The sequence below is a fragment of the Lynx rufus genome, unplaced genomic scaffold (genome assembly GCF_022079265.1).
Source record: "Lynx rufus isolate CCGP_SWC_20201006 ecotype Redwood Valley unplaced genomic scaffold, mLynRuf1.p SCAF_5, whole genome shotgun sequence".
Taxonomy (NCBI): Eukaryota; Metazoa; Chordata; class Mammalia; order Carnivora; family Felidae; genus Lynx; species Lynx rufus.
Window position 1 is genome coordinate 7,203,253 of NW_025814867.1, and position 70,014 is coordinate 7,273,266.

The 70,014-nt window shown below is 49.8% G+C and overlaps 1 protein-coding gene, 2 long non-coding RNA genes and 1 other non-coding gene across 7 annotated transcripts; 1 reads left to right on the plus strand and 3 right to left on the minus strand.

Moving 5' to 3' along the window:
• The first annotated feature begins 2,859 nt into the window (after nucleotides 1-2,859).
• On the plus strand, nucleotides 2,860-7,670 carry LOC124527068 (uncharacterized). Its single transcript, XR_006965797.1, has 3 exons — nucleotides 2,860-3,764; nucleotides 5,384-5,531; nucleotides 5,962-7,670. It is a non-coding gene; the product is annotated as an uncharacterized LOC124527068 (long non-coding RNA).
• Nucleotides 7,671-11,442: 3,772 nt separating this feature from the next.
• Nucleotides 11,443-11,527, minus strand: TRNAP-UGG (transfer RNA proline (anticodon UGG)). Its single transcript has one exon. It is a non-coding gene; the product is annotated as a tRNA-Pro (tRNA).
• A 6,319-nt stretch (nucleotides 11,528-17,846) lies between these two features.
• LOC124526718 (uncharacterized) lies at nucleotides 17,847-22,821 on the minus strand. Its single transcript, XR_006965724.1, has 3 exons — nucleotides 22,713-22,821; nucleotides 21,645-22,595; nucleotides 17,847-18,672 (listed from the first exon to the last, which is right to left on the minus strand). It is a non-coding gene; the product is annotated as an uncharacterized LOC124526718 (long non-coding RNA).
• Nucleotides 22,822-31,263: 8,442 nt separating this feature from the next.
• Nucleotides 31,264-46,396, minus strand: CX3CR1 (C-X3-C motif chemokine receptor 1). Of its 4 annotated transcripts, none has more exons than XM_047099017.1 (3): nucleotides 45,695-46,396; nucleotides 38,037-38,259; nucleotides 31,264-33,959 (listed from the first exon to the last, which is right to left on the minus strand). In XM_047099017.1, the coding sequence occupies exons 2-3, from the start codon at nucleotides 38,079-38,081 to the stop codon at nucleotides 32,880-32,882; spliced, it is 1,125 nt and encodes a 374-aa protein (XP_046954973.1). In that variant the 5' UTR covers nucleotides 38,082-38,259; nucleotides 45,695-46,396; the 3' UTR covers nucleotides 31,264-32,879. The 4 variants fall into 4 exon arrangements, 3 of the variants coding, with proteins under 3 accessions (XP_046954973.1, XP_046954972.1, XP_046954974.1); XM_047099016.1 differs by lacking the exon at nucleotides 45,695-46,396 and adding an exon at nucleotides 45,249-45,324; XM_047099018.1 differs by lacking the exons at nucleotides 38,037-38,259; nucleotides 45,695-46,396 and adding an exon at nucleotides 45,249-45,332.
• Nucleotides 46,397-70,014: the final 23,618 nt, after the last annotated feature.

Genomic DNA, 70,014 nt, shown 5'->3' on the forward strand with positions numbered 1-70,014 from the left:
AACAGTATCTCCACCAGATGGTCGCCATTGGCCCACCCTCAGGATACAAAGCATTTTCACCACCACGAAGATCCCCGGCATTGCCTTTAAGAGCCTTACCCCATCCTTAACCTCCAGCAACCACCAATCTGTTATCCATTTCTACCATTTTGTCATTTCAAGAAGGTTAAATGAATGGAATCGTGGAGTGATGTGACCTTTGGGGACTGGCTTTTTTTCCCACTCTGCACAATTCTCTGGAGATTCGTCCGGCTTCTTGTATCAATAGCTCATTGGTTTTTGTTGTGGCTTGACTTCGTATACTCTTTGCAGTCTTTTGCAGAGCCAAGATTTTATAATTTGACGATGCCCAGCATCTTGACTTTTTTACTTTATGGATTATACTTTTGGTGTCAAGTCTGAGAACTCTTTGCCTAGCCCTTGATCCTGAAGATATTTTTTTTTCTAACTATTTTACAGCTTTATGTTTTACATTTAGGTTTGAGATCCATTCTGAGTTAATGTTTCCAGAAGATGTGACACCTAGGTTATATTTGGTTAGTGCAATTCTGGGTAACTCACTAGGTTAAGTGTCTGACTTCGGCTCAGGTCATGATCTCATGGTTTGTGGGTTGGAGCCCCGCACTGGGCTCTGCCCTGTCGGTGTGGAGCCTGCTTGGGATTCTCTCTCTCCCTCCTCCTCTCTCTCTGCCCCTCCCCCACATGTGCTGTTCTCTCTGTCTCTCACTAAATAAATAAATAAACTTAAAAAAAATGAAGTGCGTCTCTTCTAGGTAGCATATCGTTCAGGTATGTTCTTAAATCCCCCTGCAATTTCTATATTTTAATTCATGTATTTAGATTGTCTTCATTTGATGTAATTATTGATGTGTCAGGACTTAGGTCCGCTATTGTAGCTCTTGTTCTCTCTCTCTCTCTGTTTCTGCTTTTTTTTTTTTTTTTTTTTTTTTACTGTCTTCCTGTGGATTGTTTGAGCATTTTCTAGAAATCAATTTTGATTTATCTATAATGTTTTTGAGGTTATCTTTCTGAATAGCTTTTTTAGTAATAGCTTTTGGTGTTACCTTATATATATGTCACTCATCACAGTGCACTGATGACATTTTACCAGCTTGAGTGACAGGGGACAACTTTGCCTTCCTTTATATCCCCCATTTAAATATTTCTTCCATACACATTGAGAACCACATGGGGGGTGTTATAATTTTGTTTTTATTAGCAAACATAACTTAGAAAACTCAAGAAGACACACAAAAAAAAGAAAACTCAAGAGGATAGGCAAAGCGTATTTACCCGTATTTTTGTTTACCACATTCTTCCGTCCTGCTGTTGCTCCCAAGTTCCTTTTTTTCTTGTTTCTTTTGTTTCGAGAATGTCCTTTAGGGTAGGTCTGCAGGCAACGTGTTCTCTTAGGATTATCTTCCTTGGACAATGTCTTGATTTCCTCTTCATTTCAGAAGGATAACGTTTTCAGTGGTATATGATTCTGAATCAAACGTTCTTTCCTTTCAGCGTTTTCCTTCTGACTTTCCGTTTCTGATGAGAAATCTGTTGTCAGCTGAATTGTTTTTGCTCTTATCTGTGAATTGTCACCTTTCCTTTGCCTTTTCAAGATCCTATCTTTGTTTTGAGATTTCAGAAGTGTGACTATTGTGTCTCGGTGTGAATTTCTTCGGGGTTTCTTTCCCATTTGGGGTTTTCTCAGCTTGTTGAATCTGTAGGTTTATGTGTTGGGCCATTATTTCTTCAAGTGCTTTTTCAGGCTGGCCGTCTTTCTTCTTTCCTTCCAGGGCTTTGATGATGTGAACGTTAGCTCTCTTGTACTCTTGCATGTCGCTGAGTGTCTTTTTTTTTTTTCTGTCTATTTTCTCTCTATTGTCCTATTGTTAAGCTCATGAATTCTTTACTTTGTCTCCTCCATTCTGATGCTGAGCTCATCCACTGTTTATTTATTTGTTTATTTTTATTTCAGAGGGAGAAAGAGAGAGAACAAGCAGGAGAGAGAGGCAGTGGGAGAGTGAGATTCTTAAGCAGGCTCTATGCTCAGCACAGAGCCTGATGTGGGTGGGGCTCGATCCCACGACCCTGGCATCGTGACCTGCACTGAAATCAAGAGTCAAATGCTCAACTGACTGAGCTACCCTGGCACCCCTGTTTTTGTTTTTGTTTTGTTTTGTTTTGTTTTGTTTTAAATTTTGGTTATTACGTTTTCCAGTTGGAAAATTTCCATTTTGTTCTTTTTAATTACCAAGACTTTATATTTCCTGGCTGAGAACTTCTATTTTTTTTTTTTTCATTTGTTTCAAGCGCATTTGTCCGAGAATTCTAACATCCTTGACATCTTGGTGTTGCGCTATTGACCGTCTTTTGATTCAGTTGGAGACTTTTGGGGTTTGATATGGTAGATGATCTTTTATTGAAATCTGAACATTTGGGGCACTATGTTATGAGACTCTATTTAAACCTTCAATTTCAGCTAGCTTCCGCTTGCTACCCCACATTCAGGGGAAGGGGTGGTGTTATAGCTCGCGGAGGCAGAAAGTCCAGATTCCCTACTTGGCCTTTGTTGGCACCTTTGTTGGCCTTTGTTGGCAACGAAGGAGGGAAACCCTTGGTTGCTGTTTGCCGTGTGTGTCGCGTTCGGACTCCCATCGGGCGTCCGCTGATACTTCTTTGGCCACAGGGGGTGGGAGGGCCTTGTTACTGTTCCCCACATGAACTCCGGTGACACCGCAGCGAGTGGCAAAAGTCCTGCCTCCCCAGTAGACCTCCACCAATACCGCCCCAGCAGGAAAAGGGAGGGGTGCCTCGTTACTTCTCGGTGGGGGAGGCAGTCCAGCTCCCAGTTGGTCTCCGCTAACACCGCCCAGTGTGGGGGTTGGAGGGTAGGTCAAAGTCTGGGTGCCCCCACCATTGGCTGACATGAGTATTGGTGGAGCCTGAGTGTTTTCTGTGGTGTGGCCTTAGAGTAGAGTGGTTATTACTTACAAGTGTCTGCCTTGTGAGGCTGCCTCTTTCCCGGTCCTTAGGTTAGACAAAGGGGACTTGTCTTGGTGTTGTTTGTTTTGGTTTTGTGTCTGTGCCCATTGGTATTTTGAGTTTTCCGTGTTTTCAGCTCTTGGTGAGGATATACAAGGCAAAAAACAAACCTAGGGAACTCACCACCATGTCGTCCCTCGGGCCCCGAGGTCTCTAAGCAGTCTGCCTTATTCTTTCGCCATTTAGAGTTTCTTGTATTTGTCTTATATGTAATGGGATTTTTTTTATCGTACTTAGCGGAAAGCATAGATAAATGTATGTCTACTCCATCTTCCTAGAAATGGGAGGGTTTCAGGGGGGTTAAAAAATCTTCTTGAGACGTGAAATAATACCAACATGTCTGCATGCTGGTGGGAACGGTAGAGAAACCATGAATGACATAGGGAATGAGGAGATAATTGCTGGTAAGATATCCTGGAGGAGGGGGGAGGCATGACATCTAGTATACAAGGGTTAGCTTCAAAGGGGAGCACGGACAGTTCATCGAGTAAGAAATGTGAAGGCAGAGAACACAGGCACCTGTGCAGGTAGTTGGGTCTGCGGAAGAATAATACAAGAAGGTAAAAGGAGGAAGTGTGGTGGTGAAGGATGTTATCTTACACGGACCATTTCTCTCAGCAGATGATCGTTGACCACAGACTTGTATGAAGCCAGGGAATGAACCAGATAAAATCTGGGGGGGAAAGCGGTCCACTCTGGGGGAAGAGAGGCACCACCAGTCTGAAGTGAGTTTGTCCTGTTCCAGAAACAGGAAGAAGACCTCCTTTTCTGTGCAGCAGTCCCAGACCTAATGTACCTTCCTTGTGGACCACTTGGCTCCTCTCTGTTACGTGGGTGGGCGATTCTCTCCTTATTGCCATACTTTTCTGTCCGCTGTCTAATGTCTGTCCCATTAGGAAGTGGACTGTGTCTGCTTCATCCGTGTAACCTCAGCACTTGCTGAACACAGTGGAGGCACTTTGAAACATTCAGTGGACAACCGCTGAAAAGGTTGCTCACTTCTAAAAAAAATTTTTTTTAACGTTTATTTTTGAGACGGAGACAGGGCGTGAGCGGGGGGAGGGGCAGAGAGAGAGGGAGACACAGAATTCGAAGCAGGCTCCAGGCTCTGAGCCGTCAGCACAGAGCCCGACGCAGGGCTCGAACTCACGAACTGAGAGATCATGACCTGAGCTGAAGGTGGACGCTTAACCGACGGAACCACCCAGGCGCCCCAAAAGTTGCTCGCTTCTAGAAGGTGGTGAAGCAGGTGTAGTGGAGAGAGCAGGGACGTCGGTGGTGCACTGAACTGTACTGGAGTGTGGGCCGGAGCCAGGAGATTATGAGGTGTGTGAGGATGGGCTGCTTTTCTGTCTCTGCCTGGAGCACACGTGCACAGGACCACGGGTGTTTATTTGTTTTTATTCCAGATCCCCAGCAATAGAATGGAAACCGTGTGGAGTGGGAATCGTCTCCTGGTTTGATTTCTCCTGGTCCTCACTGCTCAGATCTTCATGATCACTGTGTGGACCAATACGTGTCTTTAACTGGTGTAGATGGTCCCACCTCACCTGTTTTCCCACTACCACTTTGTCTCCCTACCTTCCAAGGTCCTTTCAAATCCTCTCCCCAAAGTGCCCGGATCCCTTCCTCTCCTGGGTCGTGATGCTTCCTAAAGATCGCAAGCCATCAGACTCCTTTTCCTTCTTTGGAAATCGACACAGCCTTTGACGGGTCCCACCCCTTTGGGTGGCGGTGGAGGGGGAAGGGAAGGGCAAGAAGGAGGAAAGATCTTCCCTTTCTGCATCCTACCCTGTTATCTTTAAGCTTTGGGTATCTATCCCTACTTGGGTTGATCTGCCGCCACGATTCCTCAAAGAGATTCATGTGTGGTTGTGGGGCGCCAGGCTGGCTCAGTTAGTAGAACGTGTGACTCTTGATCTCAGGGTTGTGAGTTCAAGCCCCGTGCTGGGAGTGCAGCCTGTTTTTTGTTTTTTGTTTTTTTTGTTTTTTTTTGTTTTTTTTTTTTTTTAAATCAGCTGAAAAAGATTCACACGAGGTTGATAATCCCCTGGCTAGTATAATTTTTAGTCCTTACGCTAAACTCTGTCTCCTGTGCCCACTTGGATTCATCTTATCCCCTCTGTTAATTCTTCTTGGTGTTGTCCCGTGCAGGATCCCTTCCTAACCCTGTGTCCTCCCACCCTCGCCAATAGGAGAGGCCAAGAGCCTTCCACTGTGCACAACCTGTTCCCTTGGACTCAGATGCTCGCTTTATTTCCCTTCCCAACTTCCATTCAGCCTTGAATTTAGCTCTAGGGTCCAGCTCCTGAAGGTCAGTGCCTCTTTCCCTCCTGCTCTACAGCCTTCTTCCCAGAGAGGCCGGAAGCCTGGTCTCCTGTGCTCACTCCGATGTAAACAGGGATGAGGTTTTTGCGGATGACAGTGGGGTTGGTGGGGTCCGGAGCCGACGGCCCCGAAAGAATCCTCGAAGACGTCTTCAGTGCAAAAAGGTGATTTTATTGAAGCGTGGGGACGGGACCCGGGGGCGGGAAGAGCGACCCGGGGCCCATGAGGAGAGACTGGTTTTATACTACGGAGTCGGGGGGAGGTAAAGTCCAGGGGAAGTTTCCAGTGAGATTGTCCTATGCTAAAGAAGACTGCTAGGACGTTGCAGGCCTAGCTATGGTCGAGCTAAGGTGGTTTCCCTTCTAGCAAAGCATTAGCATTCAGACAGTAAGGAGTTCCTGGAGAAACGTTTTACTCTGCGGGCCTCACGTATTTGCCAACGAGCGGCAGGTTATAAGGAAACTTAGTTCTATCTGCCTTTGTTTCCCACATCCACCCTGGAGGGGTGATGGAGACTCGGGGCCTGCGGGACTACTGCGATCTCCATCGGTTAACCATTTGTTTTTCCCTTTTCCTTTGTTCTTGGGCCCTCAGGAGTGTCACACTTGTCCCACACTGTCCGCCTGTCCGCCTGTCTTCTGCCGCTTCGTCGTCGTCAAGCATCACCACACCAGGTGTAATCAGGCCATTTCTCGCGCTGGTTTTCCCCCACAGATGGCAGAGTCACTGGGACAGAGTCTTTGGCTAGCTGTGCCTCCAGGCCTCGTCAAACTGTGTGGGAGGCATATGCACGATTATGTAAGACAAGTGCTTTTTCTCCTCCACGGAGGGCGGTTCACAGGTGGAGGGCTGGGAACTGTGATCTAGGATTTGGAGAATGAGCAGAGCAGCGCCCGCAAGGAGGGGGACACCTGTGTCCTGGGTGTGCCTTTGTCTCGGGGCAGGAGCGTGACCCATGCAGAAGGGAGCGCTTCTATTTCCTGCCAAGAGCTGTGTGCCTCCCAAGACCCCAGCAACTCGTGGGTGTCTCCTTCAGCCGAGAAGTGAGAAGAACACACCCCATGGCAGGTGGGGGGGGGACTTCAGAGTTGCTGCGTGCCCCTCCCCTGCCGGGTGGCCGTGGCTGGCTGGGTGAGGTGTCCTCCTGGCTGGAGGGACTGGAGCTGCGGCTCAGCTCGTGGCCGTGGCCGGACCTTTCTGGGTGAAGTTCCACAACTGGGGAAAAAAGTCACCCACAAGGACCAATGCATTAGAGAACAGGAACATGTAAGGATGTTCTCAGCAGACAACTACAGGCGCGTAGACTCAGGGCATTAAAGACGTTGCTCACCCCAGAAAGGAAAGCAAGGGCTGGTAAGGAGGGAGGACGGGGGTCATCGTGATGAGGGAGCATAGGGCAAGCTGACACCCCACAAGCCGCCCCCCCCCAAAATGGGACATGTGTGATGTTCCTCAGGCACTCCTGGCTGCCCAAGAGCGAAGGAAAGAACAGAAAACAAATGGTTCACTCGTAGACCTCACAGTCCTACAAGACCTGAGTCTCCATCAGTTTACAAATATCTTAGTAGGTTACAAAAAAAAAAAAAAAAAGGCAATCTAATCAAATCGTATCAATAGTTGAATCGCTAGGAACTCCCGACTGTCTTAATGCTAATGCTTTGCCAGAGGGAAAAACGACCTCAGCTTGACAATAGCTAGGCCTCCAGCATCCTGGGAGTCTTCTTTAAGAAACTTCCTCTCGACTTTATCTCCCCGAACTCCCCAGTATATAAACGGTCACCCCTCACGCTTAGAATGCAGCTCTTTCTGCCCACGGGTCCTGTCCTCCGCTTTAATAACATCACCTTGTTTGCACCACAGATGTCTCAAGACAGATCTTGGGAGGAGAGTGGAAGGCAAGGATCTGTTTATAAAAATCCATATCCATCTTGAGGGGTTAAGGAAGAGTATGAGAGATTTTGTAATTTCTTCCTGTCTGTAGAGGGGAGCCAGATAAGAGGTGTCTCTTGTGTTTTCAGCAAAATCGAGGAAGAAGCTAATGGAGCTTTCCGCTGGCAGATTATTAGAAAACATTTTGACGGTGGTGGGCTAGATGTTGCCCAAGGGAGGTATTTTTTTTTTTTGCATGTTATTAACATGAAACCAGTAGACTTTGAATAAAGCAGATTACCCTCCAAATGTAGGTGGGCCTCATCCAATCAGTTCAAGGCCTTAAGAGAGAAGACTAAGGTTCCCTGAGAAAAAAGAATTTTGTCTCCAGACTGCCCTGCAGATTTCAGACTTGCCAGTTCCTAAAATAAATCTCTCTCTCATATAAAACCCATAGGATAGGGGCGCCTGGGTGGCTCAGTCGGTTGGGCGTCCGACTTCGGCCCAGGTCATGATCTCGCGGTTCATGGGTTGGAGCCCCGCCTCGGGCTCTGTGCTGATGGCTCAGAGCCTGGATCCTGCTTCAGATTCTGTGTCTCCCTCTCTCTCTGCCCCTTCCCTACTCACACTCTGTCTCTCTCTGTCTTTCAAAAATAAGTAAACATTGAAAAAAAATTAAAAAAAATTAAACCCATAGGATGTACATCTTATGTCTAATATGTACATTCTAGTGATCCTGTTTCTCTGGAGAACTCTGACTAATACAAGTCTCAAGCTAATGCATGCTCTCACCTAACCTAATTTAACTCATTTGGTGTTCATGGCATTCTATCAGAAGTGAGTATTGTTGAGGGGCAGCTGGGTGGCTCAGTTGGTTAAGCGTCCCACTCTTGATCTCAGCTCAGGTCTTGATCTCAGGGTGTGAAGTCTACTTAAGAATGAAAAGAAAAGAAAAGGAAGAAGAAAAGAAAAGAAAAGGAAAGGAAAGGAAAGGAAAGAAAAGAAAAAAAAGTATTGTTGAGACAAGACCAAGGTATGAGTAGAAGCGGGTACCTTTACTCCTCTGATCCTTCCACCCTGTCCTCTCTGTCATGCTGTCCTTGTTTATTACCCTCTAAGTAACAATCATCTAGAGACCATCAGGGAGCCAAGATGAATGGGACAATGGCAGTGTCCCAGGCTGACAGAGCCCCCTCTAGGTGGGATATGTGGATAGCTTGGACAAAGGTGTTTGGAGGCAGAGGTGGCTGGGAAATTCCTAGTCTTTAAAAGAACTATCTGGGGGCGCCTGGGTGGCTCAGTCGGTTAAGCGGCCGACTTCGGCTCAGGTCACGATCTCGCGGTCCGTGAGTTCGAGCCCCGTGTCGGGCTCTGTGCTGACAGCTCAGAGCCTGGAGCCTGTTTCCGATTCTGTGTCTCCCTCTCTCTCTGCCCCTCCCCCGTTCATGCTCTGTCTCTCTCTGTCTCAGAAATAAATAAACATAAAAAAAATAAATAAATAAAACAGAGGCGGAGGGGGAATAATTCCTGGGAAGATAGCCACAAAATACACAAGTCAATATCATCATCGTCTCCAAACGTGCCTCTTTCCTTATATGCTCCTTATCTCTCTGCACTTCAGCCGGAGTTATCTTTCTAACTCTCGCATCATCACCTCACTTAAACTTTTTTAGTTGTCCCATGCTACCTGTCTGATGCAGTCCCGTTTCTTCACTATGGCTTACAAAGTCCTCTAAAGACCTTTTCCAAGGTCTTGCCTTCCAAGTCTGTCTAAGCCACTAACCCCTTGCCCGGTGCTGTCCCCAACTCTCACCCTCTCCATCTGCTTTCCAGGTACATCGATCTGTTTCTTTTCTTGATTTCTTCTTTCTTCTTTCCTCCAGAGCTCGATGCAAATGGTTTCTCTTACCTGGGGCACTCTTCCATCATATCTTCACCTCAGAAAACTTATTTTTACCTCTTGCTGCTCAGGTTAGTTGTCCCCTTCTCCTGGGAAGGCTATATGGATCTCTTCTGTTCCGAGGCCAGGTTAGGTGTCTCTGTGCTCACATGTGTCATCTGTCTGCTTGTCAGCTGTGATGACAGAAGTGAGTTTGTCCTGTTCATGACTGTACCCCCAGGGCCTTCCACTGTGTTTTGACTCACAGAGCATGTACAATAAGTATTTGCTGAATACATAAATGAAATGACAAAGAAGAAAGTATGTAATAGTTAATAAACCTCTGTAAAATATTTATCTCTGGAAAGTGGCCTCAAGGGTAATCTTTTTTATAGCTTTCTGGAATGTTCCAGATTTTCTTCCATAAGTCTTTATTGCCCGTGTGACAAACGTTGTTTGGAGAGTTGATTTCTGGTAACCTCCTCCATTGATCCTGGCCCTGACCCTGGGAACCCCAGAGGGCGTAGCTCTGCCTTTTGGTAAAGACTTCCACGTTGTCGTAGGTCTTGGGGAGAAACACAAACAAAAAGGAACAAGAGTGGTTCCCTTTTTTTTTTTTTTTTTCTCACTCAGACATCCCTGGGCTGATAGGAAAGGACAAGAGTGCAGAGCTGATTTTAGAAAAAAAAAAAAAATTAAGATCTTTTAAAAATTGTGAAACATACCCTACATGCAGAAGAGTATACAAAGACATATTCGAGTTTATGAAAGACAGTACAAGGAACACCTGGGTAGTCATTACCCAGGCTGAGAGAGGAAACGTTACCTTATGTCAGAAGCCCCTGTGTATATGCTCTGATTCCAGAGGCAATGGCATCCTGAATTCTATACGAATCATTCCTTTGTTTGGCTTTATTCTTTTTTTTTTTTTTTTTTTTAAACCACTTAGGTATGTGTCCCCAAACAAGGTTTATTCCAATTACTGGCATTTTGACTAATGTTTGTTAACATATTTTAAGCTTTTAGATTTTTTATATCTGTTATGTTTCTTGTTATTTTTTCTTTGCCTTTTTCTAGATTGAATTTTTAATCACCCAGTTACCCCTCTTTACTAATTTGGAGCCCACTTACATATACATTAGACAATTTGATAAGATTACATAGGTTGCTGAGGGTCTCTCATTTTTCCTCGTTATTTTCTTCTCCTCTCTCAGATTGGATAATTTCTATTGGTTTGCCTTCAAAGTCACTGTTTTTTTCTTCTGACACCTCCAACCTGCTGTTCATGTCATCAAATGAATTTTAAGAATTCAGTTATTGTAATTTTCATACTCTTTTCTTAAAATGTTTATTTATTTATTTTGAGAGAGAGAGAGAGAGAGAGAGAGAGCAGGGGCAGGAGAGAGAGAGAGAGAGAGAGAGAGAGAGAGAGAATCCCAGGCAGGCTCCAGCTGTCAATGCAGAGCCTGACACAGGGTTCAATTCCACAAACTGTGAGATCATGACCTGAGCCAAAATCAAGAGTCAGACACTTAACCAACTGAGCCACCCTGCTCCCCACTGTAATTTTCAATTTTAGAATATCCATGTCTCTGTTTTTGTCGTTTCTATTTCTCTGTTGGTATTCCTTATCGGTTCATTCATTAAAACCAAATATTCTTTTAATTCTTTGAACATAATTTTTCCACCCAAATTTTGAAATATATTTTTATCTAGGTTTAGAAATAGTTGACAGTTATTTTCCCTTAATGCATTAAAGATCCATTCAGGCATTTATTCTTTCAACAAAGATTTGCTGTTCTTGTTAAGTACTGGTATAAATCAATAAAATATATATTACCTTTGTATGGGCAATATTTTCTGCCTTTGTATGGGCACAGTCTGGGCCAAGTGAACAAATTATTGCAAAATAGTACAATAAGTTCAAAGATAGAGTCATGAAAAGGTATATTAGTGGCATCAATCTGTCCTTCAGGGAAGACTTCCCAGAGAAAGGTAACATTGAGTTGGGTCTTCTAGTATAAGTACAAGTGTACTAGGTAGATAAGAACTGGGGAAAATTCTGGGCATACAGGACGGCACGTGCAAAGGCACAAAAACATGAAACACCATGTCGCACTGCTTAAAACTGTACAATGTATTACTCTTTCAGATGAGGCTGGAGAGTAAGTTTCATCCTTCTTGCACTCTCCTTTTTAAATTTTTTTTTAAGTTTATTTATTTGTTACTGAGAGAGAGAGAGAGAGAGTGCACAAACTGGGGAGAGACAGAGAGAGAAGGAGACACAGAATCCGAAGCAGGCTCCAGGCTCTGAGCTGTCAGCACAGAGCCCGACGTGGGGCTCGAACCCACGAACCGTGAGATCATGACCTGAGCCCAAGTCAGACGCTTAACCGACTGAGCCACCCGGGCGCCCCTCCTTCTTTAAGTAAGTGGGGTCTGCAGAAGTGAGCCTCAGTCACAAACCAGTGTTTCAAATGATCTTATTATCCTTATTTTCTTAAATCTCTCCTTAATGTTTTCAAGCTCTGTGTCTCTGCGGCATGCATTTTGGTTAAGTTCTATCTTCTACTTTTCTAATCCTCTCTTTAGTTGTATTTATTCTACTGCTAACCTTGTCCTTTGAAATTTTAGGTTTTTTTTCATTTCATTTATTTTAGAGAGAGAGAGAGAGAGAGAGAAAGAGAACACGAGCAGAGTAGGGGCAGAGGGACAGAGAGAGAATCTTAAGCAGGCTCCATGCTCAGTGCAAAGCCCGACATGGGGCTCAATCCTACGACCCTGGGATCATGACCTGAGCCGAAACCAAAAGTCAGATGCTCAGCTGACTGAACCACCGAGGTGCCCCTCCAAAACCACTTTAAATTAAGTTATTATCTGAGGTTTTGCTGACCACTGGGAAAGAGTAAATCAGGTCTTCAATTTCATGTGAGGTAACGGCATGTGGTTAAAAAATTATAAGGGAGATAGTTCCTTTCTCTGTTCCACACTAAGGATCAAGACTTTCACTTTCTTGGGTTAAGAGTATAGGCATGTCCCTATTAGTCATGGTTTTACTACGGATGCAGTCCTTTGGGGATCTAGCTTTAGGGTCATTATCCTCTTAGACTGTCTTGGGCAAGTTATCAGTTTCTCTTCTGTCTCTTTGCTCCTTGAGTAGAACAAGCCATATTCAATTTCACAAAGTTTTATAAATGCTGTTAAGACTAAAGCTGGCATTGGCGTTCTAATTAGTCCCTGCATGAGTATTCCTCTTTTTTCAGATCGTATATGCCTTCAAGAAGGTGGATTTTGTATTTTCAGACTGGAGGACGGAGACTTGGGGGCAGAAAGGCTTCCAGGATCAACATGCTGGGAGATAGGAAAGCAGGACTGGACAGATTGGGGATGTAAACTGTGATGTCATCACAGCTGAGCAGTAGCTGTTTTCAGTGGGGAGCTCTGGAGTTGGGATGACTCATCAGAGTTGTCCTAAGTTGGGGCAACTTGCACCTTTGTATTCCCTTCCAGTACATTATCAGAGATGAGGATCGTCCTCAAGGAGCAGCACTAACCTTGGAGAAGGCAGTTTCTTTCCAGTGTGGGTGATTCTTGGGGAGGGTCTTAGCAGAGAGCCCTGAGCCACCCAGTCCTGAAGGGGGAACCAGTAAAACAAACCACCGCATCCACTACAAGGCCAGAAAGCAAAGGTAGAGGAACGTTAGAACTAGCAAATTACAATTTTGCAGATTTCAATGGAATCGTTGATCCAGGCAAGGATTGTCAATGGCTGGACCATCAATGTCAAAAGGATTTGGTGAAAAGTGTTGAGACAGAATATTCACATGGTTCTAAAGGTTCTCCTCACTTTTTAATTACTTCAATTTAATTACTTTTTAATTACAAAGAGGGAAAAAGTGCCTTTATAATGGAGAGGTCGGACAGATGCCACTTTCACTAAGAGATCAAACTTAATCTTACCAATAGTGGGAGGAACTGACCTCGTGGGCCTCCTGGTGTGGTGTCCACAGTTTTATCTGTCTTAGATTTCTGCCCAGCATTCTAACCTTATCTAATCATGAAGAAACAATCAGACAAACTTAGTTCATGGGATATTCTACAAGACAACAGGCTTAGATTCATCAAAAATATCAATGTCTTTATTGACAAAAAAGATGGGAGGAATGTCTTAGATGAGGGTTTGACAAACTCTGGCCCACATCTTATCTTTGTAAGTAAAGTTTTATTGGGACACATCCATACCCATTTGATTACATATAATCAATCTATGGCTGCTTTTGTGCTACAAAGAGCTGAGGTGAATGGTTGAAACAGACACTTATCTGGCCCCTCACAAAAAAGTTTGTCAACTCCTGCCTTAGATTAACAATGACTAGAAACATGACCATCAACCAGAAAATATAATGCTGAATCTCGATTGGATTTTGGATTTCTAAAAAAGCTGTAAAAGAAAATTTGGGGGAAATTGGAGAAAATTTGAATATGGGCTATATTATTATATATTGTATATTAAATTAAATTATTGAAGCTATGTTACTTTTCTTGGGTGTGAAAATGGTTTTGTGGTTATGTGGGAGGAGTCCTTCCTCTTAGAAGATATATGCTGACATAATTAGGAGTTCAATATCAAGATGCCTGTAATGTACTCTTTTTCTCTGTGTGTGCATGTCTCCATAAAAAGAGATCAAACAAATGTAGAAGATTATTAAAATTGGTGAATCCAGATAAAGGTTATATGGTGTTTGTTACAATTACTCGTTGACTTCTCAGCTTTCAAATTTTTCCAAGTGAAAAGTTGGGGAAAGTGGAAACAAAAAAAACCCACCTTTCTTAATCTTAATCCTTAATCTGGTTAAATCTTCTAGAAGTCCGTTTTCAGACTGCTTAAAATGGCTGGTTTAATTTTTTCGAAATCTAAAGATGAAAAAATTTGAAGTGAGTCTCCCCAGAGTCCCTCTGACATTCTCTTCCCATTCTCATGGTTAGAATGATGATTTCTGTCCGAGAGGAGGAGAGCTGAGTGCTTTTAGCGGATGGGAGGCCCAGGCAACGCTGGGCTGTAAGGGAAAAGCCACAGTGACTTAAAAACCTCTGGTTACATGGCCGTTAGCAGAGACAGCAGGCGGCCTCTCCTTTCAGTTCCTGCTGTTTAGTTTTGAACCTTAAGGAATGGAAATTTCTAAACTAAAAGCATCTTCGCGCGAAAAGCGTGGCTAAGTGGTAACATGGTCCTGCGTTCGAATCCCAGCGAGGCCACTTTCTGCTAGCGGGGCATGTCCAAAAAAGATAACCATCAGCACCATAGATACTATTCAAGAGATGTTAGCTACGTGCCAGTCCTGGGCCTGAAAACTTCACAAATGTTCATTTAATTCTTGTCGTAGACTCTAAGTCTAAAGTTCTCTCTTGTCTGGCAAAAGAGCGGACGCAGGACTGAAGCGAGAGATGGCTAATGTCCGGGAAAAGATGAGAGCCCCGAATAAGGGTCCTCGCCCCGTATTTATTCAGATCAGAAGGCTGGCGAACCTGATGGGCGTGTACAAGGAGACAAAGAAACTGGGAACATCAACTTGTGGGTGTGAGGGGGAAAGGGGGGCTTTGAAGATATACAGTGTTTGGGATTTGGGTCAATATAAGACAAAATCCAGGCGCCGGGCAGATGGGTAGATGGTTGTTAACAGCAGACAGGAGGCGCCGTGCCTGTTTACCTTTGCCAGCCCAGGGGATGAGACAGACAGGGAAATAACCTCAGGGTTAATAAGGCACCTTTTCTTTTGTTAACCATCTCCGCTCTGGGCTGCTTTGCCTGCAGCCCAGCGGTCCAAAGTCCAATCCACCAATTTACCTAACCTGGCCCTATGCTCCTATGAAAGCAGCTTTCTGCTATAGGACTGAATTTGGGGTGCTTTCACCCTGAATATCTAGTCTTGTGATTCCTGTGTATTGGGCACCTTTGTGCCATTTCTATTTCAGGCCTTTGCCCTCTCTCTCTCTCTCTATTTTTGGGGGTTCAGCACCCCCTCCCTACTTTGAGTGCCTTTTTACCTCCCTATTCTTGGCACCTTTGTGCCTCCCTATTCTCGGGGTGTCTTTGCACCCCCCTATTCTTGGAGTGCCAATCTGGTTTACCCAAACTCGGGTGTGAACATTTTATTGACTGTATTTCTTTGTGTCTTCTTAACCCATTGATGTAAGCCCAGGGGGATTCCTAAGCTTATTCCCCACAAATTCTTACAGCCTTGGTGACTCAGTCGGATGTGCGACCGACTGTTGGTTTCGGCTCAGGTCAGGATCTCACGGTTCGTGGGTTCGAACCCTGCATCGGGCTCTGTGCGGGCAGCGCGGAGCCTGCTTGGGATTCTCTCTCCCTCTCTCTCTGCCCCTCCCCCACTGGCTCTCTATCTCTGTCTTTCAGAAGTAAATCAATAAATACTAAAAAAATTTCTTACAACACTCTGAGGTAAGCTGTTGCTGTCATTCTCATTTTAGAGGACGAAACTGAGTCCAAATGTGTTAAAAGCTGGCTCAAAGTCTCCCAGCTGGGATTCGCACCAGGCTGTGTCCCTCTGGAGGTCCTGCCTGTCACCCTGACACCATACAGCCTTCCAGATATGGCTTTGGGGAGAAGAGTCATGGTAAAAGGCAACCGGCTGGTGGCTTGGCTTTGAGGAGGGGCCAGTCCAGGTGCATAACCTTTAACACCTTCAGGCAGAACGTGCACCAGATCGAGCACAGAGGTCACCCTCACGACTGGGCCATTCCAGGCGAGGTCCCTGCAAGACAGCCTTTCGGGGATCCAACCCCAATCCACGAAATGGGAGATCCTTGATGTGGAATGACGTAAAAGTCCATCACATTCAGTTCTGGGTGGCAGGTGGGTTGGCTAGAAAGTTCTAGAAGGCCAGCCTTTCCGCTGAAGATATGTGCCTGCACGTCCTCTTCCTGGAAATCTGAATGCTTACTCTGCATTGCCACACACTCTTCCACTGGGAGCAGGGCTTCCGATCAGCTCGGCCAGAGAGGCTCTCTCGTGGGGGCCGGGGCAAGAACCAGGCACAGATGCTCTCAGGGGATGGAAGCATGAGCTCAGGGGAAGATCATGCACTTGATCTTGTCACCTTGAAGCTGTACCCCAAACTTCCTTACCTGTTGCGGGTGGGCAATGGTGGGACTGACTCGGAGGGACTGAGTTCTCAGGCTTTGGGAGCTGCCCTGTGGTTGGGTAACGATCAGGCCAGGGGCTTTGGAGGCTGCAGGCGCCCTTGGCATGGTTCCCTAGCTCGGTGCCTCTGTGTGGCACACACTCACAAAAGATACTTCCTTTCTGTGAGTCAGTTTGTCCTGGGATGTTGGCCTTTCCCTGGACGGCACGAGGCCACCCTTTTGGGTGTGCGTGATTCCCAGACTACCGCACCCTGGCCAGGTTCCTTGACTTGCAAACACAAGACAGGGAGTCATCCTGCAGAGGGCCTCCTGGCACCTCTCCTGTCCCATCAAACCCAGAGGCGTGCCAGCTGGAATAGAGGACTCTTCCTAGGGCCTTGGATTCATTTCCAGATAAGTCGGAGCTCCTTCTGTCGATTTTTAGACAGACACTATTTGGATTTTGCACGTGGCTGTGAAAGCAAAAACAGGATTTCGAATGCTGGGGATTGAAGAGAAGTTTTGCAACTCACAGCCCAAAGGAGAAGTACGGGCCTCCTCGGCTTCCTCCTGGCAGTGGACATCAATGTCCCCGCACCAGTGACCGGCAGGCAGTGGGCAGTAAAATAGAACTGCGCCACGCCAGCGGGAGAGCGAGGGTACGGAAGGTTCCCAGCTCCCCTCCCTCTTCAGCGGAGGGTCTGAGCTGTGAGGGCCGGGCCTCTCCGGCTGAGAGACCCAGGAGCTCAGCCCGCAAGCAGGAAGGAGGCCCGCAGTTCCCGAGGCAGCCTCCGGCCGGGACCACACTGTGCATGGGGAGGAGGGGGCATGTGGGACAGCAGGTGCTACCCTCCTCTCCTCTCACTAGGCCGCCCCAAGCCCTTCCTGTGGTTCCTCACCCGCTGCCCCTCTGTGGCCCGCCTTTCTGGCTGGGGATTGTGGCTGGAGGGCAGACCTGGGAAAGGACTTTATTTATTTATTTAGAGAGCACAGGAGGGGCAGAGAGAGGGGGAGAGAGAGAGGACCCCAAGCAGGCTCCATGCGGTCAGCACAGAGCCCAGCGCGGGACTCAGTGTCATGAAACCGTGAGATCATGACCTGAGCCGAAACCAAGAGTCGGACGCTTAACTGACCGAGCCACCCAGGTGTCCCTGGGAAGAGACTTTAAAGAGAAAGGGAGAAGGAAAAGGAAAGGGGGCCCAGAGGGCTGGAGGTTGGGGACAGTTGTGGAGGCCTGATCCAACTCTACGCTGAGCGCCTTCTGCCAGAACTAAGCAAATCCTTACAATCTCATGATGGCGGTGCTGTGGGAAGGCGCCCCCAGACCCCCCTCAGGCCTCCGACGGTTGGGGGTGCAACGGGCCGCCGGGCCCCGAGTGGCACCCTGTCCAGGGATGAATGTGGTAGGAACACCGGGGCAGATCCACCCTGGGGAGCCGTGGGACTCTTCTGGTGGCGACTTGGGCTCCTGACACCCCAGCGGCCTTGTCCAAGCTGTCCTCCCTCTGCCCAGCAGGGGACACATCTACATGGTGGTCTGAGGAATCCCCCAGCTCCCCATGCCTCCCCACTTCCCCGCACGTGTCTCTCTGCGTCTCAGCCCCTCCCCGCCCGGCTCTGCCTCTCTGATGGCCTGAAGTGGCAGAAACCCCAACTAGGAACGAATGTTACATCTATTGGAAAACCCAGGGACGGAGAGATACGGTGAATCGCTTCGAGTTTTGCGGCCAGTACGTGGCCACGCTGAGACTCGAACTTGCCCGTCATCTGCTCTCGGTGCCCTTTCACGCCTGGGGCAACTGAGTCTGAGACAAGTTCGTGGGTGAGCACTGAGTCTGAGTCACGTGGTTCTTGTGGCCCAGACGCCCCAGGGTGCATATGAGGCCCAGTGAGCACCGCCCCTCAGTGGTCTGGGGCCCGGGGCTCCCCTGGGTGGGGATGACCTCTCCCTGTGCCTTTCTGGAGTCACAGGGGCAGCTCACGGGTCACTTGTTAGGGACAAGTCTATGTGTCTGATGGCACCCCCCGTTTGCCTGGCATCCGGGTCTCCTGGGAGCTGGGTGCGGTGCACCCTGGAGCCCCCAAGCTGCTGCGGGCTTGCTGGCTTCCACGTGGATCTGGGGAGACGGTCTTGCTCCCCAAAGGGTCTGGCAAAGTCCCGGGAAGGGCTGGGGCCGATGCCTCCTGCTTCTCCTCCTTTTGCGTTGCCGGGTGCAAATACCTCTGCACAGAAGCAGCTCCCTTAGCTACACGCCAGTCACCCCAAAAAGACAGCTTCCTGCTGGCCGGCGAACGGCTCCTGTCTGGGTCCTGGGAGGGCTCGGACGACAGGTCCCGCCCCAGCTGAGATTCAAACTTGTGTCCGCCTTGGTGAAGGGACGTCCTGCTCTTCTTGGAGTCGGTGCTGGAAGGACCTGGAAGAAAGGGAAGCAACAGAAGCTGGGATGAGAAGCGATGAGTGGACAAGGGGGGCAGCAACGGAAGAGGGAGGGTGCGTCTCCAGAGACATCAGGCCCCCACCGGGAGCAGGTCTTTTGGGCGGGCGTGCTTGCTTGGCTCGTCCGGACTGTGAGGGCGGCTGGACGGTCTGTCAACAGGACCTCCTGAGCCCCCAGGATCACTGCTCTTTGAAGCCATCAGCTGGCTGCAAGCTCCTCAGTGGTCCCCTGGGTTCTCACGGGGCTGCCTTCTTCCTCCTCTGCACACAGAAAATCCCACCTCCAGGTTGTAAAGCCACCGGCACTACCTTGTACCAACTTGCCCCTCTTTGCCGTCCCTGGAAGGGGTGTGTGTGTGTGTGTGTGCGCGCGCGCGTGTAAGCAGACACACGTGTGTGCCCAACCCGGGGCTCTGTCTCTGCCCCACTCACCCCTGGCTGCACGGCCCCAGGACGGAAGAGCGACAGTATCGCAGTGGTGATGGGTTGGGGGGGTTGGGGCAAGACCACCAATCAGGGCCGGGGGTGGGGGGCTTTTGTAGAGATGACACAGAGAAAAGGGTCCCCTGTGAAGGCGAGCCCCGTGTCCTCCCTCAGGCGGTGGCCTCCGATTGGAGTGGCCCCGGGGAGGAGTGGCCTGGACCAGGAGCTCAGCTTTGCGGAGGTCAGAGGCAGCGCTGGGGAGGGGCAGGCAGTTGGAGGGGTCGGCAGATGGGGGTGACAGCAGGGAGGGGCTGTTTGGCGGAGGGGCCTGGGGTGTGGACAGCGGGAGCCGGCCACTGGGAGGGTAGGCTGTGGGGGGCGGGGCAGGACCCGAGGGGCCCCTGCAGCCGCCTGTGTCCCACGTCTCCGCGGGCGTCTCCTCCCACGCGGGGACCACACTTAGCCCGCCAGCCTCTTCCTCACCAGGCTGAAGAATGTCCCACCTCGTCGGTTTCTAAGGTTGCCACCACAGCGCCCACATTACCTAACTCCTCTGCCTACAGCCTTCCTCCTCCGACCTTGGATGGCCCTGAGGTTCTACCACCCCCTCCCCCTGGGCACACGGTCTTTCATTTCTCTCCCTCCTTCTCTCCGGATCCATTCAGATCTGCCCCATTCGGTTGGGTGCCAGGCCCTATGGGGCAGGAAAAGGCAAGGGGATTTTCACCTAATATTTTTCTGGTTACTTTTCAAACGTCTAAATTGCTTAGGCAATGGTAGAGGGGGGGGGGTTCCTCTTTTCCTTCCTTCTAGGCTCTGAGAAGTTTCCTCGGGCAGGAGGGGACTGGGAATGTATAGAGGCTGGTCCCGGAGAGCAAGGCCCCGTCCCCGCCTCCCGGCAGAGGTCTGGAGATGCCCTCCATGCCTTGGGTCCCTGTGAGGTCCAGGGGCAAAGGGGATCCGTGCCCTGCTTCCTGGGCAGGGTCTTGGAAAAGAGCAGACCCCGAGAGAGGGATCAGATCTAGGCAGACGGGGCCATCACCTGCACACCCCGTGCTGGGCTGGGGCACAGAAGCAGCGGAGTGAACTCTGGGCCCACGGGGTGGGGCAGAGAAGCGAGGATGTGAGTTTGACCTGAGGGCTAAGACCCACCGGAAGGGGAGACGGTCCTCTTGCATGGCTCGGTGGCTGGCGTGGAGAGGGGAAGGAGGCTGTCTGGCGGGCATGTGCATGGAGAGAGGGGATGAAGGGAAGGGTAGCTACTAGGTAGGATTGCACAGAGCTACAAGCAGCAGAGAAACCCAGGGATACAGCGGGAGGTTCTGTGACTTCCGCACTAGGGCGGCCCAAAGTGGATACAGCACTGTAACAACATCACCCAGGTCGTGTTCGCCTGATGCCTTCCTTCCTTTTTTTAAAATGTTTATTTGTTTTTGAAAGAGAGACACAGAGTGCAAGTGGGGAGGGGCAGGGACAGAGGGAGGCCCAGAATCCGAAGCAGGCTCCAGGCTCCGAGCTGTCAGCACAGAGCCCGACGCGGGCCTCGAACTCACAGACCGGGAGATCGTGGCCGACTGAGCCAGCCAGGTGCCCCACACCCTCCTTCTTTATCATCCTGTTACTGGGAAAAAGAAGGAGCAAGGTGTGGGTTTTGATTTGGGAAATAAATTTGGCTCATGCAAATGAGCCATCCTTAAAAATGAATCGTAATTATAGAAGTGCCTTCTTCTTTAGTTATATTTAAATACTGCTCACAAATCTCAGTGGGCTAACTATAGCTGACTCCTGTAACTTCAAGTTGCCTCCTGCTCAAATGGTAAGATTTTATCAGGGGAAACTTAGTCACTATTTGTCTTCCCCCCCACCCCCAGCTCTCTGGAAATATAATTCACACGCAACACTGTACACATTTAGGACGCACAGCCTGATGATTTGACCCACACACATGTTGCAAGTTGACTATCACGGTAACTTTAGTTACCACATCCATCGCCCCACATAATTACCTTTCTCTGTGTTTGGTGAGAACATTTAAGATCGCCTCTCTTGGCAAAGTCCAACACGGTACTGGGAACTATAGTTGCCGTGCTGCTCATTGGATCCTCAACTTCTTCGTCTTGTAACTGGGAGTTTGTATTCTTTCACCAGTATCTCTCCATTCCCTCCACCCCCCAGCCTCTGGCAATCATTCTACTCTCTGTTTCTATGAGTCTGGCTGTTTTAGACTTCATACAGAACTGAGATCACCCAACACTGGTCTTTGTCTGACTTGTTTCATTTAGCATAATGACCTCAAGTTTTATCCATAGCGTCTCAGATGTCTGGATTTCCTTCTTTTTTATGGTTGGATAATATTCCATTGAATATATCCATCATCTATCTATCTATCATCTAACATGGTAGTTCTTCTTAATTTTTTCGGTAGAACTTGCATACTGTCCTCCATAGTGACTGCACTGATTTACATTCCCACCAACAGTGCACACAGAAGGGTTTCCTTTTCCTCACCTCCTTGCTAACACTTACCTCTTATCTTTTGAGACTAGCTGTTCAAATGGGTGTGATGCGGCAGAGTCGTTTGATTCGCATTTTCCTGATGACGAGTGGCGTGGAGCGCCTTTTCGTGTTGGCCATCCGTAGGTCTTCTTTGGAAAAATGTCTGTTCGGGTCCTCTGTCCATTTTGTAATCGGAGAATGACTATTTCCCCCCCAATAATATTACCCCCAGTGAATCTTTACTACTTTATCAGTATCTTGCACATTCTAAACAGCAGCTGCTGACTTTACCCAGCAGATGTCAGTAAACACAGAAGGTGTATGTTTCCAAGGGCCCACTCGGGTTAACTGCAAACCAGATTAACACCTCTTGTATCTCCACCCTTCATATTCAAAATTGAAAGCAAAATTGTGTTCATGAAAATGCAGGCAAAACTTCGGGTCCTGCTTGGGACCCGTGGTGGGTCCAAATCTGCGAATGCAACTCAAGCATTTTGGGATAGCACCATCGGTTACTTGGGATACCTGTGTGTATGAGGTCCCAAGCTGCACATCTTCACCCCCGCTCTGCTCCCGAAGAGGGAAGAGGCCTGAGATGCCCATGGAAGGTTCTTAGACACTGGAATTAAGGCCATTAGGGCCTGAGGTAAAGATGGCCGGACTGTGCCCTCTGGGGCAGCAGACAGAGGAAAAGGGATAGGGGCTAACACAGGCTGCTTGCGCTGTGATCTCTCGTTTTCTCCTTCAAATATAGCATCAACATCCCGTCGTTCTGATGAGTAAACTCAGACCCAAGGCAGTTAAATAACTTCCAAAGCCCGACACTGTCCAAGCAGTGATGCTTAACTTCCAAGTCCAGGCTCATTGGGAGGGATAAGGGTAAATCCTCATGGACAAGAGAGTAGCAAGATGGCCCTGGGGTCCGTCTGAACTCGCTGAAGGCTCTGTGGAGCAGAGATGCTGGTCCTGGGGCCAGTACATCTGGAACACATGGAAAGAGGAGAGAGTCTGTGGGGCGGGTATTGCCTTAGCCTGGGAGTGGCCAAAAGTGATCAGGGTGAGTGGATTAGAACTTCCTGGAAGACTAAGGTTGATTACCTGGGCTCCTTATATCTCCTCGGGTTGCTCTGACAATACATTTAGGGTCTGCACAAGGCGCTCTCGCTGTCCTCTGTGGCCAGTAAAGGTACAGAAGATTTCAGACATAGTCTCAAGTCTTCACTGTTGGAATTGCACCATCCCTACACAGAGCATTTTCAAAAATCCTCCCTCCCGTGAGATTCTGCTGCATTTTACTGGTTCGTGCCTCTTCAAGTCAAATACCTGGATGCCCTTAGGAAGTAACCAAACCAAGTGTGATAAATACTCCAAAGAACTGGAGTCGACGTCCCATGCCCGTCATTCCCCAGCCTGCGTGTATCCGCCCATGCTTTGAGTAGCGATGAATTAATGCAGCGTCATTTCTGCGGCCTCTGATCAACTTACATTAATAACCACGAGAACCATGCTGTAGCCGAGAGTCATTTTAGGGTTCAATGGCGTCTGGCTAGCAGCCTCTGGGGCGGCCCCTTGAAATATTCCGTTAAAATGCGACCGAATGCATAGGAAAAGGTGAAAATGCCAAATAACACCACAGACGAAGCAGGACTCAACACAGCCTTGACAGAATGGGGGGAGGGATCTCCATCAACTACAAGGCAGGGTCACCTGAAAAGAGAAACCACTGTGAGTTTTGACGTTTGAAGTAGAAAAATAGTAGGTGACATCGGGGATCAATATTTGTAACATCAATGACAGACAAAAGATGATTCTATTTCCTCCACAACAAGCTCTTCAATTCTTTTTTAATGTTTATTTATTTTTGAGAGAGAGAGACAGAGCATGAATTGGAGAGGGGCAGAGAGAGAGGGAGACACAGAATGAGAAGCAGGGCCCAGGCTCCGAGCTGTCAGCACAGAGCGCGACGCGGGGCTCGAACTCACAAACTGTAGAGATCATGACCTGAGCTGAAGTCGGATGCTTAACCGACTGAACCACCCAGGTGTCCCTGTACTCCCTGTCTTAAAAATAAATAAAATTTGAAGGAAAAAAAAAAAGAAATAGGCAAATATCTAATATAGTGTCAGGGAGAGATAAGGGTAAGAAAACAAAGAAATTCAGGAATAGGGATAGTGTGAAAATGCATGTGCGGTTCTGTTTTAAATGGGGAGATTTGTGGAGGCCTCTCTGTGGAGGTGATACTGAAGCAGAGGCTGAGTGAAGCCAGGCAGTGAGCCCTGCACAGATCTGATAAAAGAGGCTACCCACCAGCTCCCCCCAGAAGAGTCTCCCAGGCAGAGAAAGGGGCAAGTGCAAATGGCCTGTGGTAGGGAAGAGCTCTGCCTGTTTCCGGAAGAGCTCGGGGGCCCGTGTGACTCAACAGAGTGTGGGAGGAAAGTCTTGGGCTACGAGACTGGAAAGGAGGCTAGGGCTAGGTCCTGCAGGTCTCCTAGATCTCAGAAGAGGGTTTGGGTTCATCCTAGGGGAAGAGGGAGCCGTTGGGTGATGTCGAGTAGAGGAGTGACGTGATCCGACTGAAACATTAAGACGACCCCTGGGGCCAGGGCAGAGAATGGACTGTGGAGTGGGAGCAGAGACAGGGGAGCCTGTGGAGTCGTCTAGGGGAGAGACGGTGGCATGTGGGATGATGGGGCAGTGGCAGAAAATCTGATAAGGAACCGATTTGAAAAAAAAAAAAAAGTGCGGGCTGGAATCTTCTGGTGTGTTGGGAATGGAGGCTCAGGGAAAGAGGGGCGTCCAGGAGAACGCCAAGGTTTTTGGCCAGAGCAACCGGAAGAATGGACTTGTCGTTTACAGAGCCGGTGAAGACTGCAGCGTTCTGTGATGAGTGCCAGGAGACGCTTGTTGTCTATCCGGGGGACGTGGTCAGGGAACTGAACATACACGTCTGGGCTTCAGAGCAGTCTGGGCTGGAGAAAACCATCTGGATGTTGTCAGGGCAGAGAGAAGGTGGTTACAGCTTTGCAGCTGGCTGAGCCCTCCGGGGGAGCGAGCGTAGACAGAAGTCATCCCAAGGCCCTTGATGCTTGGAGGTCAGGGAGGCAGAAAGGAACCAGAGAAGAAGACTGGAAGGGCAGCCCGTGAGGGATAAGCGGCAGAGAGAGTGGCATCTCCAGGACCAAATGGAAAGGGCGCTTCAAGGAGGAGGGAGGGCTGAGCTTTGTAAATTCTGCCGCTAGGTCAGTGGGGTGGGCCCGATCGTGGACCCGCTGGCCTAGCCACGCGGACAGCATCCAGGACTTTGCCAGGAGTGTCTGGGTGAGTGACGGGGAAGAAGCGCAAGGCAGGCTGGGGGCCCAGGGGCTGGAGATGCCCCTTGGGTGTCTCTAAGTGGAGAAGAGATCAGAACGAGAACAGAAGCGGGGAGGAAACGGAGTCCGGAGGGGGGTCTAAAAACGCGAGGCATTCTGGCCTGTTCCTCTGCTCACTGGGAATCCCGCGGCCGGGAGGGAAGCAGAAATCCAACCCTCGAGGACGTAGGAGGGAACGGATCTCGTGCACAAGTGGAGGGTTTGGCTTTAGGCCAGCGCAGAGAAAATCCTTCCACGGAGCCCGGAGAGGAAGAAACGCAAGTGGGAAACGGCTGCGTGTAGGCAGGAGGGGGGGCGGTTTGGAGAGCCTGTGGGAATTCTCTTCCGCTTCCCTCTACTTCTCAGCGAAATAAGGTGCCTTGAAATGGGCACTTTTCCCTTCCCGATAAAGGTGTCAATCAGCCTTTTTGGTACCGGGCTTCCCAGCTTCCCAGCTGGGCATCCTCCAGCCCCCGAAGAGGGCTACCTGGATTCACCAGAGGGTTCTTGGAGTTGGCATCGATGGATTTCCCTGGCCGACTTGAGCGTTGCGCCACTACGCCTTGGATTTCTAAGAAATTCACTGCTGGATGAGGTAGACACAGTTTGCGAAATGCATCCTGGAGAGAAGTTACTAGAGATGGAAATAAAGTCGTGGGTGCTTTGTTTTTTGGTTTTGTTTTCGTTTTTTGCCTTTTCTCCTTTTGCAGGTTAACGAGCTCTCCCTGACGCTGACACAGCTACTTCGAAGTCTATCCAAAATGGCAGGGGATGCGTTGAAAATAGACTTCCCTGCCACCAACTAGGCTAAATCTGGAATAAATTCTCCCTTCGGTTGCCTTTTGCAGATTGTTTACCTTGGACAGACCTGACTCTTTCGGGGGCGCCTGGGGGGCTCAGTCGGTTGAACGTCCTACTCTTGATTTCGGTTCATCCCACGATCTCACAGTTCGTGGGATCGAGCCCTGAGTGAGGCTCCGCACCTACAGTGTGGAGCCTGCTTGGGATTCTCTCTCCCTCTCTCTCTGCTCCTCCCACACTCATGTGCATGCTCGCTCTGTCTCTCTGTCTCAAAATAAAGAAACATTGAAAAAAGATGTGAATTTTGTAAACCCTCAAGTTGCACCGGGATTCTCTGGGTGCCCTCTTCAGACCTACTTCTCCCCCTAAGACCCTTCCCCGCCCTCACCCCCAGAAGCAGTGTCACCACCTCCTTCCTCCTCGATTCTGCTGGAGTTTTTCTCTCCCACATTTTCTTGTGCTAAAGTACCCATAAGATGTACCGTCTCAGCCATTTTCAAGTGTGCAGATCGGTGGTATTGAGTGCGCTCCCTCATGATATGCGACCATCACCACCCTCCGTCTCTACAGCTCTTTCATTCTGTAAAACCGAAACTCTAGTCCTTGATTATGAAACGGTGACTCTCCACTCCTCCTTCCCCCAGATGTTTTACGACTCAGATAGCCTCTCCTGTGCCCCCTTAATCCAAGCACTACACAGTCTTTCCTTAAAACAACGGATTTTGTGATGTTGTCGGTCACTTTTAAAAATCCCCTGTCTTGGGGCGCCTGGGTGGCGCAGTCGGTTGAGCGTCCGACTTCAGCCAGGTCACGATCTCGCGGTCCGTGAGTTCGAGCCCCACGTCAGGCTCTGGGCTGATGGCTCAGAGCCTGGAGCCTGTTTCCGATTCTGTGTCTCCCTCTCTCTCTGCCCCTCCCCCGTTCATGCTCTGTCTCTCTCTGTCCCAAAAATAAATAAAAACGTTGAAAAAAAAATTTTTTTTTAAAAAATCCCCTGTCTTGGGGCACCTGGGTGGCTCAGTCGGTGGAGCATCTGACTCTTGATCTCGACTCAGGTCATGATCTCCCAGGTTGCGAGATCGAGCTCCACCTTGGGCTCTGTGCTGACAGCCCGGAGCCTGCTTGGGGTTCTCTCCCCCCACCCCTCTCTCTCTCTGCCCCTTTCCCTGCTCATGTGCATGCTTTTTCTCTCCCTCAAAATAAATAAACTTAAAAAGTAACAAATAAAAATAAACCCCCCGGTCTCTTTTTCCTTTTCTCTCTCCTAAATAACAGTCTTATTACCTTCTCTCAGGAATGGCAGTACTTTTTTAAATGTTTATTTTTATTACTTTTGAGAGAGAGCAAAACAGAGTGCAAGTAGGGGAGGGACAGAGAGAGGGAGAGGAGACCCAGTTTCGGAAGCAGGCTCCAGGCTCTGAGCGGTCAACAGCACAGAGCCCCATGTGGGGCTCAAACCCACAAACCGTGAGATCATGACCTGAGCTGAAGTTGAACACTTAACTGACTGAGCCACCCAGGTGCCCCAAAGTCTTTTTTTTAATTTAAAAAATTATTTTTAATTTATTTTTGAGAGAGAAAGAGAGAGAGAGAGAGAATGAGCAGGGGAGGGGCAGAGAGAGGGAGACACAGAATCCGAAGCAGGCTCCAGGCTCTGAGCTGACAGCACAGAGGCCGATGCAGGGCTCGAACCCATGAACAGTGAGATCATGACCTGAGCTGAAGTTGGACACTTAACCAACTGAGCCACCCAGGCACCCCAGAAATGGAGGTCTTTTTTTTTCTCTCTCTCTCTCTGATTTTTGAAGTCAGTAGCTACTATTTTCTAAAATAACAAAAGCCTGTAATGTCCTGACCCCAAAGCTTGGGAAGGTCGGGGGTGCACTAAGAAGTCAGGGAGGGGCACCTGGGGGGCTCAGTCGGTTGAGCGTCCGACTTTGGCTCAGGTCACCATCTCGCGGTCTGTGAGTTCGACCCCCCCGTCGGGCTCTGTGCTGACAGCTCGGAGCCTGGAACCTGCTTTGGATTCTGTGTCTCCCTCTCTCTCTGCCCCTCCCCTGCTCACGCTCTGTCTCTCTCTGTCTTTCAATAATAAACATTAAAAAGTCATGGAGCATTAGCTACATGGTGTCATCATTCTGAAAAGCAGTGTTGCAGTAGCTAGCAAAAGACCCACAGACGCTTTAATCCGTTGATCCAATAATTCCTCTTATACAAACATACGCACAAAGATTTATGTTTAGCACAGTGTTGTACATAATAATGAAAATTGGATGTTGCCTCTGTGTCCATCGGTAGGGGCTTGGCTAAAGTCTGAATGGACTCGTGTAATCACTGAAAACCATGTTTGAGGTTAATACATGGGAAAATGTTTATGCTATAATGTTAAATGAAAAATGTAAGATAAACTCTATGTATGTTATGATCTCAAATCTTTTCTTAAATTTATACCTGCAGAGAATAACATGGCAGAAAACCATGTCTGTGTTAAACAATTCTTAGAGAGATGAAATATTGTGTAATTCTTAAAAAAATTTATTTTAATCTTTACTTTTGAGAGAGAGAGAGAGACAGAGTGCAAGTGGGGGAGGAACAGAGAGAGAGAGGGACACACAGAATCGGAAGCAGGCTCCAGGCTCTGAGCTGTCAGCACAGAGATCGACTTGGGGCTTGAACTCACGAACCGTGAGATCTTGACCTGAGCCGAGGTCGGGCGCTTAACCGACTGAGCCACCCAGGCGCCCCGCAAATATTGTGTAATTCTAACTTTTTGTTCATTTATTGTTTTGTATTTTCTGTGGCCAGGCATTTCTTTTACGTCCAGAGAAAAGTCATAAAGAATATAAAACAAACACATTGAAAATGGAACACTCTTAAAACCGAGTACTCAAATGCAAATTAAAATGTATTTTTGTTCCTACCTAAATAAAGGAGGAAATACGGAGTCAAAGAGTAATTTTCCTGCTGAGCATGTTTTGTGGTTTCTCGAGCGTCTGGGTGTGTCTGTGGAGGAACAACTGTGGCTGTTGCCTAACAGCTGTCTTATTCAACAGAAATGGAAACGTGGCACCCGTATCCTTGAGAAAACGACTTGGCCCTCCTATGGATGGAGGGTGTCTTGAAGAGAAACTGGGTATGTCCTCATTTGCTAAGAAATACTTTTGTCACCCGCTCTCCCATAATACCACTTGCGGGTGGCCCACCATAGGGTTGCCAACTTAGCTAGTCAAGCAAACGACATTACAAGTCATGTTGAAACCAAAGTGCTCCCTGTGGGCCAGGGGAGTGGGGTGTGGGTGGAGAAGAGAGTTAACTTCTCAGTTGGGACAGACTACCCTAACTTGGAGGGATCTCTCAGTCAAGTTGCCATGTCCCCGTGTGCAGTTGTTGGCCTCGCGGGGCCAGAGGTGAATTCTCTCCCTGGGTGTTCAGGGGTAGACTCTCAGAGAGAGACGATGGGAAGCTCACCTGACCTGTATATACTGCAGACACAGTGGATTGCCATCCCTGGACGGTGGCCCTTCTCAGTGGAGGCTCTGTCTACCACCCAGATTCTGCTGTTAGATTCGCCCCTGGGGATCCTGGCTGATAAGCCTCCGTCTGGTGACCATTGTCATTAGAGATACTGATGTCACAGAACAGCTGTCACCAAAAGCTGCCCCACCCAGGCTGCACCGGTCATTGTGAGTGGGTTGATTCTGTTAAACTCAGCATCCTGGAGGGAAGATCTCCCCTCCCTGCCTCAGTCATCCACCTGTAGACCTTCCTTCTGGATTTTTCTTTTTTTTTCTTTTGCATGCCCACCTGTGTTCTCTGCTCTTGGAGGCAGGGTTGGTCTGTATCTTTTTCCAGCTTTATTGAGGTATAATTGATACATGACATTCTGTAAGTTTAAGGTGTGCAAAATAGTGATTTTGTACACGAATATATTGCAGAGTGATTACCACAATAAAGTTAGTGAAGACATTTATCACCTCACACAGTTATTACGTTGTGCGTGTGATCAGAACTTTAAAAATCTTATTAGCAACTAAATCTCTCGTAGCAACTTTCAAATATGCAACACAGTATTGTTAACTACAGTTATCATAGGATTGGTCCGTATTGTTCTTGAGATGGGGAAAAAAATCCATAGACTTGGATTCAAGAGATCTACCTCTTGGACCAGCCCCTGGCCCTCTCTGGGTCTCCTGCCCCTTACCTGCACCTAAAATTCTGTGATTCTGGGACTCAGGAGAGCAAGGAGGCACGGACAAGATAGCATGAGTTTCTTCACTGGGAAAGGTTCAACCTAATAATAAGAAGAAGGTAAAAAATAACAATAGTCACCACCATTTCTTTGAGTTTGCTCTGCTAGGCACGCACTGTGTGCGTTGTGGAGGCAATCCTACGAAATCCTCATGATAATCTGAGGAGGTGAGCCCCACTTTTATTCTTCTCTTTCAGATGAGGAAACTGAGCCTCAGAGATGTCAAGTAACTTGCCCAAGATGACAGAGTTAATACGTTGGGACTCAGTCACAGATGTCTCTCTGCCTTTGGGGTCCACCATTTCCCTCCACTTTGGGGAAGCCCAGAGCTCAGAAGCAGTCGTGGGTTTGCCGCAGCTGTGCTGTTAGGGCCAACTGTCTTTTTCAAATGTGCTATCCTTTATTTAGACACCAACATCACTGCTATTTAGGGTTTTCAGTGAACTTCCCTATTTTCTCCCTATTCTGTCTTATTCAGCAAAATGGATGAGCGACCGTTTCTTAGGATACTAATTGAATGTTCACTTAGACATGAAAGTGTTTGTCTCTCCACTTTTACTTCTCAAGCCAGAAGAATGTTTCCCTCTTTTCGTGGGAGTCCAGAAACGAGTTAAAGTTTCATTGAAAGTTTTATGACCCAAAGGTTGCAATGAGGTTCAAGTAATAGTAGAGAAAACTTGTGGGCAGCCTGGGGAGAAAACGCCCTCTGGTTAGTTGTTTGAGCCAATGTTCCAGAAGACTCTCCCCACCCACTCTGCTCCGAATGCCTTTCGAAATTCACATGCTTTTCTCATGTTAAGATCCCCATGCCCTCACACACCTCCTTTCCATATGCCATTCACTGAGCCTAGAATGCCATCCCCTCCGTCGCCTGGAGAGCTCCTCACCCGTAAAGACTCAGGTCAGACGGCTCTCGTGTTACCAATTCATGCAAAGTGTTTTTTCTTGTTCACTTCTCTGTTCTGCACTTGAATGTTAAATCACGAAGGGCAGCGGCCTGGTCTCACTTACCTTTGGGGCCGCTCAGGATCCGAGCTTACATGTTGCGTGCCATATATGCTCAATTAAGATTTTGTAATAAACCGATTTCCCGTGTTATGGGTCAAAAGCCAAAACCTTAAAAAAATAAATTAAAAAAAAAGAAAAAGCCAAAACCTTGCTGTGCCCTTCGACCCAGTTATCCCCACGATGGAGTAATCCATCCAAAGGAAATAACTGAAGAGGAGAAAGGAAATTACGCGGACCAAAGTGCTGTGAAATATATATTTGCTAAACACTGGCAACAAGCGGAATGTTTATCAACAGGACAATGGTGAGCAAAGCAGGAGACGTGATCTTGCTGCAACACGATTCATTCTACCACCAACTGAACCAACATGATGACTCCCAAGGATGTGTCAGAAATACAGAGATGAGTCAGTTGCCTTCGACCAGTGCACAGCCTGGCAGAGCCTTCTAAAGCAAACGGTACAAAACTACGTAGAAACCGAGAACCGTTTGGGGTCTGATGTTAAGAGACAAATAGATTACGAAAGGGTCTGCACGTGATGCTTTCAACTCTAAACATGTGAAAGTGTCTGTGACCTTGGCTCTCCAAGTTGGCATGAAGGATGGGGGTTCTCTCCGGATGGGCAGGGGTTTGCCGCGAGGCGACTGGAAAGGGATATTCAAGGCAGGTTTGCCGTGTAAGCGCTGCACCAGGTGGCGGGGAGGGGGGGAAAGCCGAGGTCTGGAAACCAGAGAAGAGGGGTGGCACCTGCCAGGGCTGGTGGCTGGTTTCTCATGCCGGGAAGGAGGCTCCCTATGAGAAAAGTACCATGGTTTCCATTCTACAGATAAGGAGATGAAGCTGGGCTGGCCCCGAGCTACCCAGCTGGCGAGTGATGAAGGTGGGATTGGAAACCATCCCTTGTCAGTTTGGGTCAGGGTTCCTTCTCTTCATCTCCCTGCACCCAGGAGCAGGTGATGATGCGTGATGGAAGAGATCCGGTTGGCCGAGAGGCTGGATTCTTTGGGGAAGGGGACGAAATGGAGAACCTGTCGGTGCGACCACATGATGGAGGGTCTCGGACTGGATGCAGGGGGCACTGGACTGCCTTCGCGGGTCGGGAGGCATGACAGAGAAGGATTTAAGGAAAGCAGGCTGGCAGTGCGTGCTGGCTGGTGTGATCGGTGAGGAGGCTGGGCCAGATACATGGGAAGGTAGGTGGGCAGCTCTTGTTCTATTGGGTCAAAATAGCATCCCCCCCCTCCTGCCCCCGGCTGCTTGGACATATGTCTTCCTGCACCTCTAACCATGAGATTGGAATGGACGCCTCCATTTTATCTATTCTCCCCCGCGTAAATACCACAACCTGGTCCAGGGAGGGGCATCTGATTCAAACTCGGCCAATGAGAGCCCTTCCCTGGGAATTTTAACCTTGGGAGCAGAGAGGAGTGGTTCTCAGTCCCACTCTGTTGGCTAAGCTGTGTCTGGGAGCTCTGTCACCACTCAGAGATTTGAGAGCCCTAGAGAGGAAAATTCTAGCTGGACTCAAGCCCTAGTTTCTACATACTCTGAGGGCTCAGCCACTCTCTTGCTCACACTACCATGTGAATAATACGCCCCGCCTCCTCTTTAGCTAAGCTACAGCGAGTTGAATTTTTGTCCTGTGTGAACAGAAAGCTCTGACATTTGCAGTGAGAGACGTGCCTACCCCTCATCCCTCACATTTTGCTCAGAAACGCGTCAGGGTTGTTTTGGAGGATTCGGTCCGTCGTGTCTTGCACGTAAGACACGGACAAACAAAAAAATCTGTCTTCGTTATTCAGTGGCAGGCTTGGGAACTCCGGGCTCTCTAGAGGGGCAAGGCTTTGGGGATCCCCTCAGAGAAGGATGGACGCATCTCCATCACTGGTGTGGTGAGTAAAATTACTGCTCAGAATGCTTTCCCGCTTGCTCGTTTGTGATTCAGACGGGGAGAAACCGACGTGGACAGGATGACCACACAGGACGGCCAGGCATTTCCTATACAGGTGGTAAAGGTATCTTCTGAACTTCTCTCCAGCAAACGCATAGATAAAGGGGTTGAGGCAACAGTGGGTGAATGCAATTGTCTCAGTCACACTGAGGGCCAACCTCAGATCCTTCTTCATGTCACAATTGGGAAAGAAGTCATAGAGATTAAGCGTCTCTAAAAAAATCATGATGTTGTAGGGTGTCCAGAAGAGAAAAAACACGACGACCACCAGGAAGATCAGCTTAATGGCTTTGGCTTTCTTGTGGTTCTTGCAGGAAAACAGTGTCCGCATGATTCTGAAGTAACAGTAGCTCATAACGAGCAGGGGGAGCAGGAAACCAAGCAAATTTGCCTCCACGTTGCGGAGAACGGGCCAGAGGTCCTGCAGGACCTCAGGGTAGTCACCAAGGCACTCGTTTTCTTTTTGTTTTGTGAACATGAACTGAGGTGCTGCCACCAAGATGGCTGCCGCCCAGACGCCCAGGCTGATGGTGACGCCATGCTGCACGGTCCGGGTGTTCATGGAGTTGGCGGCCAGGACAATGGCCCGGTACCTGTCGATGCTGATGATGGTGATGAAGAATATGCCTCCAAAAAAGCCGATGAAGAAGAAGGCCGTAGACAGTTTGCACACGGCGTTGTGAAGGCCTTGCTCGCTCATCAGGTAGTGAGTCCAGAAAGGCAACGTGGCTACAAACAGCAGATCCGACAAGGCCAGGTTCAGGAGGTAGACGTCGGTGATACTCTTGGGCTTCCGGCTGTTGGTGAGGGCAAACACCACCAGCAAATTTCCCACCAGGCCAAAGGCAAAAACAAGGGAGTAAAGTATGGACAGGAAGACGGTCCCAAAGGCCACAACGTCCCCCATATCACAGGCTTCGGCTGACTCATCATACTCAAAGAATTCCAAAGTTGATTTGGGGGAGTGGGTGGGCATGGTGACAGCCTGGATCAGAGAGGAAAACAAATAACAGTATTAGTTCTCAGAGAAACAGTTGGGATTCTAGCTGGCCCCACACATGGGCAGGCTGAAAGAAACAAGTATATCGGTCGGGCGCCTAACTGATACACTTCCCAGTGTCACACGTCATCTTGTTTAATCCCCAAGACGGACTGACTCCTGACAGAGGCCATAGAGGATTCCCCTGACGGAAGAGGAAGTCAGGTCTCTGAGAGGTTCAGGGACTTGTTCAGAGCTGTGCAGCGAACGGCTCAGCTAACGTTTGAATCCAGACCTTTTAAAGCTCGAGGCAGATCTTTTCTTCTTGGATCTTCAAACGTCTACCCAAAAGGCTGACCAGGGTGTCAATAGTGGGAGAGAGGACTATGGGTGTGGAGAACAGGGGGGAGGATGGTGGGGGTGCAGCCATAATTCACACTTGTAGTCCAAACTTCCCCGAAGCGATTCTCCGCTTCCTTCCTTATCCCCACCCCTCCACCCTCTGGACCCCAATTTGTCCCATAGGAAGCCAAGACTGAAGAGAGAGGTCTCAGATACTCTCCAGAGCCTCGAGCAGACCTGTACGCGGAGCCCCTCATCTTCGTTTTTGAGATCCCTTTCTCTTCCCCTTCCTTTTGGAACCAACAGGTCCTTCTCTTCCTGAAGGGATAAGACAGAGTCATACACTCTAGAGTGACCACCTCGTCTCCGTTTGCCCAGGACTTTTCTGGGGTTAGCACCAAAAGCCGGAAATGCCTTAGTTCTAAGCAGACAGCCACAGACGGCCACTCCTCAAGGTCAAGTGAAGAGGGTGTCACCACTGCCATCACAGGGTCATGAAAGGGGTGCGGAGCCCGTCTGGGGGACCGTGCTCCAGTAGCCTACTGTGCTGGGCCCGGGTGGTGAATTCACCCCGTAATTACCAGCCCTGCCCTCACTTTGGCCTGGCCTTCCCCATGATTCTTAATCCCCGCTTCCTTCAGAACAAAAATTGAAGGGGAAGACGTTTCTGCACGGGTTGGGAAGTCACACTTCGCATTCCTCCCCCTCCTCCCTAGCCAGGGCTCGCTTGTTCTTCACTCCAGAGGCTGCAAGGGCTCCCCTTTCCCCCTGGCCCTCGGAGGCCTCCTCCTCTTCCTTGTGATGCCACAGACGGGCCCCTGAGAAACCCTAAGCATGTTCACAGCACGCCTCCTGGTTGTCACTGCCTCCTTCCCCACCACAACCCAGAGCAAAGTTCGCACTTTTTAACCAAGGGAGTGTCCACACCTTGCTGCCTCCTTTTCACACTGGTTTTGCCCAGACTGTGTCTCTTTCAAAGTGAGGGCCCGCCCTCGCAGCCTCCGCTTTGTGTTCTGGCCCATCTTTGCATCTTATCCAGATTCTTCTGGGACGAAGTGGGTTAAGCCTTTCTGCCCTGGGCCCTCTCAGCCTGGGCTGACGTTCCCAGCATCTCCAGGGAGAGTGTATGCGTTCCTGGCTTTCAGCAGCCAATACCCTTTTCTCAGAGACAAATCTCTGGCTGTGACCTTAATCAATAACGTTTAAATTTAGCAGTGATTGGGCGGCTCAGTCAGTCGAGCATCTCTCTCTCTTTTTTTAAAGTTTTTATTCATTTATTTTGAGAGGGAGCGTGAGCGAGCGAGCACGGGAGAGGCAAAGAGAAAGGGAGAGAGAATCCCAAGCCGGCTCTGTACTGTCAGCGCAGAGCCTGGTGTGAGGCTCGAACTCAGGGACTGCAAGATCATGACCTGAGCTGGAACCAAGAGTCAGACTCCCAACCGACCGGGCCACCCAGGCGCCGTGAGCGTCTGAATCTTGATTTCGACTCAGGTCATGAGCTCATGGGTTTGTGGGATCGAGCCCCACGCTGTCAGCACAGAGCCCATTGGGGATTGTCTCTCTCCCTCTGTCTCTGCCCCTCCTGCATGCGCCCTCTCACTCTCTCGCTCTCTCAAAATAAACAAACTTAAACAAAAATAATGTTTAAGTTCAACCACAGAAAATGGCTGAGATGCTACCCTTTGCGAGCTACACAAATGTCAGGTTGAAATGGCTCGAGCGGAGATATGGGGAGACGGGGAAATTCCTACCTGTGTGCAGGTGGCTTGCTGAACGTCTTTCCAGACGCGCAGCCGTGTAGGAGCGAATGAGTCAAGCCCTCAGTGGTCGTAAGTCAGGGATCCTGGAGCTACGACCCTCTCCCTTCCCCCTTCTCCCCCAGGGAAAGGAGCTGGCGAAGCTGGCCTTGACAGGAGGCCAAGGACAATGAGACTGTGTGGCATCTCTTCGTGCCTGTGCTGGGGCCAGCAGCCCAGAAACTGTGCTGGTGGGTTGGCTTGATTTTGCCAAATCTGCATGAAATAGGCTTAATTTCCACCCTTGGCACTGTGCCCTACCCACAGGGATCTCCTCTAAATCGAGCAGGAGTCCCTGGGTCACTGAGGAGGGACAGCGGGGAGGTGGGCAGGCTCGGGCTCTCCCTTGGCTGAATCTCACGTCTGCCCTCTGGCCAAGTGACCTCGGGTGAACTTGGAACCTCTGAGTCTGACGTCCCTCATCGCAAGACTGGGACTCATTCTCACGTCTGCCCACAGCGCCATTCTGAGGAATGTGCCCGGCACAGTGTGTTGCATACAGCAGGCACTCAAATAAATGCATTTGGTGAGGAAACAGAAGCACTTTGGACCTCTGCAACCATCCGGGTCTCCCGTGAACTGTTGTGCTGTTCGCTCCCACCCTAGGCGTTGTGGATATCCCATCTGTAAAGTTCTTTTTATTTTTTTTTTCCCTGAAATAACAGGTATTTTCTTTTCAGATTTTCTGGGGGGAGAGGGCAAAGGGGAGAGTAAACAAACCTTCACTGAATTTTTACTCAGTTCTCAGGCTCATTGCTAAACACATATTACCTGTGTGTCTGGGGGGGTAATTTTCATTTAATTCACTTGACATTTTAAAAATGAACAAAAATACGAGTTACATGGAAAATGAAATAAGTAAGCAGACAGTCTAATATGGAAGCCTGTGGTTCATGCTCAATAAACGGGAGCCGACACGTAAAAGGATAACGATCTCTATGGACAAGTAGATGTACTCAGAGAAGGCAAGTAACTTGCTCAAGGCCGCACAGCTGGCCTGTGGCACGGTTGCAATGGGGGCTCACACGCGGCCAGCCTGTGTGTCCTGCCCGAGACTGGGAGTTCCTGAGCGAGGACCGGTGTCTCCTTCAGCTCTGTGGACCAGTGTTCAACAGAGGGAGGGGCCTGGCACAGAGCCAATGCCCCAGGAATACTTGTAGGAATACAAGTATTGTATCCTAGACCTTCATTCCAAATTGCCCTGTGGGACTGGTAATGACGGTGGCCTTTTAATTGTCCGGTTCCCAGACGTGCCAACAGGGCACACAAGTGTCTTTCCTGATCCCAGGCCAGAGACCCTTGCTTGAACCCTGAGCGCTTAGTGGATGCCTCGTGCGTTGAATGTTCCTCTGAATTTGGTAGCCTTATCAAGGGAGGGAACTTTTTGGGAAAGGTGGATCCTCTAATTCCTGGAGCTTCTGAGATGTCCCAGGACTGGGAGATGAGCTTAAAGCTGGGGACAGTCCTCGAGGGTGGTCTCCGGGGCAGGTTGAAGGGCCGCTGGGGGTCTGATGGGCCGGACACGGGCTTTCCAGGCCCCCGAGGCCACCAGGAACCGAGTGAGGGATCCAAGCAGATAAGCTTTCTCTGCGGGGCCTCATCAGCCGGGTGTCATACAGATGGGGGTGCGAGAGGAAGGACAGGTGTTGGGGTGAAGCACCCGCTGAGGGCTGTGGCCAGCAATCACACAACCCCTCCCGGCCGTTCTCAGGCCTCCTCGCCCTCTCTTCCCGTAAGTCAAGGTTTTGCTAAACGCCGTCCAGCTGCAAGAGTCTGTGCTGAACCCAGAAGCAGAGCTTTGAGCGCACATGCGTTTCCCACCCAAGTATAAACTCACTCCCTCTCCGATCCTGCCCTGCTGCCCGCCCCCACCCCCAACTCTGGCCCACTTCCTTTTCTCAGGCCTGCTCATTTATTTTTTAACTTTTTTGGGGTCATCATTTACCCAGTGTTTCCAATCAGCTTCCCTGTTCTCTACTTCCCTTTTCATTTAAGTGGCCCAAGTCCACTTTCCTCTTCAGTCCCACATCCTTTTCGGGCCGCTTCCCCCAACTTTGGCCTTCACATCCTGCTCACTGCCTGCTGGATCCTCGTCTTCTTGTGTTTGACGTTCCTTGGCCAGTTGGTGGTTTTCCCTCTGGGGTCTCCGCTGATGGCTTTTTAGGCCCCTGAGTGAAGACCGGGTTAGAGGCTCCGTCTAAATGCCGATAAAATTGTGGTTTAATTTTCTTTTTTAATGTTTGTTTACTTTTTTGAGAGAGAGAGAGAGAGAGAGAGACAGTGAGAGCTGGGGAGGGGCAGACAGAGAGGGAGACACAGAATGGGAAGCAGGCTCCAGGCCCTGCGCTGTCAGCACAGAGCCCGACTCGGGGCTCGAGCCTGCGGACCGTGAGACCATGACCCGAGTCGAAGCGGGACACTTAACCGACTGAGCCGCCCAGGTGCCCCATCATTTTTGTTCTTTTGAACCAAAGGGAATTAGAGGAAAGTACAGATTGCTAGAGCCCTGACCCCATCGTTCTTTGTGGGGGTGCCACTGAGCCCGAGAATGTTCCAGAGCCTAAAGTTATCCTCGGAGAGCCCGCTGTGGAAGGAGAGGAGGCTGCCCTTCTTCGGTGCCCACGGACTAGCACACTCCATACACAAGCCCCTCTTCGATTCTGTCTACAGGCCCGCATGCGATGGTTGTCCCTCCCGTACAAATGAGCCAGTGGAGGCTCCGGGAGATCGGGGAAGCTTGTCCAGGGAACAGCAGAACCAGGTGTATCTCTCCACAGAGCCATGCTCCCGCCTCGCCCCCAGGCTTCCCCTCTTGGAGGAGGAGTGTGCAGGCTATTGTGGACCACTTCTCTAGAGTTGGAACGAGAAATAGTAGTCACAGCCCCCTCCCTCCCCCGCCAAAGAGGATGGTCCACGATGCGAGCCTGAACACTTTCCCCGGGTCTCTCCCCTCGGGACTCAGAACCCGGTAGTCTGACCGTCAGGCAAAAGGCAGGCAGTCAGGAAATGAACAAGGCGGGGACATTTCCTCTCCAGCCGCAACTAGGGAGTCCTCACGGCCAGACCCCCGAATCTAGCTCTCATCAATGGTGGCAAGGAAATTTGGAGTCCTTTTCTCTGGAGAAGAAGAGGCTGAAGGCTGTAGGCTCAGCTCATTGCCTGCCTTCAAACACACGGTGACACGGATGTCGTTGGCGTGTTTTAATTTTTCGACAAGGACCAAACAGAAGGAAATAGTCTTTAAGCACAACATGCGTCCTGGGGCGGTAAAAGCACGGCTTAGTGTCACGAGAAGTGACTCTTCAGTGGCCTGCCCAGGGAATATGACGCTTCTGGGCTCACAGCCTGCCCGAGTTCAGATGAGGTTCCATCTGGAGGCAGAGAGCTGGATTTCAGCCCTGACAAGTCTTCACCTTGGCCTACAGAGGAAGGTTTCCAGTGTGGCCCCCAAGCCCACACCCCTGGCCGCTTGGGCACAGGGTTTTCCCAGGTCCTGATGGTTTTCCCAGGTCCTGATGGTTTTCCCACTTACAAGGACAGCTGATTTTATAAGAGACACCCCGGGGGATGCAGGGAGAGGTAAGGATGAGAGGGCAAAAGAAGGGCAGGTGGAAGGGCCTTGAACTGCACGCCAAGGAGCTAGAAGGGCACATTCTGCACCTCGCAGCCCATCCCCCGTGCAAGTAAACGGAGCGGCTGTCTACACCTCGGCAACCAATCTACCTGCGACCACAGGGCCTCACCCCCCCCCTCCAGCGTTTCCACGGGCCAAACACCCCAAGCCAGAAGCAGCAACAGGAGAAAGCCAGACCGGAGGTGAGAGCCTCCTGGGTGAGCCACCCCTTTCCGGAAGCTGCTTTTGCTCTGGGTTGGACACACCGCCCTCTCCTTTCGTCTTCCGAGCACATTGTGCTATTTATCCGTCCCTGCCAAACTGTGAAATTCTGAAAGGAAATGTTTTAGGGCTTTTTTTCTGGCAATTGAGGAAGAGATGGATTTTAAATAAATTATTAACTAAGCTAATTATGTATCTTTGTAAGGACAAATAACAATTCAAAATAAGAGGCTTAATTCTCCCTGCTGAAAATAAGGGAAGAGATTGTCCTCTGCCTCCTCATTCCTAGGGCATTTGCTTTAGGAAATTCGTCGCTGGGGGCGCCTGGGGGGCTCAGTCGCTTAGGCGTCTGCCTTGGGCTCAGGTCATGATCTCACCGATCGTGAGTTTGAGCCCCGAGTCGGGTTCTGTGCTGACAGCTCGGAGCCTGGGGCCTGCTTCGGATTCCGTTTCTGTCTCTCTGCCCCTCCCCTGCTCATGCTCGCTATCTCTCTCAAATATAAAATAAAACACAAAAAACATTAAAAAGAAAAACAAAACAAAAGGGAACTCATCACTGGAGTGTTTTCTCCTCTCTTTGAAATGACGACACGCGTCCTTTTGGGAATGTGATCACGTCTTTTGTCTGCTTTATGTCCCAGGAATCTTTCTCAGGGGCCTGGGGCTCCTTTCTTTGAAATATAAACATCAAGGGGCACCTGGGTGGCTCAGTCTGTAGAGCCCTGACTCCTGGTTTCGGCCCAGGTCATGATCTCGTGGTTCCATGGGTTCAAGCCCCGCATCCGGCCCGCGCTGACAGCGCGAAGCCTGCTTGGGCCTCTCTCTCTCCCTCGCTCTGCCCCTCCCCCGCTCGCGCCGTCTCTGTCTCTCTCAAAATAAATAAACTTAAAAAAAAAAAAGGAAATATAAACATCAAGAATTAGCACCTGTGTCTCCCAGTTTCTGTGGAAGGGTAGGAGCCTAACTTGGGCGGGTGTCCTTCTGCTTCAAATTGCAAAAATCCTCCCGTCTTAAAGACAGGAGTCTATTTCTTCTCTGAAAGAAGCCAGCCAGCTATCACAGACGGTCCCTTCAGTTATCACGGCAGAGTTAGGATGACAGTGTGTGGCTGAGAACTAGGTGTGCTCTCTCACGGCACGGATCCTAACCGCTGGGCCCTGTGAAAGGGTGAGATTCCATCTCCCCCCATCTCTGCCGTCTCTCAGCGGATTGTCCGTGATGCCCATCACATTCTGGTGGCCTGTCTGTTTAACAGTAACCGTGTTTTCCCTGTTATCTCGGTGAGAGGTTTTTTCTGGGTTGGAGATCTTAGTTTTTATTTGACTTCCCCAACAGTAGGTGCTGTGCTAAATTCTATGGAGGTAAACGTGGCTAAGATACAGTCTCTGGGAATTGTGGTTACTGTTCAGTAGCAGACTATCAGGGGAAAAGCTAGGGGGAGACCCAGGGGCTGGATCATTTCAGCTGAGTCTTGAAGCCGGGGCAATCTTCCAGGTAAACGAAGGTGGAGGTGGGGAGCAGGGGGGGGTGGGGGGGGGGCACTGAAGCCGAAGGCACTGAGCATAGGCATGTTCCCTAGGGTCAAGCCCGCTCATTGCCATTGCTGTATAGGCAGGCAGTGTGCGAGCGGTCCACGATTATCTACCTCACCGTCGTACTCCTGGCTGGCTTGCAGGGCGAGGTCTCTGTGGACAACGCCACCGCGAACATTTGCGCGCGTTCATCCACATCTCCCACGGCACGGATGCATTTTAAAAATGCAGACTCCAGAGCAGACCGACTGTGTGAATCCGTGCATATAAAGGTCAGGAGCGGGCAACGGCAATGCGTATTGTGCAGGGATGCATATCTAGGTGGGTAAAGCCCTAAGGACGAGTGAGGGAGCAATGGCCATCACGATCAGGGTTGTGGGGATTTCGGGGAGGGCAGGGTGGTAGTCAGGAAGGGAAGTGAGGGGGCCGCTGGATGGGGGCCGGCCTGGGTCTCTCCTGCTGCCTGGCTGCTGGTTGGGTGCGAGACTGATCTGTAAGTCGTGAGCCTGCACACTGTTCTTTGAGCGTGCTGCATTTGACGTGGAACTTAGGTTTAAGGAAAAGGACAAAGAGGGCCTGCAAAAATACTTTAGAAAAACATTTAAAGAGACGCGAGCTAGGTTTCCTTCCCTACAAAGGTTCATAATCCGAAATAGTTGCTCTTTGGCCAGACCGGAGGAGGAGGTGTGGCTGCAGGGCCGAGAGAATTCCAGCCCTCGGCAGCCAGCGCGTTTCTGAGCCCCTAGGGAGGGCGGGCGGGATCACGACTCGGCCGGAAGCGCCAGCATTGGCCCTCCTGGGCAGAGCCAGTGTTGCAAGCCCTTGGAATCCCTGGAGTGTGCTGCTGGGAACGAGAGCAAGTTCCCGGAAAAGGCAGCGGAGACCTGGCCTGTGCCACCGGGGCTGTGCCTCTTCGTAACTGTGACCCGTTCATTGTTGGACGGCAGGAGTCCGCCTCCCTGTCTGGCTCGTGCACGGGGGGCGCTGGCTCTGAACACCTTCGGCGGGAAATATTTGAGCCTGAACAAAACGGGTAGCCGAGGCCTCTGTTCCAGGTCAGAGGTTGAGCTGGGGAGGGGGTAGCTGAATGGCCCAGACCCTGAGATGGACGGTCTCTGAGGCCAGGGTCTCTGGTGTGGGGCCCTCCCCAATACTGCTGCCTTTCTACAACCCGGCCCGGGGCGGGAGGGGGGCGGGAGGGGGGCGGGGGTGCGCGATGAGGTGTCTCCTGGGGGAGGATGGGCTGGGGAGTGGATGCCGGTTCTGACCTGATGGGCTCTGGCATACGTCCTCCTCCCGGCCCCTCGTAACCGCATTTGAACGTGGTTAGTGGTCTTAAGGCGCACAAACTTTCCGATCCGCGGCTTCCCACAATGACAACCCATATTGTTTCTTGAGCACCAAATACGGGCCAGACGGTGTGGTCAGAACTGGATATACCTTGCCCTTGATACAGATATTCGACCTCCACCCGTCACTCGCCTTCGGCGATTCTCAGCTCACGGCTGGTATTCATTTTAAAGCAGGACTCGAGGCTTAGCAAGGTCAGGTGCAGAGTCAGGGCTTCCAAAGCCCAACTGCCTCTCCTACCCACTGTGACGCAGAGAGTGACGGCCGTGGAGCCCGGCTAGGGTATGGCCGGGCGTGTGGCTGACACACAGTCGGTGCCCCCTTCCCTGGCGGGCGGGCAAGAGCCACGTCCTGCCCTGATTCCCTGCGTGAAAATGAAGCCAAGCAAAGAGGCAGGCAAAAGACGCGGAACCATACTTGCGTGCATACACACAGACGGACATGCAGACAGACAGGCAGACAAACAGTGGTGCCCAAGGCTCAGCAGCCCAGTTCCTGCCTGCGTCCTCTTACAGGGCCCAGTCCCCTCCCAGGCAACCCCGGGCATGGGCTGACCTGCCCCGCAGAAGCTTCCCCAGGGAACTTTCTCGTCTGCTTCTCACACAATCCAACCTTCTTCTTTCTTTTGGGGTCAGGTTGTTTTCTACCTTGAGTTTTCTGTGTAAAGCATTTCAGGGGGCGCCTGGGTGGCTCAGCCGCTCGAGCGTCTGACTTCGGCTCAGGTCATGACCTCGCGGTTCGTGAGTTTGAGCCCCCGCTGTCTGCTGTCAGCGCAGAGCCCGCTTGGGATCCTCTGTCTGTCCTCTCTCTCTGCCCCTCCCCTGCTTGCGCACGTGCCCTTTCTCTCTCTCAAAAATAAATAAAATTTTAAAACGAGAAGAAAGTACTTGGAAAAAGGGGGGCGCCTGCGCAGCTGAGTCCATTAAGCGTCGGACTCTTGACTTCGGCTCAGGTCATGATCTCCGAGTTTGTGGGTTCGACGCCTTGGTGGGGCTCCCGTGCTTGGAGCAGACTCCAAGTCTGCTTGGAGTTTGGTCTCTCTCCCTCGCTTTCTGCCCCTCCCCTGCTCATTCGCGCACTCTCTGTCTCTCTAAACACACAAATAAACTCTAACGCATTTGAAAAAGAAAATGAACTTTTCTGGAGGAGGGGAAATCCTAAAGCTCCCTGGCCTTTCTCTGAGCTCGGCTGTCAGCCTACAGAGCGCAGACTACAGAACCTGTGAGATAAAGGTCAAGTAATGAGAAGTGACGGGTCCGGCCAGTCGTCAACCGGACCTCAACGTGTTTCCTCCTGTCTTGCACCCATGTGTGTGTCCGCTCATAATTTCTGAGACGGTTTTCCCACGGCACGAACCTTCTGAGGCCGTGTCCTCAGAGTGATTACAACAGCATTGGACATCGAATTTGTGTCAGCGATTTATTCATTAAAATGGTTGTCGCTGGAAATGCAGTGGTGCGCTTTATAAAAAAACGTAGGAGGCACCGCAAAAGCACGGGAAGAAAAGGAAAAACAAGACAGAACCAAACTTTCCACCATCCAACTTCCCGGAATCAACCACAGCTAGCTTTTTGCCCTTTCCCATCCAATGTCCATGCATATTCTTATATCCGTATTAAGCATAGTTATATTTACATTTAAAATGCAAGGTGGCTCAGTCGGTTAAGCATCTGACTCGGGCTCAGGTCATGAGCTCGTGGCTCATGAGTTCGAGCCCCGCATCGGGTTCTGTGCTGACAGCTCAGGGCCCGGAGCCTGCTTCGGATTCTGTGTCTCCCTCTCTCTCTGCCCCCCATCCCCCCGCTTGCGCTTTGTCTCTCTCTAAAAATAAATAAACATTGAAAAAAAATTAAAAAAATAAATAAAAACTAAAATGCAGATTCTACATTAAACATTTTTTCTTACAAAATTTTCTAACCTACATAAAGGCAGAGAGAGCCCCCAGGCTCATCACGTAGCTTCAATTAGCAACTCATGGTCACTGTCCCATGCAATTCTACTTCATACCCTACTACATTAATTAAAAACAGATCCAGGAATCATAGCATTTCACCCATAAACAGGTAAGTATGAGTCTCTAAAAGAATAAGAACTCTTTTTATACAAAATAACAACTTCCTTACTATTTACCTTAAAAAGCGCCTAATACTTCCTCACTCTCATCCAGATGCCATTTGTTTTCAGGGAATGTCTACTCGTCCCCTGGCATGTAAGTGCTGATGCTTCTAATCGCACCCCACGTTGAGCGCGTCCCAAATGGTCTGATCACACGCTGCCCGCCACCCCTCAAGCCCCTTGGCCCTTCGGCAGCAACATCTTCCGGAAAGTGGTCCCTCTTAGCACGTAAAGCGAAAACCAGCATCTGTAACCCACGGTGACCTCTGACCACCGTGCCCCATCCCGTGAGCCCACAGGTGCTGGCCAGTTCTCTGTTTCCTACCTGGGCTGGGCCTGGGAAGGGAACTTCTGGACTTGACAATTGTGACAATCAGCTACCCCGTCCCTCTGTCTGTCTGTCACGGAGTATTTCCCTTCCCACCCCACCCCCCTGAGGGCATCTTTATTTGCAAAGTTAGCCAATAGTCTCTGGTTTCCTGTGAGGTTCACTCCAAGGCCTGCCTGGTTTCTTTAGATACCGCCGCAGGCGAGCTCAGAAGCTCCAGGCTGGAGGCCAGCTGATGGCAGGAGGGTCTGAATTCACAAACCTGGGGGACTGAGTCTGGGGGACACACAAAGCAGGGGACTGGAGGACGTGACGGTGTGGGGGCTGTGTTATTTGCCCCCATTGTGGCGGGCAGGACAGGAAACAGTGTAGGTCTCGTGAGCCACCAAAAGCCACTGTACCTCAGTTTCCTTGCGTGTGAAAAGAGAGCCCACGGTACTCACCCGGCTGCCCTGGGGTGTGGATGAAATGAAGTACAGCTTCTCTCTCCAAAGCGAGGCCCCAGGCACCGGGAGCTTACAGACATGTGGCACCTCGGGCCCCGCCACTGAATCAGGCTGCATTTTGATGAAATTCTTAGGAGATTGGCAAGTGCGTGGCTTCTGAGACGCATTGGCACAAAAGGCACTTAGTGAGTGCCTGGCACTTGGTAGGGGCTTCTGATTTATTTTCCCCTCGCCTCCCTCCATCAAGGCACTCAGGGCCTCCCTAGGCCCTCCGGTCAAGCCGGAGGCACATGTGTGCCGGGCACAAGCTTCACCCACAAACCAGGGCAGGCTCTGTCCCCACCGTCTCCCACAGCCCGCCCCGGTCCGCCAGACGGGGAACAGCTGGGCCTGACTCTCCGGGCTACTCTCCCGCTGCCTGCCCTGGCTCGAAGCCGGTGCCTGCCCGGACCCACCTGCCTGGCTCACCTACCAGGCAAATTCTACTGCCGATCCCTCCCTCCCCTGGGGCCTGGCTGGGGTCTGGCACCTGTGGGCCACGTTTATTAAAGGATAAGGGGACTCTTCCGAGGCCTGCCTGGCTCCTCACGGCCCATCCTGCAGCCTGTGCCCCTGCACTGCTGTGGCCGTCGGAGCTGTGTCTTTCTGCGGGCAAGGCTGTGCTGCGCGCTCCCCACCCGGCCTCCTCGGTCCCGGCCGCCAGGACCCCAGGACCGAGCTATGGGTGGGACGGTGGTGCTGCCGGCTGGGCGAGCGACCTGCTGGCATTTGAGGAAGTCTGCGGCCTCGGTTTCCCTTCCTCCTTTCCCTCTGGCCAGGATGCTGCGGCACCCCACCCCCACGCCTGCCCTTCCTCATCCCCACCCCAGAGCCACCTGTCTCAGGGGCCACCCGGCGGGGCCAGCTGCTTCGGCCTCCCTTGGCCTGCCTGTGACTCCCCTCCTGCTTCTCCGAGAGCGCCTCTCTGGGATCCTGCCAAGACTCTCTCTCTCTCTCTCTCTCTTGCAGTCACACAGTCTTCCCGGACAACCTCACCCACTGCACCGTTATCCTCATCAGCTGTCCCGTCTTCCTGGACAGCCTCTCCCGCCGCCCGTCAGCGACCGCCTCTGCGATCTGATGCTCTGCGTCTTTGTCCCCAGCCAGGGTCTGCATCGCCTCCCCTGCCCATCCGTGGCCCTCACACCTCTTGCCATTTGCCCCCGTTGACCATTCTCCTCCAAAATGCAAACTGCGCACCTGACCCCTCTGTGGGTTCTGCTCACTGGGAGTTTCAGCCCCAGGCCAGTAAGCACGGCCCGGGCAAGATCCTGCCCCTTCCCCTTCCCCTTCCCCTCCGGGGGTCCCACCCTGCTCTAACCACCTCCCCACCAGTGCCTGTGGGGGCTGCGCTCCCCTTCGCACCTCACCCGGCTGGCGGGCCCGGCTGCCAGCCCACCTCCTAGACGCTAACACAGCGGCTTTCGCTGTCCCCAGGAGCTGGCAGCAGACCGGACCGTGAGTCACGGCCCAGCAAGTGGGATGCTTTTTTGTGCCGGTTCCCTCGCCTCCCCAATCCTACAGGGTGACGCACGTGGCAGGCCCGCACGCACAGCTTGCACACGAAGGAGGTTGCACCAGGGGAGAGGAACCCTGGGCTTGAGGAACGTGCCGTTTTATGGCCAGTGGCGAGCGAGCCTGCCCGGCGGCCCTGAGGGAGACGAGACCTCATCCCTGAGGCCGGCAGCACCACCCTGAGAAATGGGCCAAGGAAAGTGCAGCTGGCGCTTTGCCTTCTCTGTCCACTCCGAGCCACGGGAGAGCCCCAGCCGCCTTCCCGCACGGGCCACGCCTCCACAGACCTCGGTAAAGGCTGGACAGGTTCTCCCTGGGCCCCTGCTCACCCCTCCCCAGGGCTCCCCCACTGTGCTGCCCCATTCCTTGGGCCGGTCTTCACCCCTCCCTCTCACAGACCCTTTGGCTTCTCCCCCTCGCCTGAGCTGTTCCTTGTGAAGAGCAGCAGAATGTGCCACTTTGATATGTTGATCGTTTTGGGCTCGAGAAAGAGCAGATACGGGGGAGGCTGTCTCTGACCCTCCCGATCTGCCTGAACTCAGAGTCCCCAAAAGGAGCTCGGGTGCCATAGATCCTCTCCCCTGGAGTTTCTACCACCCACCGGGGAGCATGGACACTTGTCACAGGAGAGGAGACTAGAAGTCCCCACCACATCCGGACACACTGGGTCACAAACTGTCACCCTTCCCATCTCTTCTTCCAAAGACCCTTCCATCTTTCCTCCAAATCACTGACTGTCTCCCGAGAAGAACGCATACCCCTGCCTTCTCCTTATTAAGCGGGTGTTTAAGCCTGAATTCTAAGCCAACGTGAGGAGACACTCATTTTTCCTGCCTACCCCCCAGGCATACACGATGCATACATGTTAATAACCTATTTGCGTTTCTTTTGGTAGCCGTTTGTTACAGAGGCCTCAGCCAAGAACTCAGAAGGGTAGAGGGGAAATTATTTTTCCTCCTCCCCAACTGTTTCGGGTGACTCGGACGGGACCTCTGAGACACCTTACAGATGGGACCCTGGGAAGACTGGCAGAATCCAGTGAAGGATAAGAATTATTTGTCCTTTTGGGGCACCTGGGTGGCTCAGTCAGTTGAGTGTCCGACTCTTGATTTTGGCTCAGGTCGTGATCTCACAATTTGGTTCTTGAAATCGAGCCCCACGTCGGGCTCTGTACTGACAGTATGGAGCCTGCTTGGGAAATTCTCTCTGCCCCTCCCCCTCCTCCAAATAAATAAATAAACTAAGGGGAAAAAAAAAGAGATTTGTCTTCCCTACACTCGCTTGCAAGTCCTTATCACCCTCAGTTTCTCTTCCAGTGGAGACGGTAACTGACAACAGTAGCCTGCTTTCTGTTGGGTAGAGGGATAAGGGTGCTGGGCGGGCTTCCAGGCAAGAGCCATAGTGGAGACGCCGTGAGGCTGGCGGGAACAGCGTGGCAGTGATAGGCACAGACACACAAGACAGGTGAGGACTGGAGACTTGGTCTGAATAAAGCTTTGTGGGGGAGACCCAGCAAAAGGAGGTAAGGATATGCTTATGCCTTGAATGCTAGCCTAGGATATTCCCACTTTCGGCTACGGGCTGGTGGCGGTGGCGGGGAGGGGGGGGTAGGAGGAGGGGGGGCTTGGGCATAACCACAGCAAACCTTTATGCAGCACAGCAGATGTGAACTCATGTAACCCAGTGACCCCAGAATCAGCTGTAACGCTAACAGGTGAGGACACTGAGGGGAGGAGAGGTTATGTAACTTGCTCAAGGCCATCCAGCTCGTATGTGGCAAAGACAGGATTTGAATTTAGCATTTAGATTTCCTGGTCTATGCCACGCATTCTCAGTGGGGGTGACGATGCCTCCAGGGGGGTGACGATTCTACGGTGTGGACACACACACAGTACATAAACTGATAGCATATCTATGTTGAAAACATTTCATGAAAGGAGATTAAGAATACAATGTCAGGGTCCCTGGGGGGCTTAGTCGGTTGAGCATCTGACTCTTGATTTCAGCTCAGGTCATGACCCCAGGATCGTGGGATCCAGCCCTGCATCAGGCTCTGCACTGTGTGTGGAGCCTGCTGGCGATTCTCTCTTTCTCCCTCTGCCCCTCTCCCCCATTTGCTCTGTCTCTTTCTCTTTCTCTCAAATAAAAAAAAAAATTTTTTTTTTTTTTAAAGAGAATAAGATGTTTAAGAAGACCCACGTAGGGAATGATCAAGGTTGAGAAACCATCGTCTCTGCTCTTAATCAGACCACGGAGCTGAGTCTCATGCTTAAAGCCCGGGTTAGGCAACAGGATGAAAATGACATTTTCAGAAAAATAAAGCAGCGGTGGAGTGGAGGGGAGGGGGAGCTGCCGGAGTAGGAGGGAAGGAACAGACGTGGGCCACGTGCTTCTCCGTGCCAGGTACGTGGCCTGTAAGGTCTCCTTTTGATCTTCCCCTTCGCGTTAGGTACTGTTATTTCCATTTTCAGATGATGAAATGAAGAGACAGGAGCAAGGGGGCCACAGCCAGCAGCTGGAAAAGGGCCGGGGCAGGACTTGAACTTCCTGATTCTGAATGCAGGCAGGGAGAAGGTCACGGAGGGAGTGGACAGCAGAAGAGAGAGGGTGATTTGGCTAATGGAGACGGCACAGAACTGGTGAAAGACTGGGCCTGTTTCGGAACGAGCAAGGAGCCTTGCCACCAACAACTCAACCCCAACACGCCAAAGACCCAGAGGCAGAAGTCCCTCACTCGTTCCTCTTCTCTGAAGAGAAGATCAGAAACAGAAAATTGGGAAGTTGGAAAGGAGTCAACCTAGACAACACAAATGCTATTTACTTGTTCTTACTTCTCCCCTCTGCCCTAATGTTTACATCTTAACACCACCGGTTGCAATTTCCTAGCTTATTTCATAATTTCTGCTCAACAGGGATAAAAAGCATTCCTCTTTGGTACGAAGTTAACAGGACCCGGCAAAGATCTCCAGGAGTAGTTTTGGACACAATATTTTTAGGCACCATTAAACTATTTTCTTTGAAATAATGAAACATTCCACTCTCCTCCCCCCAAACTCGGCGTGTGTTCCCAATCACGTACAACTCAGTGGAAAATGAACAAATTAGCTGCAACCTTGAGTTACAGAAATATTTCCATCTTAGCCCTTTGAACTGCATAAGTAATTCAGATGACTTCCTAGAATGTCTTTCTATCGCTCTCTGAGGCTCTGGAGGGTCTGTGTTAGGACAAAATAAAATAATAGTTGTCTTTTACGAGCAACACCCTTAAAGGAGTTCTTCTATTGCTGCTGTAGAGAGGATGTAGTGCTCAATACCCAGGAGCGATAAAATAGAGCTCTTGGGTCCCTCTCGTTGATCAGCTGTTGAAAACAAGCTGCCGGCGGGGCGCCTGGGTGGCTCAGTCGGTTAAGCACCCGACTCTGGATCTGGTCATGATCTCACGGTTTGTGAGTTCGAGCTCCGTGGCCGGCTGTGCGCTGACAGTGCGGATTCTCTCTCTGCTGGGGATTCTCTCTCCCTGCCCCTTGCTTGCTTGCTCTCTCTCTCTCTCAAAAATAAATACATAAATATTTTAAAAAAAAAACAAAGAAAAGAAGCTGTCAGACCAGCCAGTTGCCCTGTATATGCTCACCTGCAAGGTAACCTCACGTGTGGCCTCAGTGACTAGACTAGTGGCGGACAGGCTCATATTTCCAAGAAAATCTTCTTTAATTTGAACGCTATCGTTGGAAACATAGACAAAACTTCATAGTGAAGTACAAATGTAGAGAAGCAAATCCAGCGGTGCCTGGTCCTAGCTTGTGCACCTGCATCAGGTCCCCTTGACCCTAAGAAGCTCACGCCAGGGTCTGACATGGTCATATTGTGCTTTGAGGGCTGTAGCAGGTCCCTGTTTCATATACGATTGGACCAGGTTACCTCTTGATGAACGTCCTCCATTGGATGCACCTGAACCAAGAATTGGGGCACGTCGGGTACACTGTTGAATCCTTCAGGACCAGTAGTGTCATCTGAAGTGACCGACGCTTGTCTCAAAAGTACACTATAAGGTACAAAGTTAGCAAAGGCTGGGAAAGAGACATTTGACCGTCTACTTTCTCAGCACGCAGAGTATCTGAGATGAGCGGCTGTTGGCCTACCCTTCACTGCAAACTTGGACCGTGTGAACTTGTAGTTGTGGCTGCAGGTGAACACAGGCAAAGCAGACTGGAGAGTTTCTCCACGACAAACCTCTTATTACAGTGAGAAGTTTTCTTCGTAGGTACTTTTACAGACTTTGCCCCTCTTATGGCAAAAAAAAAACCCCAAACGAAACAGAACACAATAGATCGATCTGTATTTTATTCAGAGCCAGCTTCTAATCTCAGTTCTAAACCAGAATGTCAATATTTATTTCTGCTTGGACCAGCCACCCCAACAATCAATTCTGAGCAAATTCCAGTTACGTTTCTAGCCACGCTTGCAGGTAACGAAGGTTTGGGTAGAGGACGTTTGTCTGACTGTTTACTATCCTGTAGACGTGTTGATAGGTCCTCAAGCGACAGTTGGCAAGAAGGGCATGCTTGGTGTCCAGGGAGTAGTGCTGAGTCATTTTACGGAGTTGGTACGCTTCTTGGAGATGGAACCTGCGGGAACACCTCGGTTTAAAAAGAGCCACGTGCTGATGCCAGGCTTCCTCCAGAGGCTCCAGCATTCTGCTTAGCGAATAGACCGCAGGCTGCTTCAGTACCGTGAGCGCGTGCACCTCCGACAAATTTGGAGTATCCTCAAATCTGAATTGGGCACAAGGAGGCATCCCTTTCAAATACCTTGAATGGCTTAAATGGAAAATCGACTTAACACTTCTTCTGCGGGGCGCCTGGGTGGCTCAGTCGGTGAAGCACCGGGCCCTTGATCCGGTCATGATCTCACGGTCTGTGAGTTCGAGCCGCGTGTCGGGCTCCTTGCTGGCAGCTCAGAGCCTGGAGCCTGCTTGGGATTCTGTGTCTCCCTCTTGCTCTGTCCCTCCCTTGCTGGCACTCCTTCTCTCTCTCTCTCTCTCAAAAATAAATAAACATTAAAAAAAAAGATGAATTCATCCACAGCATAGTGACAGCAGTTAACAATACTGTATCCTGTACTTGAAAGTCGCTGATGTTTCATCATCACAACAAAATGGTAATTATGTGAGACATATGTGTATCCAATCATCACATCGTACACTGGAGATTGATATCGTCTTGCACGTCAATTATATCTCAATAAAGCTGGAAAACACACTGGAAATGTCTTTAAAAAGAAAACGCGCCTGTCGTTCTCCAGGAGTCTCATTTGGATTGAAAGTTTTTCTTTTTTTTTTTTTTTTTTTTTTTTAATTTTTTTTTTCAACGTTTATTTATTTTTGGGACAGAGAGAGACAGAGCATGAATGGGGGAGGGGCAGAGAGAGAGGGAGACACAGAATCGGAAACAGGCTCCAGGCTCTGAGCCATCAGCCCAGAGCCTGACGCGGGGCTCGAACTCCCAGATCGCGAGATCGTGACCTGGCTGAAGTCGGACGCTTAACCGACTGCGCCACCCAGGCGCCCCAAAAGTTTTTCTTTTTTTAAAGTGTTTTTTTTTTTTTTTTTAATTTTTAAAAATACTTACTTTTGAGAGAGAGGGGAGGAGACAGAGCATGAGTGCGGGAGGGGCAGAGAGCGAGGGAGACACAGACTCCGGGCTCTGAGCTCCAAACTGTCAGTACAGAGCTTGACGCGGGACCCGAACTCATGAGCTGTGAGATCGTGACCCGAGCTGCAGTCGGATGCTTAACTGACTGAGCCACCCAGGCACCCTGGGGATTGAAATTTTTTCTAAATCCCAGTAGATGGAGGCAGAGGTCTTAAAGGCTCATTGCAAACTAAAGCCAAAGCACCCCTTTATTCCGAACCAAAGTAATCATTTGCACGTTCACTATTAAGCAGTTGCTGGTAACCGGGGCTCTTCTGCGTTACGCTTTTGTCCGTTAGGCCGTTAGGCCGGGCAACATCTCCGATTCTGGTCACGCGTCCGCTCATCAGGTGTTTATCGATGCCCTGCCCTGTGCTCGGGGCTGCTTGCTTGAGACACAAAGAGGAACAGGGCAGGGTTTCTGCTGGAGCCCCTCCACGGTCTCGGCCTTGCACTCCTTGCGGTTGCAAAAAGAGACAGCTCAGGGAGCGTGAGGTAACAGGCAGGTATCAGAAGGAGACGGGAGCGATCTGCCTTGCCTCTGTCCACCCAGCCCTGTCTTCCCCCACCCTGGTGTCTCCGCCTCCCTGCAGCACTCCCCAGGGTCAGGAGCATCAGGTCATCAGTGGACGTGGCCCGGCCGCTCAGACGACTTTTGTCTGTGGGACTCTTCCAAAGCTCATGGCTTTGCTGCACAGAACGCCTGTGGCGGCCGCGTCTCCCAGGAAGCAAGGAGTGAGTGGTAGGTGCCGGGGATGTTGGCAAGCCTTTGGAGTACAGTTTTGTGAGCAACCTGCAGACCTGCCGTTATTGGGAGTCACGTTGTGCCGGTTCCAATCGCGAGCCGCCGCTCTCAAGCCGTGCGGCCTCGGTCAAGTTACTTCTCCGAGCCGGGCTTGCCCTACTCTGAAAATCAAGGTAATGAACCCCGCGTGGCAGGGTGGTAGGAGAATTAGCAACAGTGCACGTCAAGTACCTTGCGTGGGGCCTGGAAATGATGAGTGACTATTCAAAGCAAGAGGGCCCCAAACAAGGTCATGAGGAATATGAATCCGCACGCTGGGGCCAATGGAGGAAGGAGCCCTCTCTTCCTAAGGGGTCTGGGTGGATGCGTTCACCCGGGGAGGACATGCCGGGAGAAGGACCAAGCCGTATAGACGGTCAAGAGGGTTAAAGGCCTCACGCGTGGGGAGTCGTTTCAACGTGGCCCCCTTCTCCCGGAGTCTCCGGGACTTTGTCGGTGTGCAGCTGTCTGTCCCCTTAGAAGTCCTGTCAATCCCATGCTGTTCCTTTGGCAAGGATTTCTGAGGGACAGTGACGTCTCTGCTTCAGACTCTCAGAAGTCTTCTGGTCCTCCCCCAAATGACCTTTGTACTGTGCTTAGAGAAAAATTACAATCCAAGTGTCATGGACTGAATGCTTGTGTGCCCCGCCCCCTCCAATCCATGTAAAAGCCCCAACTTGTAAAGGGAGTGCGTTTGGAGATATAATCTTTAAGGAGGTAATTGAGGTTAAATTAAGTCACAGGAGTGGGGCCCAGATCCTATAGGACTGGCATCCATACAGGACGAGGAAGAGATACCGAGACATGCACGCGCACAGAGGAAAGGCCACACAAGGACACAGCAAGATGGCGGCCGTCTACAACCTGAAGACAGAGGCCTCAGGAGAAACCCGCCGCACCGACACCTTGATCTTGGGCTTCTGACCTGCAGAACCGCAAGAAATAAATGCTGTTGTTCAAGCCACTTGGTCTATGGTGTTTTGTCACGGCAGTACTAGCAAACAAATACCTCAGGGTTGATGTCAATGAATCAGAAGGGGATTCTTTCTCCAAGTTTACAGATGGAAGATCATTAGAAACAGCCGTGGTCAAAACTAGGTTCGTGTGGCTCGCCATGGCAAGGGAGGGCACAGGCCAGAGGAACCGGGCAGCACCTCTGTGCGGGGGACTGGGAAGGACATATAGGATCCAGGCTCGCGTGGAGGAGTGTCAGGAGGGGTACGGGAGACACGTCAGTTCTGGACAGATGCCGTGAGGAAGCAGAATCACTCAGTGGCTGGGTATCTCAGTAAATTGTACCTGGGGGATGGCGGGGGGCGGGGGGAGTGGATTGGAGTTGGGTAGAGTCTCCACTGGTAAAGAGGTAGCAATTACTGACGTTGGTCAGGGACAAGGGGTAATTTTGCGGTTACGGCGTGAACTTGTCCGAGCATCTGTGACCTTCAGGCGGGGCCTTCATGGTGCGGCTGCTGACAGCAGAGTTTTCGCCCTCTTTCCTTCTACGAGGGAATCCCACACAGCACATACAGCCCACGGATGGGAACAGTGAACAGGCCCCCCCAAGACGTGCATGTTCGCTAAGACCACGGTTCACAAAGCAGGCCCACAGGCACCGGCCCCCTTTCAGGCCAGGAGGCGAGGAGAGTAACTCGGGGCCGCTTGGCTGGTAGGTCGGCGGGTGGGCAGGGAGTCCTCCACCCCGGTCAGAAATTTACCTGCAAGCAGTGTCCGGCTGTTTCTCTTCGGGTTACGGAACTCAGAGCAGATGCCTTCCAGGCACGCTCAGGGGGGGCAACCACGGCTCCTTCCTCCAGGTCCTGGGAGAGCAGCCCGGCCTGGCACAACGGGGAATGGCAGGTGGAAGCGTTTTCTGAACGGAAGGCTCGGGGCTCCCCCTAGTGGCTGTCACCTGAACCGCCGGCCAAGGCCTGGGCTGAGACCACTGAGGGCGGCAAGGTCCCCCCCACCCCGCACGGCCACAAGGGCTCCCGGCCTCAGTCAGGCCCTCTGCCAGGCACGCCACAGTCAGGGGCTCATTGGAGCCTCAGCCTGTGGACCTGCGAGCGGGGTGTTCTTAGCCCATCACAGAAATGAGCAAACAGAACTGACGTCAGAGTTTACTTAGGAAAGGGGTGCTGAAGCTCGGGCTTCCGGCCTCGTGCAGGGGCCAGAGCTACCGGGATCGCACAGACTCCCCGTCCCAGCTGTGAACTTTAATGGTTTTTTAGAGTCAGACCCTGGACGAGGCCGTGGAACCGAGGAGCCGTTTCCAGGCTTTCGAAAGGGCGTCCCAGGTTTACAACGTGTTTTCACATTTGTCATTTCTTGTAGGCCTCACAGATAATAACAGGTAAAGCGTAATAATAATCACTATTTACCAACGTCTGGTAAAAGATGGGCAGGGCCTGGGACCTATCTTCTCTGACCCCCTGGATACTGTTCTTTCTACCCCCTCACGCTCGCTGCCTCTGCTGTCCCGTCCTAATGGCTGCAGGGAGCAATGCACACGAAAGCTCCGAGAGAAAACCCACAAAAACCAAAACAGTGATAGCCAGTTCTTGGGGGAGAAAAAACAAGTTGGAAAGATTAATGAGGGCAGACTCGGGGCCCCTGGGGAGGGGTGCCTGCAAGAGGGGGCTGAGTTCCGGGCAGCTCTCCGGGCCTGGCTGCGGGTCCCGAGGGGAGGAAATTCCCTGTAATTCCACACCAGTCGCTATACGTGCCGGCTGCCTCCCCGAGTCTGGTTCGGGAGCACCCCCAGCAGGGGACCAAGGCCGGTGCTGACGGACCAGGGTCTCCCGGAAGTCATGCTTTTAGTCTTACCACGTCAGAGCAGCACTGTGCAATATACTGGTCACTGGCCACGTGTGAGCCACCAAGTACTTGAAATTTGGCTAGTCTCAGTGTGAAATCAATGTAAAATATTTACCAGATTTTTTTGAAGACTAAGTATGAAGAAGAACGTAATGATAGGTAATACGCAATATATACAGTATAATACGATGTATAATATAATATATGTATAATGTATAATATAATAGAACATGTTATATTTTATAGAATACAATGTAAAATAATACGTAGAATGTATTACATTTAATATGTAGGTAATCATTTTATGTTAGCTACATGCTAAAATGATACTATTTTGCAGGCATTTGGCTTAAAAATATTTATAAAAATTAATTTTAGCTGTTTCTCTTTACCTTTAAACTTACTACCCAGAAAATTTTAAATTCTCTACATCGCTTGCCTTACATCACTGTTGGATAACACTGATCTAGAGCTCTTGGTCCTGGTGAATTTGCTTATATGTGAAAGGGTGAGGTAAAATGAGGTCATTTGTGTCCAAGGGTTTTGAAGAATTTTTTTTTAATGCTTATTTATTTTGGGGAGACAGAGAGACAGAGTGGGGGAGGGGCAGAGAGAGAGAGGGAGACACAGAATCTGAAGCAGGTTCCAGGCCCTGAGCTGTCAGCACAGAGCCTGACACAGGGCTTGAAGCCACGAAGCACGAGAACATGACCTGGGCCTAAGTCCGACACTCAACCGACTGAGCCATCCAGGCGCCCCTGTGTCCAAGGGTTTTAAAATGAAACCAGATGGGGCGCCTGGGTGGCACAGTCGGTTAAGCGTCCGACTTCAGCCAGGTCACGATCTCACAGTCCGTGAGTTCGAGCCCCGCGTCAGGCTCTGGGCTGATGGCTCAGAGCCTGGAGCCTATTTCCGATTCTGTGTCTCCCTCTCTCTCTGCCCCTCCCCCGTTCATGCTCTATCTCTGTCCCAAAAATAAATAAACGTTGAAAAAAAAATTTTTTTAAATGGAACCAGAAGCAAGGAAGAAGTCAAATTTTCACTCTTCACAAATGACATGATGCTCTATGTGTAAAACCCGAAAGACTCCACCAAAAAGCCTCTAGAATTGGGGCGCCTGGGTGGCTTAGTTGGTTAAGTGTCCCACTTCAGCTCAGGTCATGATCTTGAGGTTCACAAGTTTGAGCCCCCCCCTCCCCACCCCCATCGCCCCCCCCCCCCCGCCCCGTCAGGCTCTCTGTTGTCAGTGCAGAGCCTGCTTCAGATCCTCTGTCCCTTATTTGTGCTCTTTTTCTCTCTCAAAAATAAATAAACATTTTAAAAAAATCGCTAGAACTGATACATGAATTCAGCAAAGTTGCAGGATATAAAATCAATGTACAGAAATCAGTTGCATTTGTATACACCAATAATGAAGCAGCAGAAAGAGAAATCAGGGAATCGATCCCATTGACCATTGCACCCCAAAACCACAAAATACCTACGAATAAACCTAACCAAAGAGGTAAAAGATCTGTATGCTGAAAACTATAGAAAGCTTATGAAGGAAATTGAAGAAGATATAAAGAAATGGAAAAACATTCCACGCTCATGGACTGGAAGAATAAATATGGTTAAAATGTCAATACTACTCTTTACTTCTAAAGTTATTACCCACAAAATTTAAATTCTGCACATGACTTGCATTACATTACCATTGGATATCACTGATGTAGAGCTTTTGGTCCTGGTGAAAGCAATGTACACATTCAAGGCAACCCCTATCAAAACAACACCAGCATTCTTCACAGAGCTAGAACAAATACTCCTAAAATGTGTATGGAACCACAAAAGACCCCGAATAGCCAGAGTAACGTTGAAAAAGAAAACCAAAGTTGGAGGCATCACAATCCCAGACTTCAAAATGTATTACAAAGCTGTAATCATCAAGACAGTATGGTACTGGCACAAAAACAGACATTCACATCAATGGAACAGAATAGAGAACCCAGAAATGGACCCACATCTATACGGCCAACTACTCTTCAACAAAGCAGGAAAGAGTATCCAATGGAATAAAGACCATCTCTTTACCAAATGGTGCTGGGAAAACTGGACAGCAACATGCTGAAGAATGAATCTGGACCCCTTTCTTACACCATACACAAAAATAAATTCAAAATGGATGAAAGACCTAAACATAAGACAGGAAACCATCAAAATCCTAGAGAAGAAAACCTCAGCAGCAGCAACTTCTTACTCGACACGTCTCAGGAGGCAAAGGGATCCATACAGCAAAGGAAACACTTAATAAAACTCAAAGGCAAACAACAGAACGGGAGGAGATATTTGCAAATGATATAGAAGATGAAGGAATTAGTATCCAAAATCTTTTTTAAACATAATTTTTTGAATGTTCATTTATTTTTGAGAGAGAGACAGAAATAGAGAACGAGTAGGGGAGGGGCAGAGAGAGAGAGGGAGACACAGAATCTGAAGCAGGCTCCAGGTTCTGAGCTGTCAACACAGAGCCCGGTGAGGGGCTCAAACTCATGAACAGTGAGCCGAAGTCAGAGGCATAACCGACCAAGCCACCCAGGCACCCCAGGATCCAAAATCTGTAAACTTATCAAACTCGACACCCCCCAAAAAATAACTCAGTGAAGAAATGGGCAAAAGACATGAACACTTTTTCAAAGAAGACATCCAGATGGCCAACAGACACATGAAAAGATGCTCAACGTCGCTCCTCATCAGGGAAATACAAATCAAAACCACACTGAGATACCACCTCACGCCGGTCAGAGTGGCTAAAAGGAACAAATCAGGAGACTATAGATGCTGGAGGGGCTGTGGAGAAACGGGAACCCTCTTGCACTGCTGGTGGGAATGCAAACTGGTGCAGCCACTCTGGAAAACAGTGTGGAAGTTCCTCGAAAAAAAAAAAGATTAAAATTAGAACTACCCTACAACCCAGCAATTGCCCTATAGGTGTTTATCCAAAGGATACAAAAATGCTGATTATAAGGGACACGTGCACCCCCATGTTGATAGCAGCACTATCGACAATGGCCAAAGTATGGAAAGAGCCCAAATGTCTATCGACTGATGAATGGATACAGAAGATGTGATGTAGATATAGATATAATGGAATATTACTCTGCGATCAATAAGGATGAAATCTTGCCATCTGCAACAACGTGGATGGAACGAGAATGTATTATGCTAAGTGAAGTAAGTCAGTGAGAGAAAGATAAAATCGTATGATTTGACTTCTATGTGGAATTTAGGAAAACAACACAGATGAATGTAGGGGAAGGGAAGGAAAAATAAGATAAAAACAGAGAGGGAGGCAAACCATAAGAGAGACTTAAATGCAGAGAACAAACTGAGGGTTGCTGGCGGGGTGTTGGGTGGGGGGGGGGGATGGGCTAAATGGGCCAGGGGCCTTAAGGAGGGCACTTGTTGGGTTGAGCACTGAGCTTTCTATGTAAGCGATGAGTCACTAAATTCTACTCCTGAAATCATTAGTACACTATATGTTAACGAACTTGGATCTAAATAAAATTTGAAAACATAAATAAATACAATAGATGGCCAGGAGGCCAGGAGGCCATCAAGGAGATGGGCCATGTGCGCATACTGATCAGGTAGAAGCGTGAACTTTTGAACTGCTCGAAACCACAAATACCACAAATACTCTCTGAGCCCCTGCAGCTTGTTACAATGTGGGCTTTTGCTTGCTGAGTGCTGACCCGGCCACCAGCCCCAATCACAATTCTTTGTAAACAAACATATACAAGCAATTCCCTTTTGCTCCCCCAAACCCGGGATATTTGCTCCCCAAGGGGGACACAATTTGGTTGCTGCCTAAACCTCTGTACCCGGAATTGCGATTCTTTGATCCCAGATCAATGCTTTTGCTTAATTATTGCCTCCTGACAAATGTAGGCTGATCCTTATTAAAAGCGAAATTCAACCAAGTAAATCCGAAGCTCCAATTGGCTTTATTAAGTGATTCGTGAATGGGGCCTGTCTGGGAAATAGAGAGATGCTCTGAGGAGTTGTACAAAGTGGAAGGTTTTTATAGGAAGGAGGGTGGGGCGAGGTGTTATTAGGAAAAGGAAAGAAGGGACTGTCCCAGGCAAGGCCACCTTCACTTAGGGAGAAGGGCAGAGGGTCTTACCATGCAGATTATGTTATCTTCCTTTAAGGGATGGAGAGTCCATGTGACCGATGACCTCACTGGTGCTGACCAGAAAATTCCTGACTGACCGGTTCAGCCTGCATTTCTCAGGGAGGTTGAAACTGTAATTAGGTTAGGCACTAAGACCCAGTCTGGTAACTTGCCTAGCCCACGTAACTCCATCTTGGGCCTGCGGTTTTCTTTTTTTCTTTTTTTTTTTTTCCAACGTTTATTTATTTTTTGGGACAGAGAGAGACAGAGCATGAACGGGGGAGGGGCAGAGAGAGAGGGAGACACAGAATCGGAAACAGGCTCCAGGCTCTGAGCCATCAGCCCAGAGCCTGACGCGGGGCTCGAACTCCCGGACGGCGAGATCGTGACCTGGCTGAAGTCGGACGCTTAACCGACTGCGCCACCCAGGCGCCCTATGCGGTTTTCTTTTTAATGCACTTAAGACACGTCGGAAGCCCCGGAACTATCCCCCAACACAGGCTTGCTTGCTTCACTCTCTGCTGAAGTATTTGGCGGTGGCCAGTGGGAGTGGAGGCAGAGGAGTGGCGACCTGGTCTCTGGCAGATGGGCAAACTGGAAAGTTCCTGGAGCAGGGAACAGCATGCATATCACTTCTTGCTTTGTCACTACCCCTGGGCTTAAACTCCACTTACCCTATACTCCAGCCCCTAGAACTCATTTCAGGTCCTAAGACTCTAAGCTTTCCCCAGCCTAGGCCCCTTCCCTCTGGAGTATTTTCCCTCCCCTCCCCTCCCCTCGCCCTCCTTCCCCACCTCTCTCTCTCTCCAGATGGCAAGTTGGTTCCGTACAGAGAACCCTCGGTCCCTCTAAGCTGTATTAGGTCTCCCACCCCATCGATTCTCTCAGTCCATCATTTCCCCTCGACAGAGTGACACTGCATCACTCCCCTCTTGTGTCTGGGGTGTGCCTAACGTCTGCCCAGTAAACGGGAGCGTCATGCGGGTGGGGACTGTGTCTGTCCACTGCCGTAGGCTGGTACCAGCACGGTCAACTCCGGGCGAGGATTTGTCCTTGGCTCCAGGTGCAATTAGGGGGCAAGTGGTTCTTTGGCCGGCACCCATTCTGTGCTAGGCACTGGGTCACCTTGTCGTCACTTTCCATGGCAACCCCCAGAAGGAGCTACGGTCACACTTAAGTTGGGGAGGGGAAGCCGCCTGCCTGCCCAAGGTCACCCGTGGTGTGAGTGCGTGAGCAGGACTAGAAGCCAGGCCTGGTCAGTTCCCACACCGGTGCCTTCCACCCCACCGAGGGGTGGGGGGGTCCCTGCTTTCAGTTTCCATCTCAGAGGGACCGCGGTCATCCGGTCAAGCTCGGCCCTACTCTGTTCTGTGGGAGATCCCGTGCTTCCCAAGGTGGGCAGTGTCCAAGCCCTGAAATCTCAGAGGGCTCGTGCTTGTCTTGGTGACCCACACAGACAGAGCCAAGGGGAGGAGACTACAAGGTCCAGATGGCCCGTGGGTGCCCGCAAAAGGGAGCAGAATTTGCCAACCCCAAATATGGATTATGTTAGGCTGATTATTTTTAAGAACCTGCAAACACTGGAGAAGCTCTAAAACCAGATAGAAGTTTCCCTTTTGTGAGAGACATTGACATAGAAGTTACCCTTTTGTGAGACATTGACCTTTATACGGGAAATCTCAATTTGAAAGCGCATCTCCCTGGGGCGCCTGGGTGGCTCAGTTGATTACAGCTCAGGTCTTGATTCAAGCCACTGTCAGTGCGGAGCCCGCTGGGGATTCTCTCCCCCATTCTCTCTGCCCCTCTCCTGTTCAATCTCTCTCTCTCTCTGTGTCTCTCTCTGTCTCAAAATAAGTAAATACACATTAATAAAAAAGAAAGAAACAAAAGAAAGGGCATCTCCCTCACTGTACCATGAAGAGGAGGGTGACTTTAAATCTCTGGAACTCTTGTCAATGGAGAAGCAAGGACTGAAATCTACATAACAACCTTACCCATGTTCACTGTGCTTTTCCCAGTAACTTCCCAAGACTGGCCTCCCTGGCCCCCAACATCTTCCTTTGTCCTTAGCTAAAAATGGCGTTTAAGGTGATGGTTTCTACCATTCTGGGGAGTTACTAGTTTTTTTCTGCGTCCAGGAGGTATACATGTTACTAAACTTTTGTTTGTTTCTCTCCTGTTAATCTATGTCCTATCAATTTAATCATTAGACCAGCCAAAGAGCATAGAAGTGAAGAGGCGACAAATTTTCTTCCTCTACAGAGGCAATGATTTGACGGTGATGTGATTTGAAGTTTCGGTCCCAGAATGAATGGTCGAGAAAGAATTCTTGAGATGTTTTTGGTACAGAAGGGTGTTTTTAGTACAGCCCCGGGGGCAGAAAGAGCCACACGGACATTATGAGGAGTGACTGATTGTATACTTTTAAGTTTGTGGAGGGCGGGGAGGTACAGACAATGTCAGTTTCTAAGGAATTTCTGTATGCAGACAGCGGGGTCTACAGAACCTTGGAGGTCTGGCTGTTGTCCAGATAAGGTTGTTTTTAGTCTCTAGTAAAACATCGACATTAAGGCAGCCATGAGTTTCTTGCAAGACATCAGCTCTGCGTGTCTCAAGTATTTATCAGTGGGCTGCAGGTTGTTAGGAGATTTAATGGAAGCTGCAGTGCTCTTGCCTTTGTTCTCATCAGTGGGGTTCAGGGCAGGCCACCGGAGTATGCCACTTTGGTGTATTGATTATTTTGAATCAAAGTTCCTTGAGAAATAGCTGATGCAAGAAGGACACTCTTTGTCCCCCCGAAAGCGGGAAGTGCATTTCCCATATGAAAGGCACCACGCGGTAGAAAGACACTCTTATGACCAGAGTCCGGGAATTCAGGGCCAAGAAGGCTATGTAAACACCTTGCTTAGTTTCTTCACTGATTAGCACCCAAAACTAAGTTTCTTTGTCTTGTCCGTTCTTCATAAATGTATTGTTTCTTCGTCTAAAGGGTATTCAAAGCTGCCTGCTTTGGTGTCTCCTTTGAGTCTCATTTTCTGAGGGGCCCCCCCTATATTCTTAATGACATGTTTTTGCTCCTATCAATCTGTCCTATGTCAATTTAATTATTAGGCCGGCCGAAGAACTAAGGGGAGTAGGGGAAATGTTCTCCCCGACAGAGAACAGGGGCAAGGGGGCACAGAACCTCAAGCAGTTGTGCTCAGAAGAGCCAGCCAGCTGGGCAAGGCCAGGCAGACTCCATAAGGCAGGTGTCGTCCCTTCTGTCCAGGCTGAAGACACTGTGGGGGGGCCCCACATAGCATTCTGAGGTGCCCACTATCCCCTTTCCCTCTCCCAGGCGGATTGAACCGGCAAGAGAGTTCTCAGGTACGTAGACAGACGGAGCCGAGCTCCCAGACTCAGGAGGGAGTAGCTTAGTCAGAAGGACTGCTGTGAGAGAGGGCTGAGGCTGCGCTCTGAGGGGGTGGTGCGGCAAGGCAGCCAGACAAGGGGGCCGAGGGTTGAGCCCGTCCCGTGTGGAGCTTTCACTGGAGGTCCGGGTGGAAAAACTTCTTGAACCATCTCGAGACTTCCTTTCATTGGGCTCTGCATGGAAGGTCCCCATTCCAAAGGCAGGCTTTGCCTCCAAAGGCTTGGGCTGCACTATGGGTGGCCAGGCCACAGAGAAATGCCCACTGGTGACATCTGGAGGTCATCTTGAGCTGGTGACATCTTGAGCTGGAGGAACAGTCAGGAAGATCTTCAGGAATCCTCCCCCACCCCCCAAACCCCAGTAGTACCTGCTCTTTTCCTGACCCTCCATTTGTTGAGCATAATTGATTCTGAAGTATAGGTATTGGAGGGCACACAGGTTGATGCTGGGTCCCGTTGGATGACCTCATGTGGAGTTTCACGATGAGCAAACGACTCAGTATGCCTTCTCTCCGCCGTGAATAAGCCATACCTAGATTGACTGGTAGTGGTTGCTGACAGCTATTTAAAACATGTGTTTCAGTCATTCTTTCCACCCTCGCTACAGTTGTGTGTGAGAAGGTGCTGGCCGTCTGGATGCTGAGTCCACACGCTGTGCCTCAGTTTCCGATGCTGCACGATAAGGAAGAGCGACCGTGTCCTCCCCTAAGACCTTCCCAGCTCTGTACTAGCGTCCTTGCCATTCTTTGCCAGTTCTAACAGAGCGATTAAATTCTCTTGGAGGTACACTACCCGGAACCCTGAGCTGGGACTGGGGTGGGGGTGGCAGAGATTTGAATCCCAGAGGTTTAGGCTGGAAACTTCCCAGAGACGCACCTACGTCATATCCTGGGAGGGATGTGAGGGAAAAACAAAGAGGGAGAGAGAAAAATTGAAGGAGAAAAGAAGCGATTTCTAGGCATTATAGGCAGCAAGAATGGCTAGAGGCAAGCTCTTGGTACAGAACACCTAAGACGCTGGATAATTATTTGAAAGCATCTTTTGAAATAAGTGGCTTTGGCAGAAAGGCAAGAGAAATCCTCTGAGCTCAGAAGGCAAATCTGGAGAGGTGAGGGAAGCTGGAGCCCACGCGGCTTTAGAACTGTCGGCAGCAGGGACGAAGAGCAAGCAATTCCATCTCAGCTCTTTCTCTCCTCTTGGGTCAACGCGTCCTCTGTGGGGCATTCACTTCCTTGCACTCCCAGCTTGTGTCACCTGGGCTCTCTGGGGAGCTGCTGGGAAAGCCCGAGTCTCCACGGGTGCAAGCAGGTCACACTTAGACCCAGAGCTGCTGTGTCTCCTGGTGCTGTGGGCCTGATGCCCTGAAGCCTTCCTGTCGTCCCTGGGGAGGCCGACGCGGGCAGTATTAGGGGCAGAGGTTGGGCTGGAGGCCTGCGGGTCGCAATGGTGGTGAGTGCATGAACCGGCACCGGGCACTCTGGCTGAGAAGGAGGGAAGCAATGGGCGCCTGTGTGTAATGAGGGTCTCAGAGGTGACAGTCCGGCTGACAGACTCGAAGACGGTCCCCGTGAGCCCCTCGCTGTGATCCCCTGCCCTCGAGTGTGAGCAGAACCTGGGAGATGCTTCTCACCAGCAGTAAGTGGATGTGGCAAAGGTGATGGAATGTCGTCTCCGTGAATTATGCCACTTTAGATTGTCACATCTGCCAGCTGACTCTGGGTAGGCTCCCCACAGGGTCTGATCAGGGATGGCAGCTGGGGCATCTTGGAAACTCAGCAGATCCTGTGCTTGCGAGGCGTCCTCAGACAGGAGGAGGTGACAACTGCCTCTGTTTCAAGTAGTGAGAAGCTGCTGTTGCCCGTGGGAAGACGAGGCAAGAAACGGGCCAGACGTCCGGTGGCATCTCTAGTGTTTGGGGCCGTGAAACACAGGCCAGGCTGAAAAGGATCTCAAAGAGGATCTGAAGAGAGCCATGAGATTTCCGAGGTCGGGCGCGCACGCGAACTTTTGCTCCCTGGTATGAAAAACTCATCGCGGAGCTGGCATCTCAACAGATGGGATCCCGCTTCCACCCAGAGGCAACCCCTGACGCCATTTTGGCAGAGCGCCCCTGTTGGGGAAGGGTAGTTTAAAAAAGCAAAATCTTCTCCTGACCCCAAGAATCTCTCTGCAAAGGTAGTGAAGAATGGAAAGAATGGAAGCAGTTTCATTATTGAATAAGCATGACACCAGGATGTGTTGTGCCTCAATGCATTCAAGAGATTGCAAAGGCAGTGATCTCGCCCCCTTTACACAGCCCGGCAGATAAAACCCATTACACAGATGTGCTGGAGTCCTCCAGTAAGAGGTACCTTTTGTCACACGTAGTTCATTCTAATTTCATCAAACTAACTGGGGAGACCCCTTATGTTGGCTTTATCCAGAGGAAAACTCATTTTATTTTATTTATTTATTTAAAAACAATTTTTTTAAGTTTATTTATTTTGAGAGAGAGAGAGAGAGAGAGCACGAGATGGGGAGGGGCGGAGGGAGGGGGGGAGGAGGATCTGAAGCAGGCTCTGTGTTATCAGCGCAGAGCCCGTTGCGGAGCTCGATCTCATGGAGCTCGATCTCATGAACCTCGAGATCACGACCTGAGCAGAAAACAAGAGTTGGACACTCAACCGACTGAGCTACCCAGGCGCCCCCGAACTGCTCATTTTAAATTGGAACAAGGGGCCCAACAGCGATAGGTTCTCAGCCTCCCAAAGTTAGGAGCTATCTCCCTTGATGACGTGAGCATTTCCAAAAGATGGCTCTCAGGTCCTGGAGGAAATGGGTCCTCAGTTGTGAGACCGGTCATTACGAAGATTTACATATATTTGAAAAAGCCAAATTCTGAAAATTCTGTAAATTGTATTGCAAAAATAGTCTTGAACATACATTTTTTACAACATGTTTCGACATCTCCTGGAGATTAGACATGGAATTAATAAATCAAAGTACATATGTGTTTCCAAAATCTTTAATGCCACCAGACAAACTGTTTTCAGAAAGGTTGCAACAGATTTGTTCCCACTGGAAGATCTAGGGCATTGACAGGGGACCTTCAACAGGGGAGATTCAACTTCTGATTAATAAGGGGTTCCAGAAAGGAAAAGGGAAAACAGAGGGAGGAAAATCATCAAAGATATTGGCTTGAAAAATACGAAATTGCCATTTTTATAGGTTCAACAAAGGTTAGACATAAGCAATTTCATATGATTCAACCTACTACATTACAGAAAAGTTTTCTCAGAACCGAAAGCCTTGACTCTCAAGACTGAAAATGCCAAATGAATACAAGAGTAAAGGGGCATCTGGGTGACTCAGTTGGTTGGGCAACCGACTCTTGGTTTCAGCTTAGGTCATGATGCCAAGGTTGTGAGACTGAGTCCCAAGTTGGGCTCCAAGCTGGGTGTGAAGCCTGATTGACATTCTCTCTCCCTCTCCCTCTGCCCTTCCCTGCCTTTCTCCCTCTCTCTCAAAATAAATAAATAAATAGACTTAAAAAAGAGTATGAATAAAAAAAAAAAAAAGAATCACACATCACAAAATTTCAAACCTTTAAAGATAAAGGAAAAATCCCAGAGAAGGGGGATAGAGGGGTGGAGAGAGAGAGAGGGAGAAAGGCGGCAAGGGAAGGAGAGGTCATTTCAAAAAGGACGAAGGATCCTAATGCCTTCAGACTTCTCAACAGCAGAAGTAAATGCTTGAAGACACTGGAGCCATGTCTTTAAATTCTAAAAGAAAATGAGATTCAGCTCAGACTTCCTTACCCAGCAAATGATCAAGCAAGTGTAGGAGTAGAGTGAAGACTTTTCAGACACGCAAGAACTAAAAGACCTCCCCTCCCAAGCATCCTTTCGTAGAAAGTTACTGCAGGGTATGCTTTAGCAAAACAGAGGAAACTAAGAAACTATGACGTGGGGTGCACGAAGTAAGAGTTCCTTTCAGGAGGGTAGAAAAGGGAAATCCAAGGATAATGACTTTTGCCTAAAGAGCAGATTGGGGCAGGAAGAATGAGGGTGCAGCAGGGCTAGTCTGGGGTAGGATAAAATGGGAGAAGAAACCAATGGCACAGTGGGGATTTGGGAAAGTCCCTGGGAAGATCCATAGGGACATTTGGAAAAATGCAACTATAGGCACATTGAAGAGTAAGCAAATACAGCATATAAAGGAAAACACCCAAGAAAGAGAAAAGACAGTTCAAGGAAAGAAACATACAACACTTTTTATGTTACAATTGTTTTGAGAGGAATGGGGGAGGGATAAGAGAACTAAATCCCCAACCATCTCAACAGGAAGTCAATCACAAATAAAATTCGCGAGTTGATAAATAGCAGAAGAAGCATACTATTTAGAATTTTGGATGATAAATGCCAGAGGGGAAAAGCAACAAAAGTATTTCCGGTGATCTTTTCTGGAATGTGGGACTGATATGAGGGTTGGGGATAAGGAACAGCTATATTTTGTTATAAACTTTTAGCACTGTTCTAAATTTTTATTTGTATTACTGAGGTTAAAAAAATTCATTACAAATTTTGTTTGAGAGAATGAGAGAGTATGAACCAGGGAGAGGGGCAGAGGGAGAGAGAGAGAACCTCAAGCAGGCTCATGCTCAACGCAGAGCCCGACATAGGACTCAAGAGTCAGATGCCTGTGTGCCTCAGTCGGTTAAGCATCTGACTTTAGATTTCAGCTGGGGTCATGATCCCGGTTCGTGAGTTTGGGCCCCACTGACAGTGTGGAGCCCGCTCGGAATTCTCTCTCTCCCTCTCTCTCTGCCCCTCCTCTACTTGCTCTCTCTTTCTCTCTGTGTGAAAATAAAGAAATAAACATTAAAAAAAAAAAAAGAGTCGGATGCTAAACCAGCTGGGCCACCCAGGCACCCCCAAATTAATCACAATTTTAAAACGCCTTCCTGCATACTTTCCACACACACACAGAAAAAGTATATGAACTCGCTTTTATGTGTTTCATAGGTCGGATAACTATATTTTCTTCTGCTCTGGTGTTTATCTAGAAATAAATCTATTCTGATGTTCTCAATGAACCCTCTGACTCATACCTGGAGAGGTATTTGCATATATGACCTCAGAGATTTCTAGATCTCTCTTGCTCACGTGAAGGAATTTGTGATTTTTCTCTTCCTTCTTTGAATTTCCCGTCTCCTGACAGTTATCAGGGGCTGGAGAGAATGCCCATTCCACACCAGAGAGTGGGCATTCTGTTTTGGTAAGTGTTGAGACATGACTTGGACGCACAAGGGTTGGCTTGGGTGAGGGATCTGATTTACAGCAGGTCTCCTAGTGGTACCTGGAACCCAACACTTTCTTAGCGCTTTGGTGCCTGGGCAGCTGGGTTTGAGTTGAGCTCACCATTTGTTAGTTCTGTGGCCTCGGACAAGTTACTTAACTGATTTAAGGTTCTGATTCTTCGGGGTGCCTGGGTGGCTCAGTTGGTTGAGCGTCTGACTCTTGATTTCGGCTCAGGTCATGATCCCACGGCCGTGGGAATGAGCCCTGCATCAGACTCCGCTCTGGGTATGGAGCCTGCTGGAGATTCTCTGTCTCTCTCCCTTTGCCCCTCTCCCCAATTCGTGCTCTGTCTCTCTCTAAAATAAAATTTAAAAAATTTTAAAAAGAAGAATCTGATTTCTCAATTAACAAAATGGAAATAATAACAAAGTTTTGGTGAGGATTACACATGACAACATATGCAGTTTACTTAGTTGGCACGTCAATAAATTCGCTATGATCAGTATTATTTTTGACAACAATGTTGACCTATGCAAATCACCTGTATATGCAGTTAGCCATAAGTGGCAATGAGAATAATATAACATAGTAAAAAAAAAAAAAATCATGGAGTTGGTATCAGATAGACT

Bases quoted from the DNA above. Each gene is read 5' to 3' on its own strand.
- CX3CR1 (XM_047099017.1), bottom strand. From the start codon at position 38,081: ATGAAAAGGGAAGTAGAGAACAGGGAAGCTGATTGGAAACACTGG. The intron at 33,960-38,036 runs GTAAATGATGAC...TCTCTGATCCAG, and splicing joins AAGCTGATTGGAAACACTGG to GCTGTCACCATGCCCACCCA.